Below are 72,089 nucleotides of genomic sequence, written 5' to 3' on the forward strand. Positions count from 1 at the left end.
TTGGTTTTGTAAATATTTATGAAGTTAGGGGCTGCATGGTAATTATTGGGACTTAATTTGAAAAGATTTTGGAGGCTAAAGGGTTGGATGGTAATATATGGACTACAGTTGAAAATAATTTATAGAGAAGGGGCTGAGTGGTAATTATTTGGGTTTATTATGAAGAGAATTATAGGAATAGGGATATAAAGGGTAAATTATGGGATTCATTTGAAAAGGTTCTATGGGGAGGGACCGGTCTTGTAACTGTGCAATAGATGTTGAAATGGTCGGGGTTTATAACCCGCCACCCTCACCATACTAACCCTAACCCTAAAGTGCACCATCCGCCACCATCTATGCCGTCGCCGGACGTCAGGTATTGTCAGGGAGAACCACCGAGGAGATGCTGTTAACGGGGAGGACCAATAAAGGGTGCTAAGTCGGGTCTCGTCGCTTCCATCGCCGCCATGCGGTTATATCATCGAGTGTTGATACCACCCACCACAAGGGTGATTGTGTGGGTGTGTTTATCTTTTTTTGTGTGGGTTAATTCGAGTTATTGCATGATGTAATTGTAATTAGTGACTATTTTAATCAAAGAAACTCTTAACCACCACCGTGAGGTGGTGGCTTTCGCCTCCTGCCGTCGTGTTGGGTGGCGGTGTGCTTATGCTTATGGTTAGCTTGTTTTTGGATGCTTGGACATAGTGGGGCTAGAATCATAACCACCACCATGAGGTGGTGGCCGTCACCGATAGCCTCCGTTGACCACCACTACCCGAGGTGGTAGTGGGTGGTGCCTACCTAATGAAACCCTAATTTTAGAATGGGCCTTGAGTTGGGCCTTCTTGTTAGAATTTGGCGACTGGGCTATTGTTGGGCCATCCAAGAATAACCATATAGACTAGAATATCTAGATGGACTTTAGGGTAAGGCCCATATGAGGGGTTGGGCCCAGTTTGGAAAATAGGGCCATAGATGGGCCATAATTTGGGCCTTGATGATTTTGAGATATTGGGCCATAGTGGGCCATTAGTGGAACTTTGTGGACCCTTTTGGTCTTGGGGCTTGGTGGGCTCAATGAGTTGGGTTAGTATTGGGCCTGGTTTGATGGGCCATCTATAGAGCATAGTGTTAAGATATAACTTGGTATAGCTTCTAATTATAATGTTGGGTTATTTTGGCTGAGTTTAGGAGTCAGTGAACTGCAGCAGTGACAGTGTAGGGTTTCTCGCCTACAAGTCGAGGTGAGTCTTCTCACTGTACTTATCAGTGCGGTAATTTATGTGTGACCGGAGGGTTTTATTCGTATTATTGACCGGAGGTTCTTATATACACTATTGACCAGAGGGTCTTAGTACATTATGGACCGGAGGGTCTCAGTACATTATTGACCGGAGGGTCGTATCCGTTTATAATGTGATAGGTGTTATCATGCGTACTGTCTTTGTGACTTATGTTATTATAGTAATCTGTGTATATATTGATCTTATGTGCTTATACTGAGATATGTGATATCATGCATTTTGTTTTGTGATTTATGTTGTGTATTGTCCTCTTGTTGAGAGAAAAACTTGAGTCACACTTGAACAAACGTTAGAACAAGTTATAATGTGGAATAAAGTTTAACTCAAAGGATCATTAAAGCTCAAAAATAATAATTAGTTAGAATTAGAAGGTTAGAAGGTTAGATGCGGAAATATAAGGAAATATAAATGCCAACAAGTATTATATCAAGTATACACATAAGTTGATACGTAACGAGAATTATAGTTAATTCAAGTTAATAAATGAGATCAAACTTAGTGATAAAGTCTAGTAACACTTGCTCCGAAGAGAGATTCCAATCAGTTAAGATGATATATAATAGTAAGTAAGAAGAGAGTAAAATGAGAGATAAGATATGAGATGCATAAAAGAGATATATTTCAATTAGAACAAGAGAACTCCTTTTATAGAGTCTCAGAAGACACAAGGGTGCTATCTATTTAACAATGCCATGTAAGACACATTGGATAAAGGAAAGTATATTAAAAACAGATAAAACACAAAATGCGGATTAAGTAATAACTATGGTTGTTGATCATGGTTGCGGTTGAATCTTGATTACTTAATGATTGCAGATCAGAGCTTGGTTGCAGTTGCTTAAGTTTAAAGAGGGTCACTTTTATGTTCTAACACCTCTGCATTGTTGGGATAGGACCAGAGGGTCCACCCGAGTTGTGGAACCAGAGGGTTCCACTGAAATACATTGACCAGAGGGTCTTATTCGAGATATAGTCATGAGAGGCTAATGAGATGTGTGTGGTATTTTTGGGAACTCACTAAGCTTCTTGCTTAATGTGTTATGTGTTATGTGTTATGTGTTTCAGGTACTTCTCAGTATCATGAAAAGGCGCCGGCTTGATTGTACACACGAGATGGAGTCCTGTTTCTGAGGATCGTGGATTTTATTCAAACCACTATGAACATGTGTTTTGATAATTTGATATTTTGGTTATTTTGTGACATGTGTTGATGAGATTTATGTGATTTTAAAATGAAAATTTTGCTTGAAAATTTACGGTGTTACATAAAGCATAAACAAATCGGTCTTTTCTGGCCGTGAAAATCGGGATGTCATATATAATAACACGACATTGTGTTCTTGTTCCCTGTCAAATCTGTGAGAGGATTACCGATTCTTCAATAAAACTTAATATGCTGAAGGCTTATTATTTTATAAAACATTAAATATGTTATGTAATATGTACTAGCGGTTGTTGCTAGGTTATCACATAATTACAATTCAGCCCCTCTAGTTTAATTAATTACACTTGATCACAAAATTATTTCTCAATTAATTATTGACCAATATTAATTAAACAAATATGATTTCTCCTTTAATATATTATTCTTATAACATATTAATAAATCATAATAACCTCTCTCTCTATTTATTTCTCCAATCAAGTTGCTTTGGTGAAGGCAACCCAAAAGGACCATGCACCATCGGGTCAAGTACATACCAAAATAGTTATGGACTTAGACACTAATCCAACAGTCTCCCACTTGGATAAGTCTAACAACTATTCTGCGTATGACTTCGGATCCCGGTCTGCAATCGTAGCTTTCCAAAGCCGCTGTCAACTCTGATCATATCAAATACGCGTGTCCTTAGATAAGGGATCATATATTCCTCCATTCTAGATATCATATGAGATATGATTTCAAATCATTCTCTTTGTACTATATCTTGATTTCCGATTTATGATGACAGACTAATTGAACAAATCAAATTAGCCCTAGCCCGGCCGAGCATTTACGTTTGCCATCACTAAACCATCGAGGGGCCCAAAGATATCGCCTTTATCCTACTTTGAATAAAAGGAATGGATAAACTTTGATACAATGCTCGCTTGCACTCACGCACCGAATCACACACAACAATATGTTTTATAACACCAAGTTACTAGTGCGTTTACATATTATCAATGTGCAACCGATTCGCAAGATACAACTCACACATCTCGGTTTCAAGAATATAAGATGTTATCGTCTCACCAATCACTCGTGATACAATTCATGGAGCGATCCAAGTGAGCGTGGGTTTAATCCAATGCTCAAATCATATTCATAAGCACTCATGAACGTTGCAACAAACATTTGCTTATGTCTAATGCTCTTTAGACAATCCACACACCAATTCACGACAGTCTTCATTCATATCTACTTCCAACATATGAACAACTGTGGCCCGTTCGAATAATTCGATTATTCTTAATAAACTCAATTATTCTGGAAGTCAAAACATGCAAAGTGAAACACAAGAATAATACTAATCCCATATGGCCTCAAACCTTTGAGTATAAATAAAACACCTTTTATTTATCACCATATCGATTACTCATTATTTGTCGTTTCGGGTAATCAACTTCTTACTTGAATTATTACACTTGTCCCATGCTCCTAGCATGCACATAATGTTTACCTATGGTTCTTACTTTGTGAAATAGATCACATTGAACACATTTCCAATCATTCTCTTTCACAACTCCAAATCCTTTTCATAAGTGAAAGAATATCAAATTCTTGCTACTTATAGAATATGGTAGATTCTAACATTCTATGCAACTTATCCTTTCGTAATGTCACCGCACCAAAGTCACAAAGACTATTGCCAATGATATTACAAAGTCTTCTATCGGAGATTGTTACAAGACAATTCCTTAGATATGATGTCTCTCACTCAAAGTACATTTCTTTGAACATCCTTTTGCATAAAAGTTTCTAATCTAGACATAGATTTTCAATATTCAATTCCTAATATGGACACGCTTCCATATTTTCCATATGACAACTCATTCTTAATAGAATCTTATCTATTCGTAATGATGTCAATATGGTCCATCCGGTATGGAAACATTTCCATAATTTCCATATGACAACTCATTCTTAATAGAATCTTTTCTATTCATAATAATGTCGATATGGTCCATCCAATACCATGCTTCCAACTACTCACAAGCGATCAATCCTCGTCGAACTTTGGATTGTCCTTTGATAGTTGTTTAATTATTTTAGTCAAAACCGATTCTAGTCCTTTTTCCCTCTAAATGCGCTAGACATTTGGAAAATTTTAGAATGGTTAAACATTAAAGCATTTACAATCGATCCTATACCCGATGCGTATGGGACACGACGCATAATGTTTTATTTGCTATGTTCTCAAAATTCAAATTGTGAAGAGGAATGCCGTAATCATAATCGAAATTTTAAGAACACGCTATGTACCTTTGACTAAGTTTATTAACATTTCTCAACCTAATCCTTTAGATTTGAAATGAACCATAATATTCTCTCCCTTAATTATAGCAAAACAACCTTTCAACTCATACAACTTTGCAAAGTATGACTCTTGTTTTCTATAATTAATATTGCTAACCTTGCAATACTTTCCTTAATAATCATACAATCATAACATTTATGCTCCCACTATCATGATGATTACTATAAAACATAACACTTATGCTCCCACTAGCTTCGACATCTTATCTTTCAGAAAAGCAATACCTATTGAATTTCTTAAGTCCATGTTTCTAATACTTAATGCTTTGATAATATTTTATCAAGGCCTCTTAAACTTATATACCTTTGCCTTAGATAGTTCATATGTGTGTCTAAACAATTAAGACTAATTGCCAAACTTCACAATTCAATTTATGGAAAGGGATACCGTAACCATGATCAAATTCGAGAATGCAATTTTTTACAATTACTATCTTCTTAAAATCTTTCTTAGTGAAAGCATTTCCTCACAATCATTTTCATGAAGGAGGAAATCTTATGACACTTAGATTAAAACGGTGTATGTGTTCCTATCCATTTGAATTTGTTAAAACCAAAGTTTACGACAAATTCAAACTCATATGGACCGAACTTTCTTAATCTCGATTTCTTGCCTTTTGGTAGCATAGCTACCCACCATGTCTTCCAAGTAGTTAAGCAGCTCACCCTTTCCTATCAATGTACCTTTCATCGATTAAGGTGCTTTGCCATTTATGCGTTCAAAATGAGAACTCATAGATCTCACATGCATAATTAACTCAATTGGAATAGCACAGAAACAAAATAATGTCAACACGATAGGTTGTAAACCTCAACTCGTGTGCTAGTGATGATTGTTAAGGTTTATTTGATTTGTTCTTGAAACCTTTCAAGACCATTAAGACTCCCACTGACTCTTTGACATATAAGATTCTCTTGTCAAAACATTTTTTGACAAACAAATATTCAAGAGTTAGTGTAGCTTTTATCAAAACTCTTCATAAATTGGTCCTAGTTGATCTTTGTCTTATCTAAGACATCACAACTTACCACATTTAATGAATGTTTTAAACCTTCTTAATACTTTTCACTCATTGTCACAATCTTAACTCTAAGACTTGTTTTGGAACGAAGTATGATTGACTTCTTGATTTGACCATTTCTTCAATCTTTGATTCCTCTTCTTGGACATACAATTGTACCAAGACTCACTTAGAGGATCAATTGAGATATGGTTCTTAATCATTAAGACCTATCATAAAGCATAAAAGGTACTCTCCCTTCTTCTTAGAATGGAGAAACTTTTATCTTTCTGCCAACTTGATTCTTGTTATTCGTTCTACTATTGATTTAAACCTTTTTTAATCAATCCAGAATTACACTTAATCTTATAAGTATAATCGTATTTACTAAACCTTTAGTAAATCATGACGAATATCTCGTTACTCTTGTGGTGGACTTTGATCAACACACAACTTTGTGTACTCGATCTCCTAGTCCTTCACTTGACACTTTGTCAATGAATTAGTCTAATTTCCAAACACGAAATTTCTCATTCATCGTGCATCCACGTTGCATGATTCCAAGTTTCTGTCCAATTGAAACTTGGGCGATGAGAAACTCTCCCTATTTGGTAAATTCTCGACTTTCCATAAATAACATAATAAGAACCAAATCCATTATTGCTAATAATAGAAACATTTTAACATCAATTTTTCATACACGCCATTGTAAGGAAAAATAAATAAAATTTAAAATCAAAACTTATTTTATTGCGGAAAAATTTGTCCTTACAATGCAACTCATTGAAAAACTTATGCTAATACATCTTTCTTAGCAATCTAATTCTAACTCTAAGTAGTAGCTCAAGAATCTAATCTTCGAGAAACGCGATCGAAATCCATTCCTTCACGGTTAGATTCTGCTCACTTCTTCCCTTAAGCTTCCTTTCTTTTCTTCGATCCTACAAAAACATCAATCGTAATCTTATCACATTATGTATTCAGAATCTAGAATGAAGCTTAAAAGAGTTAGTCAATGGATTTTACCTAAATTAGAGCCATACGTTTCGACTCTCCCATCTCTTAGATCTCTTAGGTAAATGGGGCAGCTTCGTCTCCAATGCCCCTTCTCTTGGCAATAAAAGCAAATCGACTCTTTTGGAACAGGACAATGGAACTACTTCAGACATCGCCTTTCTCTTATGATCAAACTTTTCGATCATAGCATGTCTTTCGTTGCCATTGTCTATATCCATAGAGGTCTCAAAGGCAGATTCACCAATCAACTTTGCTTTTCTATTGTGCCAAATCATTGCAGATTCAGCAGCAATAAGCATGTAGGTGAGATCTATAAGGGTCACGTCGTAGTTCATCATATAGTACTCTTTTACGAACTCACTATATGAGTTGGGAAGTGACTGAAGAACCCAATCAACAGCCATTCTCTCACAGACAACGGATCCCAACATTCTTAACCTATCAATGTGTGACTTCATCCCTAGGACGTGTGCACACACGGACTTTCCTTCTTTATGTTTACTTGCCAAAAGGTCTTGAGTGATCTTGAACTTTTCAAGCCTTTGAACTTGTGGGTTAGGGAGAATAATTGGAGGAGGTAGAGGAAGTGAAGCATGATTTCTTGTTCCTTGATCGAATCGTGGAATATCATCTGATGGGTTTTATGCATAAGAACAATCCTATGTGCTCATACAAACCCTAATGCTTGGATCTAGGTTTCTCTATTATACATGCTTTGAATCCAAGACTAACAAACTTAGATCTAACATATTATAAACTGAATTAGGGTTTATAGAATTACCTTTGATTGTTATATAGCAATAACAATCAAATCCTTGCTTGAATTGGCTTCAAAAGCTTAGTGCCTCAAATGTTGCACCTCTAATGGAGTCACAAACACCTTATGCAACTTGAATGAAGAAGAAAAGAGAGGGGAGGCACCAAAAACGGCTGGAAACCCTAGAGAATCAGTTGTCCACGTTTTTGGAGCCTAAGGGGTCCTTTATATACTTGTGTGGGCTGCTAGGGTTTCAGTCAAAACCCTAATGGACAGCTTAAACTCTAAGCAACCCATGGAATCTTCTGGATAAGGCCATGGACGAAAATATGATGGGCTTCCATCATAATTTCGTTCACCCCTTGATCCTTTAGCATTCCTTAGCCCAATAACTCAATTATCCAATAATTGCAGTCCAGTCCCCTAAGTTTAATTAATCTCTTTTAGCCACAAAATTAATTAACAATTAATTCTTGACTAATATTAATTAAACAATATGATTTCTCCTTTAATATATTATTCTCATAATATATTAATAAATCATATTTAATCCTTTCTCTCCTTAAATCATCTTACATATTGCTATGGTGAAGGCAACCCAAAAGGACCATGTTCATAATCGGGTCAAGTACATACCAAAATAGTTATGGACTTAGACATCAATCCAACAGTCTCCCACTTGGATAAGTCTAATAACTATTTCCGTATGACTTCAGAACCTGATCAGCAATCGTAGCTTTCAAAAGCCGCTGTCAACTCTGATCTTATCAAATAGCGTGTCCTCTAGATAAGGGATTATATACTCCTCCATTCTCAAGATATTGTATAGACAAAAGACATGAATTTCAATCATTCTCTCTATACTGTTTCCCGACTTCCGATTTATGACGACTGACAACAGACTATAATTGAACACATCAACTTAGTCCCGGCTTGGCCAAGCGCTTAGGTGTCATCACTAAATCATCGAGAGGCCCAATGATATCGCTTTTATCCCACTTTGGGTAAAAGGAATGGATAAACTTCGACTCAAATGCTCGCTTGCATTTATTGATCGAATCACACACAACAATAAGTTTTATAACACCAAGTTACTGGTGCATTTACTTATTATCAATGTGCAACCGACCAACAAATAAAAACTCACACGTCTCGGTTTCAAGAATATACAATATTATCGTCTCACTAATCACTCATGATAAAAAAAAACATGAAGTGATCCAAGTGAGCGTGGGTTTAATCCAATACTCTAATCTTATCAAAGCACTCATGAACTCTGCAGCAAACTTGTGCCATGTCTAAACACTTCAGACAATCTACATACAGATTCATGACAGTCTTCCTTCATACCTACTCCCAACGTATGACCGACTGTGGATGTTTGAACAACCTAGTTATTCTGGAAGTCAAAACATGCAAATTGAAACATAACAATAATACTTAATCCTATGTGGCCTCAAACTTGTGAAAGTAAATAAAACACTTCTATTTAACCACCATATTGATTACTCATTATTATCATTTACTGTTTCATAAAATCAACTTATTACTTAAATTACAACAATAGCTGTCCCATGCATAAAGCATGCACACTATGTTTCCTATGGTCCTTACTTTGTGAAATAGATTAATTGAAAAACCTTTTCAATGATGCTCATTTAACAATTCCCAATCCTTATCATTAGTGTAAGAACACAAGGTTCTTGCCACTACTAGAATATGCTAGATTCTAACATTTTACGCAACGATCCTTTCGTAAAGTCATAGCACAAAAGTCACCAAGACTTGGCTAATGAGATTACAAAGTACTTACTTAGAAATTGTTACAAGACAATTCTATAGACGTGAAGTCTCACATTCAAAGTACATTCCTTTGAACATCCTTCTTGCATAAAAGTTTCTAATCTAGGCATAGACTCTTAATATCCAACTCTCAATATGGAAACATTTCCACATTTGCCATATGACAACTCATCCTTAATAAAATCTTATCTATTCATAATATTGTCGATATGGTCCATCCAATACCATACTCCCAACTACTCACAAGCAACCAATCTTCAGCGAACTTTGGATCGTCCTTTGATAGTTGTTTAATTATTTTAGTCAAAACCAATTCTAGTCCTTTTTCCCTCTTAATGCGCTAGACATTTGGAAAAATTTTAGAATGGTAAATATTATAGCATTTGCAATCGATCCTATACCCGAAGCGTATGGGACACGATGCATAATGTCTTACATAAAGATATGATACTTTACCAATCTTTTGCCATAACATTTTATGTGTCATGTTCTCACAATTCGAACTATGAAGAGGGATGCCGTAATAATAATCGAATTTTAAGAACACACAATGTATCCTTTGACTGAAAATGTTAAAATTTCTCAATCTAAGCTTTAGATTTTGAAATGCAGTATAATATTCTCTCCCTTAATTATATCAAAACAACTTTTTAAACCATGCAACTTTGCAAATTGAATCTTTGTTTTTCTATAATTAATATTGCTAACTTGCAATACTTGCCATAATAATCATACAATCATAACACTTATGCTCCCACTATCATGATGATTATCATAAGCACAACACTTATGCTCCCACTAGCCTTGACATGTATTCAGAAAACAAATGAACTTCCAGAAAACAATGCCTATTGAATTTCTGAAATTCATATTTCTAATACCAGATGCTTCGATAAGCCTTTATCTTAGCTTCTTAAACTTATACACCTTTGCCTTAGATAGTTCATATGTGTGTTTAAACAATCTAGAGCTTATGTTACTAAGTTCCAAATGTTCAAACTAATTGCCAGATCTCACAATTCGAACTATGGAAAGGGATGTCGTAACCATAATCCAATGTGAGAATATAATTTTCACAATCGCTATCTTCTTAAAACCTCTCTTAGTGGAAGTATTTCCTCACAGTCATTTTCATGAAGGAGGGAATCTTATGACACTTAGATTTTATGGTGTATGAGTTCCTATCCATGTGAATTTGCCAAAACCAAAGTTTGTGACAAATCCAAGCTCATATGGACTGAACTTTTTTTTTTTTTAATTTAATCTTGATTTCTTGCCTTATGGTAACACGAGTGCCCACCATGTCTTCCAAGTAGTTTAGTAATTTGTCCTTACATATCAATGTACTTTCCATCGACTAAGGCGTTAGTATGCATTCAAATGAGAACTCATAGAACTCATATACACAATTAACTCAATTGGAATGGCACAGAAACAAAATAATGTCAGCGCGATAGGTTGTAAAACTCAAGTCGTGTGCTAGTGATGATCGATAAGGTTTATTCTTGATTTGTTCTTGAAACCTTTCAAGACCATTAAGACTCCCACTGACTCTTTGACATATAAGATTCTCTTGTCAAGAAACATTTCTTGACAAAGCAAATATTCAAGAGTTAGTGTAGTTCTTATCAAGACAAAACACTTCACATAATTGGTCCTAGTTGGTCTTTGTCTTATCCAAGACAGCACAACTTACCAATTTCAAATGTGAAAGAATAAGAAAACTTTTCCAAGTTCCACATTTGATGAGTGTTATAAACCTACTTAAGACTTTTCACTCAATGTTACAATCTTGGAGTATGACTCCAAGACTTGATATTGGAACGAAGTATGATTGACTCTTTGATTTAACCATTTCTACAATTCTTGATTCCTCTTCTTAGACATGCAAATGCACTAAGACTCACTTAGAGGGTCAATTGAGATATGGTTCTTAATCATTAAGACTTCATCATAAAACACAATAAAAGGTACTCTCCCTTCTTCTTAGAATGGAGAAACTTTTATCTTTCTGCCTTCTTGATTCTTCTTATTCATTCTGCTATTGAGTGAAACTATTTCAGTTAACTCAGAATTATACTCAATCTTATAAGTATAACCATATTTACTAAACTTTAGTAAATCATGACGAATATCTTTGTCACTCTTGTGGTAGACTTGATCAACGTACGACCTAGTGTACTCGATCTCCTAGTCCTTCAATTGACACTTTGCCAAAGGATTAGTCTAAGTTTCCCAAATGTGAAAGTTTTTCATTCATCATACAATACACATTGCATGATTCCAAGTTTCTGTCCAATTGAAACTTGGGCGATGAGAAACTCTCCCTATTTGGTAAACTTTTGACATTTCCACAAATAACATAATTAAGAATCAAATCCATTTTGCTAATAATAGAAGTACACAAACATCAATTTTCCATATATTTCATTGCAAGGATAAACAAATAAGATAAAAACCAAAATTTATTTTATTCATAAAACAGCAGAAAACATGTCCTTACAATGCAAAATTCAAATGAAAAACTATGTAATCATATACTTCTAACAAATCTATCATAACTTCCTAAGCTCAAAATCTGATCTTCGAATTCATGCGATCGAAATCCATTTCTTCGTGATCAGACTCATCTTGCTCTTCCATCAAACTTCCTCTCTTTTCTCTAAACCTGCAAAACATGCAAATGTAATCTTATCACATTATGAATAATGAATAGGAATTTAAATGGAGTTAGATAGTGGATTTTATACCTGAAGTAGAGTCATACTTATCGACTCTCCCATCTCTTAGATTCTTCAGGTCCTTCGGGCAGCTTCGTATCCATTTCCCCTTTCCTTGGCAGCAGGAACAGGTGGATTCTCCTAGATTGTCCACGGAAGCATGGTTGGTTGATTTATCAGACAAATATGCTCCCTTACTTCGCCAAATCATTTCTGATTCAGCATCAATAAGCATATAAGTCAAGTCAATGAGGGTTGTGTCAAGTTTCATCATATGATACTCTCTAATGAACTTATCATATGATTCAGGGAGTGACTGAAGAACCCAGTCCACAACCAACTTATTTGAGATAGACGCACCCAACATGATCAACCTATCAATGTGTGATTTCATCCCTAGGATATGAGCACACACGGGTTTGCCATCTTGATGTTCCATTTCCAATAGGGATTCGGTGATCTTGAACCTTTCAAGTCTTCGATCATTAGGGCTAGGGAGAACAACGGGAGGAAGAGGAGGAAGTGAAATTAAGCTAGTCCACATTGATCTCTCACTTTGAATCAAGCTTTCACTTTCATTAGGAACACTTTTTCCTTGGGATTCGGGAATACCACGGTTAGACATCTACAAAACGGGAGAAATTCAAGTTAAGTTGATTAGAGTCCTTAATAAAACACCCAAATGAGTTATTAAGGCTAGGATCCAACACAATATTCTACAACCTAGAAAAGGGATGCCATAATCTAGTTGCAAAATATTTGAAGGTAGGTAAATGACGATTTACCAATTTCCACCATGAAAAACGAAAAAGAAGTTTAAGTTTTAAATGAATTGAAACTCCTAGATCTTTTGAGATTCATTGAACTTTTCAATGGCATGTTTAATCTCGATTATGCCCTACTATTTGTGACTGGGATGCCGAGGATCACAAACAAGGTGTGAATAACCATACGAATCACGTGGTGCGCCCAATGCTACTATCACCTAATCAATGTGCCGGTTAGCCACACACGCTCCATTGATCTATGATAAGCATCGAGTCACCCTTCGCCACCAATGTCATCCCCAAATTAGTGTGCCGGTTAACCACACACGCTCCACTAACGTTTGACAAGGGTACGAAGTGTAATTCCATGGGTTAGCATACAATTTCACATTTTTCCTAAAGTAACTATGATTTGAGAATTTGAAAAAGCATTTAGTTACTTTGTACTTCATTATACTTATAATGGAAGGTTTCTGTCCTATCCTACCCGTTCGGCTAACGACCCTCCACTAGTCAAGAGTGTGGTGGGTAAGAGTGGATACCCATTTAATCACCATTTTATAGGCAATTTCCTTAAACACCCCTTATAGACCAGCTTCGTGAATGAGGCCTACTAACGGTAAGACTGACTGTTTACTCATACATATATATAATATTAGACTTTTAATGTTATATATAGTATAAGGTGTATTTTACACTTTTAAAATACTAGGTGGTTTAATTTAGTAAAATTATACTTTTAATTTAATTAAATGTAAACCAAAACTTTATGGGTTTATTAAATAACTTTTAATTATACACTTTAATTAATTAATAAAACATAAGGGTGTGATTTGAACTTTTCAAATTACTAGGGTTTTAGAATTTAACATTTCAAAATTAAACTTTTAGTCAAATTTTAAATTCCAAAACTTGAGGGCAAGTTTTGAAACATTTCAAAACATTAGGGATCAAACAACAAATAATTCAAATTAAACAATTAATTTCATAATTATCTATATTTGACCTAATCTTATTTTAGTCACTAGATAATTACCAAATAATTTAAGATAATCCATATTTATCATATAAACAACCAATATTTAAAAGATTTGACATTATCTATTGTTTTGGCAAGGATAATCACTAATTTAAGATAAAAATCGGATTTTAACTTCAAAAAACGAATTAGGTATCAAATCCAAGTCAAAACAGCAGCAAAAACCCGGAAATCCCTCTGTCTGACCCCTGGACTCGCCGAGTCAGGGACTGGACTCGCCGAGTCAGGTCGGGCAGAGGCCAAAAATCGATTTTTCAGCAAATAAAGCAGTTAAGCATCACATACAACTGAAACCAATCAAGGCTCTGATACCACTGATGCGTTTTATGCATAAGAACAATCCTATGTGCTCATACAAACCCTAATGCTTGGATCTAGGTTTCTCTATTATACATGCTTTGAATCCAAGACTAACAAACTTAGATCTAACATATTATAAACTGAATTAGGGTTTATAGAATTACCTTTGATTGTTATATAGCAATAACAATCAAATCCTTGCTTGAATTGGCTTCAAAAGCTTAGTGCCTCAAATGCGGCACCTCTAATGGAGTCACAAACACCTTATGCAACTTGAATGAAGAAGAAAAGAGAGGGGAGGCACCAAAAACGGCTGGAAACCCTAGAGAATCAGTTGTCCACGTTTTTGGAGCCTAAGGGGTCCTTTATATACTTGTGTGGGCTGCTAGGGTTTCAGTCAAAACCCTAATGGATAGCTTAAACTCTAAGCAGCCCATGGAATCTTCTGGATAAGGCCATGGACGAAAATATGATGGGCTTCCATCATAATTTCGTTCACCCCTTGATCCTTTAGCATTCCTTAGCCCAATAACTCAATTATCCAATAATTGCAGTCCAGTCCCCTAAGTTTAATTAATATCTTTTAGCCACAAAATTAATTAACAATTAATTCTTGACTAATATTAATTAAACAATATGATTTCTCCTTTAATATATTATTCTCATAATATATTAATAAATCATATTTAATCCTTTCTCTCCTTAAATCATCCTACATATTGCTATGGTGAAGGCAACCCAAAAGGACCATGTTCATAATCGGGTCAAGTACATACCAAAATAGTTATGGACTTAGACATCAATCCAACATCATCTTCATGTGGAATGCTTGTTCCACGGGATTTGAGAAGACCATAGTTGTCGAACTTTGACATCTACAAAACGGGAGAAAAACGAATTCAAGTTAGTTGATAGATTGAGTCCTTAGTAAATCACCCAAATGAGATACTAAGGCTAGGACCCAACACAATATTCTACAACTCGGGAGAGGGATGCCGTAACCCAAATTGCAGAACATTTGAAGGTAAGTGAATGACGATTCACTAATTTCCACCATGAAAAACGAAAAAGAAATTTAAGTTTTAAATCTATGAAAACTCTTAGATCCTTTGAGATTCATTGAACTTTCAATGGCATGTATAAATCTCGATATGCCCCTCTAGTTTGTGACTGGGATGCCGAGGATCACAAAGCGGGTGTGAATAACCATGCAAACTTACATGGTGCCCTCACATGTTACAGTCACCTATTCGATGTGCCGGTAAACCACACACGCTCCACCGAACTATGACAAACATTGAGTCACCCTTTGCTACCTTTGCTTAGAACTATTTAGTGTGCCGGTAAACCACACACGCTCCACTAACGTCTTCGCAAGGGCATAAAGTGTAATTTCATGGAATTGCATCAATTCACTTTTGCCTAAGTAACTAAGATTGGGAATTTTATGAAAGCATTTAGTTACTTTTATACTTCATTATACTTATAATGGAAGGTTTCGTCCTATCCTACCCGTTCGGCTAACGACCCTCCACTAGTCAAGAGTGCGGTGGGTAAGAGTGGATACCCATTCAATCGCCATTTTATAGGCAATTTCCTTAAACACCCCTTATAGACCAGCTTCGTGAATGAGGCCTACTAACGGTAAGACTGACTTTTACTCATACATATATATAATGTTATACCTTTAATGTTATATATATAGTATAGGGTGTGTTTTATACTTTTAAAATACTAGGTGGTCTAATTTAACAATTATACCTTTAATTCAATTAAATTGTAAACCTAAACTTTTATGGATTTATTAAACCTCTTTTAATTATACACCTTAATTAATTGATAAAACCATAAGGGAGTGATTTGAACTTTTTCAAAACTATACTAGAGTCTTAGAATTTAACATTCCTAATTAAACTTTTAATCAACTTTTAAATTCCAAAACTTGAGGGCAAGTTTTGAAACATTTCAACACATTAGGGTTTAGAATTTAAATATACATCAAAATTAAACTATTTAATCAAAATTTAAATTCCAAAACTTGAGGGCAAGTTTTGAAACCTTTTTCAAAACATTAGAGTTTCAACTATTTAAATTTCAAAACAAAAAAAACTTTTGGGTTCAAATTTAAACTATAAAACCTAAAGGGAAAAATATTAAACTTTTCATAACAACAAGGATCAAATAACAAATAATTCAAATTAACATTTAATCACATAATTATCCATATTTGATTTATCTAATGATTTCTTGCAAAACAATTTATCAATTTACTCAAAATAATTAATCAATTATCACATAAGGAAACAATTATCTTATTAATTGATAAATATCTTCAATTAGATCAAAATTATAGTCAAATATATCATATAATCGGATTAATATTGATCTAACATGATAAGGTAACTATCCATAAGCAAAATCAGCAAGAAATCCCGGATATACCTCTGTCTGACGCACCGACTCGCCGAGTCACCCTCTGGAACTCGCCGAGTAGGGCTGACTCGCCGAGTCCAAGAGTGACTCGCCGATTCAGGTCGATCAATGAGGCCAAAACACGTTTTTCAGTTACATCAAGCATCAATACAATAGAAACCAATCAAGGCTTTGATACCACTGATGGGGTTTGGTCATAAGACATCCTATGTGCTCATACAAACCCTAATGCTTGGATCTAGGTTTCTCTATTGAACATGCTTTGAATCCAAGACTATAAACCCTAATTCTAGCATATAGAAATCGATATTAACATATAATTAGGTTTATGATATTACCTTGATTGTTATGCAGCAATAACAATCCCAATTTCTCCTTGAATTGACTTTGGAAGGCTTAGAGTCACAAGTGTCACTCCTCTAATGGCTTACAAACACCATAAGCAAGTGGAGAAGGTATAAAGAGAGAGGAGAGAGGTAGGAATTCATCCTTAGGATTTCTTGGGAAGGCTTAGACGAATTCATGAGCCTTAGGGGGTTTATATAGGTGTAAAGATTAGGGTTTTAGTCCTTATCCTTATCTAGTGGCTTGCCCACCAAGCAACCATAAGATAAGTCTTAGAAACCCTTATCCTAGTCGAATTCTAAGGCATTATCTCCTTAAATTCGTTCACCATATATTTAAGATAATCGTTACCTTATTTTGTAACTATCACATAATTACAATTCAGCCCCTCTAGTTTAATTAATTACACTTGATCACAAAATTAATTCTCAATTAATTATTGACCAATATTAATTAAACAAATTTGATTTCTCCTTTAATATATTATTCTTATAACATATTAATAAATCATAATAACCTCTCTCTCTATTTATTTCTCCAATCAAGTTGCTTTGGTGAAGGCAACCCAAAAGGACCATGCACCATCGGGTCTAGTAGATACCAAAATAGTTATGGACTTAGACACTAATCCAACAATTTCCTACTCATGTGTCATGATGCCAGCTCAAAAGGACCATATTATTGTTTAGAAATATTATCAACTAGTTAATAACCTTGGACAATATTGCCAATAGTCTCCCACTTTGACAAGTCATTAACTTTTTAAGGTCTTAATACTTCTCAAATAACTAACAAAGAATTAGTCATCCAATGCATCTGACTAACTCTGGTCATAATCAAAGTTCAACCCTTAGATAAATGATCAATTATTCCTTTGTTCTAGATATATTTATGGACTTGGGACATGGATAACGAGTCAATCTCATAGTTCAAAATTTTGTTTCCCGATAGTGATTTTTGACGATCACATATGACTTCTAAATCGAACAAATTACTTTAGTCGGGATCTAGGTAGACACATTAGATATCGCTTCTCTTGTTAATGCAAAAGAAACAAATAAACATTGACTATATAGTTTTTGTCTACTAGTCATATCATACATGGAAATACTCTTTATGACTACAAGTTACGGATAGCGTTTGAGCAAACCAATGCACAACATATTTTGTAAAAAAACATCATATATATCTCGGTTTGAAGAATAAAAGATATTATCATCTTAGAATTACTCGTGACTTGATCCATGAAGTAATCTCTAAGTGCGGGTTGATCTAATACTTAAAATCCTCATTTCAAGTATGCATGCAGTGTTAACGCAATTTCTTGTGCAATGTCCAATCTCGTATGGTCCAATCAACTAACATTCATGACACTATTAAACTCCGATACTCACTCCTGAGAGTATGGATGATTGTGGAGTTTTGAACATAATTAAATATTCGACAAGTGGGTTCAAAACATGCAAAAGTGAAATACAGTAATAAATAACACAACTTTGATAACAAAAAATGCTCTTTATAACATCAAAATGGTTAAAATTCATATTGTTGTATGTTTATGAATTAAATCAAATACACAAAAGTGTGTTCGAGCTAATTTATTTGCAGATCTAATGTCTTAAGACTTTCTCTAACTAACAGACTTGGTAGATAACATTGGCTTAGTGAATGGATCGACAAGATTATTTTATGATATGATTATATTGACTATGATGACTTCAAACCTGAACAACTACATGTGATGGTACTTGCTGAGTATGCTTCATGTGACCTTATGTAACTTGGGATCCATACTCAAGGTAAATTCACCCTTGTATTCACAAGAAACTTCACAAGGAGTTGTAACACCCCATGTTTACTACTCATATAAATGATAACAACAAGCAGTTATTATGAAATACAAAATAGAAATACATTATTTTTATGCCCAAATAATCCTCTTCATTATGTAGAAAACATTAGTATGATATATATATATATATATATATATATATATAGAGAGAGAGAGAGAGAGAGAATGTGTAAATTCAACTTCATATGAAGAAGTTATGCTTCTTCGAAGTTTCATAATTAAATCGGCACGGCTATGCGCGTCGTAAAATACAAATCGAAGATATATTACTTATTATCCTTAGTGATTTAAACAAAAGTCATAGTAGTCGTCAAACTGAGAGCATGCATATAGAGAACGTCCAAATCTGACTTCAATAGAGTAAGTTATGATTTTTAGTTGTTTCAGTGTGGGAGTGTGCAACACAGAAATCGAATTTGAGATCGGTCGATTATTAGGAAAAAATCTAAACAAAAGTTGAAGATCTCGTCTATACCTGTCGGTCAATATAAAGACATTCGAGAATGGATATAGTATGAGAGAGTTATGATTTTTACACAGACTTTATGTCACACCCCCAGACCAGACAGCAGAAATGTCCGGAGGCGGGTGACTTCATTGTGCAGTATCATAACAATTGAACATAAATGAAACAGAGCAATCCAAACATCATACATTGAGATGACAAACTTACATTGTTGATATGTGTATTTTTATATATTTTTATACATTATATCTTAATATTTTAGCCTTTATTATTCTCTTTTAGATAAAAGGTACTTATAATGCTTTGAATTATGATTTGCAGCTATTAGTCGTCGATAGAGCGGAAAAGAAAAGACCGGAGCGGAAATCGGGTTTAGAAGCTAAAAGAATAAAAATGTTGAAAACTGCAATTACGCCCAGCGTAATATACGTTACGCCAAGCGTAATGGTGAAACACGGACTACACCCAACATAGTTAAGGTTACGCCCAACATACTGGGTGTTTATCCAGACTTCCCAATCGCGATACAATTCTTGCTACGGCCAGCGTAAATCGACTTACGCCCAACGTACGTAAGTCGGTCCCAAAGGTTATAAATAGCGATTATTGGCCAGCCAGGAGGGGGGATTCGACTTCTAACCTAATTTAGTTGACAATTAACTTCTATTAAGCCGTTTTGAGGGTCTAGAAGGCGGCCAGAAGGCCGTTAAGCTAACAGGAGCGGAGATCGGAAGGATTAGAGAGCGGATACGTGTCGGTAATCATGTGGTTTGTTAATGTGACCATGTTTAGCATCCCACTGTGATACTATTATGTATTTACTTTCTGATTTAGGTGTAAAAACCTTTTACTTTGAGTTTATGATTGAATGAAACCTTGATTTATAGATTAATCGCTAGATTAGATTGTTTGTTTATGTTTAATTTATCTTGCCAAGCTTGTTAAAAGATCCTTACGTGTTAATGATAATTATTTCCTGTTAATTGTCAAGTAAATTGAGTTGTATGAACATCTGCCTCATTGCTTGTCTTTTATGATTTTGATGACCATCAAGATTATATGACTAGGAATAGCGAATGTGAAACTAGGACTAACTCGGAAATAAGTAAGTTAATGTGTGAGCCTTGTGTGATAAACCATCAACATGAAGTTAAATTGAATTAGTAAATTGATTAACTATTATTACAAGTATTGCTTGATACGAACTGAACACTAGGAAACATGTTAGTTTAATCAACTGATCACTGTTTGAATTGACTTGTTTGCTAAAGGATTAGTAATAGTGAACACGAATCTAATCATTTTAGGAATCGGTGAACATGAATAAATGAAATTGTGTATGCAATTTTCTATGCTTTTAAGGTGTAATTTATCTAAACCAAAGTACCTGAAGAGATTTGTTTTCCTGTAAGTTTATTGAGATTTGTTAATTAATTGTTCGTTTGAGATTTAATAAACCATTTATTTATTCCTTTTGTGTGTTTTGTAACCTATAATCAAATATTTTAAATTAATTCACTACCGTTCCCCTTGTGTTCGACACCCTTACTTATCAAAGCTATACTATCCTCGATCGGGTTCATTGCCTGTAAGGTGTGGTTTAGATGCGATAAAATAGGAATTATAAATAAAAAACCAGTGCATTAAAAATTACACATCAAGTTTTTGGCGCCGTTGCCGGGGAACGACGTTTAATTAATTTAGTTTAGTTGATTATTCGTTATTTGTTTTCAGTTAGTTTTTATTTTTAGTTATATTTTCGTTGATATCATTTCACTTGTCGGGAAGGTTTTTGTCGTTATTTGCAAGAATTCGTGATCGTACACATTGATTGGTTTTACCTTTTGCGTGGGTTTTGCGAATGCAAGCGATTAGGGAATTCTTGACCTGCTTAGCTTACTACTTTGTTGATTTGTCCAACTCAATCCATGAGGCGTAGTATAGCAAGGCGTATTGTGGTGGTTAAGTAGAAGACCGAGCTCTTGTTGTTCTTGACTAGTTAGGTCATCTCTTGTTCTACTTTTAGTTAAAGGTGCGAAGAAAACAAAGGAAATATTCTAATGGGTCCCGAAAGTTGTTCTTGACTAGTATAGCAAGGTGTTTGTGATCTATTAGAGGCATCACATTTGAGGTGCTAAGTTCTCAAAGGTTCAAGATCAAGCAAGCTACTAGAGAGGTAATCATCTAACTTTGTATTAGCTATTAATTTCGAATATAGCATGTTAGATTAGGGTTCATGCTTTGGAAAATTGTATTGCATGTATAACTTGAGAAAAACCTATGCATTAGGGTTGCATGTACACCATAGGAATGATGTAGTGCTCATAACCCATCAAAAAGTAGATTCATTAAAGATCCTTGGTGTGGAAGCAAGCTTGTAGATCTGGGATCTTTACCTCTTTGGGAAACTCCAGAAGGTATAAAGCTTTGATCTTGACTTGTATTTCCTTAAGATCTAGCCATGTGAAGTTTTATGAGTTTTTAGTCCCTTTTCATGGACTTAATGAGTAAGAGCTACTCTAAGACCAAATGAGTCGTCCTTTCAGAAGATTTGAGGTGCATTAAGTCGTAAAAATGCTATCTTGACTCGTTTAGACTTGGATATGGATTTGGGAATTTGGACTTGTTCTTAATGGAGGTTGTGCATGGCACATCATACGTTGGGCGTAGGTGGTCAACTGCCCGTTTTTGGTCTAGGGAGGAGTACGCTGGGCGCAAAGGCTGAGTACGTTGGGCGTACTCAGCTGGGTTGACTTTTCATTGACAATTGACTTTCCATTGATTTTTGACCTAGTTTGACCTTAGGGCATTTTGGGTATTTGTTATGAAGCCTAAGGTTGGGTCTTACCCTATGTATTGGTGATTTGTAGAGTGGACTCGTGGAGCGATACTCTTTTATGCTATCTTTTCGGATTTGCGAGTTGAGTTTTCCTTACTGCACTTTTGGGTCGAAGGCACCAAGGTCGACCCCTTTGGATTGTTATCGTGGTTTATCGCATGCTTGTATGCTTAATGATCTGTTAGATCTGTATAACTATTTGTATATGCTATCTAGAGTTTGTTATGATACATGTTGATATGTGATGGTATGTTAGGTTGAGGCGGTCCTGTTGTGTGCTCAAGGCCAAGAGACCCAGGGCATCCCCGATAGACTGTAGGCCAGTGGGGCGTACCAGTCAGGCCGAAGGCCAGAGAATGTTCCAGATAGGCTGAATGCCCAGGAGGTGTACCAGTCATGCTGCAGGTTTTGTGAGCATACCAGATAGACTGTATGCCGGTGGGACGTTCCAGTAAGGATGAGCAGCAGAAGCGGGTACCTGCTTTCGGAACTGTCGGTTCTGGAATTGGAACCGCCTTAGGCGATTTTGGTTATGGTTCCTAAAGTTTCGGAACCGCCTTAAGCGATTCCGGTTCCAATTCTTATTTTTACAAAACCGATACCCGCTAGATACCCGCCGGTTCCGGTTCCAATACCGGGTACCCGAAAGCGGTACCGTCGGGTACCCGCCTTTTTTCATAACACACACACATATATATATATATATATATATATATATATATATATATATATATATATATATATATATATATATATATATATATATATATTAAATTTTTATATTTTGTTAATTTTGTTTTTAAAAAATAGGGTAAAAGAAGTTATATCTGATTTCCTTACCTTAGTTGTTTTAGGGTTTTTGATGAAAGAAAAAAAGAGCACGCCGACACCATAGCCTCTCTTCTTCTCGTCACTCTCCCCTCTCAAACCAGTTATTGTTTGTTCAATCGATGATTCGATCGCTCCCGTTACCGATTAACCAGAAATACAACAGTAGTCTTCAATTGTTATGTTCAATCGACGCTTCAATCAGTAGGCTCAATCGAAGGTTCAATCAGTGTTATGAAGACTTCGAAAAACTCTTCAAACCCTATCATTTTCCAATCTAAATCCCTCCAATTTTCCCTCTCCCTCCGTCCCTCCACCTCCCTGTAGGAATGGCTTCGTCGTCAAAGCTATAAGTAGCTCACAATCTCTCACTTTGTTTAACCGTGTGGTGAGGATTGGACATTAGACATTAGTTCATTCACATAATTGAAACTATGTTCTACAACACCATTATACCAATATCTAAATTTTCTTATCATGTGCTCGTTGGTTATGGAAGTAGATGTATTCGATATGGATCTAAAATTATGGAATGTATTTTAGTGTTTATAGGGCCTTCCACTAGTTGGATATGTTGCACCAGATTTTGAAGCCGAAGTTGTTTTTGTTGTAATAGAGAGAATCAAAGATGATTTTCAAGTATTCTTCATTAATTAATCTTCAATAATGAGAGCTGAAAGAATATATACACATACTAATCGACTAACTAACACAACTAAATGTACAGAGAAAAGATGAAACTACCCTTTAGGTTAAACTAACTATTAACGATCATATAACAAACTTGAGAAGCTAACACCCCCCCTCAATCTGATGGGTATGACAATCTGCTGCGCGCAATCTATCACCGCCCCATTAGGGCTCAACCAATCCATGCCAATAATCACCTTGTTCCCACGCAACGGTATGGGAACCAAGTCTACCAAGTAACGCTCCTCGAACAACCGCAGCACGCAATCTCGGAACACCATCGATGCTCGCACCGATCGGTCATCAGCAATCTCCACCTCCAAAGGGCAATCTAACTCGCCTGATGACTCATGAAACTTCCTGCTAAGCTCAAGGGAAACGAATGATCGGGACGCACCCGAATTAAATAACACCTGAACTGGGAGGTCGTTCACATGGAACGATCCCGTCACCATATCGGGTGCGGCGCGTGCCTCCTCGGTAGTCAGCTGGAATGCTCGGCTCCTCACCACTGGAGCCTCTGACTTGCCCTGCCGGCCATCCGTGATCCGCAGGGTCGCTGGAGCTGGCGCCTTCACCGGCGCTGAAACTGTCAACTGGGGGCAATTGGCCTTCTTGTGGCCCCTCTGGTTGCAATGAAAACACAGCAACTCTGATGTCTGAATAACTGCTGCCGGAGCAGTGCAATCCCTGCTGATGTGCCCGGACTTGCCGCACTTGTAGCAGCCTGATGATCCCATCCTGCACGCCCCCTCGTGCGGCCTGCCGCATTTCCTGCAGCGGCTCGGTCCTGACTGGCCTTTCGGCCTACCATCTGATCCCTTGGGCTTCTTCCCTGAAGCCCCTCCTGCCTGTCCCTCCTCCAATTTCCGTTTCCGGATGTGCTCCAAATCTATCTCCCTCTCCCTCGCCCTGGCAATCATAGAGTCCAGGGTAGGGCAAGCCGAAAAGCTAACATGCTCCCGGATGTCAGCTCGTAGCATATCATGATAACGAGTCCTCCTCATGTCCTCGTCACCAGCGTACTGGGGCACCAACAAAGCCCTCTCCCGGAACTTGGCGGTGATCTCCGCCACAGTCTCCGTCGTCTGTCTCATATCCAGAAACTCCCTGGCCAGCTGTTGAAGCTCGACAGCCGGCGCAAACTCTGCCCTGAACCTGGTCACAAAGTCCGACCAAGTCATAGCCTCGATAGCTGAGGCTCCCAACGAGTCACCCACTGACTCCCACCAATCCCGGGCTCGGTCCCGTAAACATCCTGCTGCATACCTCACCTTCGACCCCTCGGGGCAGAAGCTAGTCAACTGGGCAGACTCGATGTCTGCAATCCATTGCCTGGCAGCAATGGGGTCTTTCACCCCATGGAAATCCGGCGCACCGCTGCCCCTGAAGTCCTTGAAGGATAGCGTGCGAGATCCTGACTGGCTAGATGCCATATCACTCCTGAATGCCCGAAGGCGGTCCTCCATCAACTCCATGATCCCTTCCTTGATCTACCCAAAGATAATGGGAGTCGACTCAAGGATACCCCTGGTGATCTCTGACGCGATGAACTCGCGTAGCCCCTCATCAATTGGCTCGGAACCTGACCCCGAACCTGACCCCTCTCCTGAACCGCCATCTACCGGCCTCGATCGAAGCACCACCATTCTGCAATACATCACAACAATCATTAGTGATACTGATACTCCCTGAGGGATCACATCTACTTACAAGTTCCCTGGTCTTATCTTGGCCATCCTTGATTCGGGTACGGATCCTCTGCTTTCAGTAGTACGGGCCCATACTACCTTCCACATCTATCCGTACCTTCTTCAAGGAATGCCTCGACTCCACCAGATCCCTTTCACTATTGCTGATTACTGCTATACTCATCCTAGGCTTGCCCTAGGGAAATCTCTAGTTCCACTCTAACCAGTCCTCAGTTGCTACAGGCCTCCTTGTAATGCCAGTTAGCCATTATCCGAATACCATCACATGTGACGAGGCTCAAATAATCCTTCGAGTACCCGACTCGTCCCTAGAACGGTTGGACTCAGACAAGAGCTGCGCAGTAGGATCAAATCCGGCACTCTAAGATTATTCAACCCTGGTCACACGTGACGTGACGCATTCGCCTAATGGCTAACTCCCATTATTCAGAGTCCCACAAAGCACAAAGCAAGCAGCATTCAGATAAGGGTAACAATCTCAATTAACTCTATCTACTTTCAGGAACTGAGCTAGCATAAAGTACTAACTCATACTACCAGGCATAACCTAAGCAGGCTATCCTACTTACTGTTTATTCAGCAATTAGCATGCAAGTTCTCATACAACTGGAACACATAAAGCAGGCACATAAGGCATCACTCCTAGATCCTTAGTCCTATTCTAGCATGCTGTTCTACAAAAGCTGATAAACATAACATAAACTTGTATAGGTACTTTGGGGATACTTACTTGAGCTCGGCCGGTCGCGCACATCACACACTTTGTTCTTTCTCATAACTCTTTTCTAAATTTTAGAAAACATTTTTTTTTAGAAAATCCTTTAATCCCTCGATTTGAGTTCAGACACTCCCAAAGGTGTGTCCGAATCCCTCAAACCAGGGCTCTGATACCAACTTGTAACGACCCAATTTTCATGACCAAAAATTTCGTTTTAAAAACATTACTTTAGAATATATTAAAGCTAAAAACATTGTCTGATCAAATTATAACACAAGTGAACCATGTCTAAAAGCCAATTCATACATTCAATCAAATATCAGAGTACAAATCCCAGTGAAGCTCGTAAATGCGGAAATCGGAGAGTGTGTGTGTGACATGCTACTACCGCGCCGGCTCCTTTCCCCTAGCTGAGGAGGTACCTGAAACCAAAACTGAAAACTGTAAGCACAAAGCTTAGTGAGTTCCCCCATCGTACCACATACCATACAAACACGTAACATACATACTGCCAGACTATTCTGGGGTGCCTGACTACCCGGTACGGCCGTTCTGGGGTGCCGTCCTACCCGTGTCAAGCCATTATGGGGTGCTGACTACCCATGTCAAGCCATTATGGGGCGCTGACTACCCATGTCAAGCCATTCTGGGGCGCTGACTACCCATGTCAAGCCATTCTGGGGTGCTGACTACCCGTCGGTCCTGACAACCGACCACAGGGACTGGTCCCCTCATACTACCTCTATCGCATATAACATAATAAGCCAGCATGCAAACATATCATCATATACTGTCAGACGTATCTGGGGTGTCTGACTACCCGGCGGTCCTAACAACCGAACTCGGCTACTATCACATACAACGTATCATGCTAGCATATAACATATCAGGTAGTAGTAAACCTAGATGATATCACAAAGACAATCATCTACCATACGTCTCCTACTGGTGGGTCGGCGTTGTGGCCTTGGACCCACCGCTACGGGAAGGTAACTCACCTTGAAGTAGCTGCTGATCTGATCGGGAACTGACTGCCTACTGCTGCTGCTGCTGCTCCGGAAATCCTCCGGCTGCAATTCCCACAATATACCCAATCAAACACTACTCGCTGACCTTTGGGTAAAATGACCATCTTACCCCTGACCATGCCCTAAGTCAAAGTCAGAGTCAACTTTCAGTTGACCCGACTCGTCGAGTCCTTATCCTAACGACTGCCCTGAATCCCGATCCTACCCGTCGAGTTAAGCAACGACTCGACGGGTTCACCTTCTTAACCAATATTCAAGTCCTTCGTCCTACTCGCCGAGTCGTATGAACAACTCGTCGAGTTCATCTTCATCCGATGAACACACATGCTAAGACTCGCCGAGTTGTATGAACAACTCGTCGAGTCTGTTCTTGATCTAAGGAGATTGCCTTGAACTCGCCGAGTCAGGGCATTGACTCGTCGAGTACCTCCATAGATGAGTTAAGCTTCCGACTCACTGAGCCACACCCCGTGACTCACTGCTCACTCGACACTACGAAAAGGGGACAAACTCGGAGACTCGCGAACAGACTCGCCGAGTCACATGAACGACTCGCCGAGTCGTTGCCATGCACTCCTAAAATATACCGATTTGCTTGATTCCAATCCAAGCCATTCATAGATCTGGACTTCTAGGACACGAATCACACGTAAAGTTTCCAACTTTACGTGTGGATATTCATCAATATGGATTTTAGGGCTCAAAATGTCTCAAAAGGGTAGATCTAGGGCTAACAAGCAACATGGGGCCAAAAAGCTAACAGATCTGAGCCCCTGGAGCTCAATCATGCCTAGATCCAAAGGCCAAACGCCTTATTACGACATATAATGCACATACAAACTTGGGGATTTGACCAAGAAAGGCCCAAATGAAATACTAAGCATAGAATCATGGGGAAAACGGGTTATACCTCAAAGGAACTGCTGGAAGAACACAATAATGGCCTGGATGGCTTCCTTTCTTCTGGATCTACTTCCTTCCTCTTTCCAAGCCTTCAAAATCACACAACAAAACTTCAATCTTCAAAGAAAGAGCACAAACGAGGGTTGGGGAGCTCTGGGGAGAGAATGGGGGCTGGCCTGGGGCAGATAAGTCCTTTAAATAGGGTGCAAACCCCTGAAACTTAGGGTTTCATCCAACAACTGTGACTCGCCGAGTCCAGGATATGGACTCGCCGAGTCGCCAACTTAAACGTGTCCCGGGTCCCGCATCCACTCGGCGAGTCGGACCTATGACTTGCCGAGTCCAAGGCTAAAAGAAAGGAAATACTCAAATATCATTTACGTACCAGGAACCGGGTGCTACATAGATGCTGAACTGAAAAAGACAAATTTGGCCTTGTGTGCAGTAAAAAATTCAATTTTCCAATCAGCTGTCGGTATAATGTCGGATCTGATAGAGGATCAGACATTGTAGGAAGCAATGTAATCTTGGTAGGCAATGACATAGAAACTGGTTTGGAATTATTCATTGAATACATTTCAAGCAATTCCTTGATAAATTTATGTTGATGAATGACCATACCATTTTCTGTTTTATCAAATTCCAAACCCAAAAAATAATGGAGAAAGCCCAAATCTTTAATCTTGAATGTTGAATCAAGATATGCTTTCAGAGATGTGATTTCATTGAGATTATTGCCTGTGACCAAAATGTCATCAACATATACAGCTACAATTACAATTGAATTTGTAGTTTTCTTCAAGAATAAAGAATGATCATTCTGTGAATGTGTAAAACCTTGGGATTGAAGAGCATGAGATAGTTTTGCATACCACTGTCTAGAAGCTTGCTTTAACCCATATAAGGATTTTTTTAAGTTTGCAAACTAAGGAAGGAGATGAGACAAAATAGCCCGGTGGAGGTTTCATGTAGAAATCTTCATGTAGCTCCCCATGTAAGAAAGCGTTATTAACATCGAATTGATGTATATGCCATCCTCTTTTGAGAGCCAAAGCAACAAGACATCTTATGGTATGAAATTTGACAACCGGAGAGAAGGTCTCATGAAAATCAACACCTTATTTTTGTGTGAAACCTTTGGCAACTAAACGCGCTTTATATCGTTCAATACTCCCATCTGCTTTGTATTTGACCTTATAAACCCATTTACACGAAATTGGTTTCTTGCCTTTTGGTAACTTAACTATTTCCCAGGTATGATTATCTTGCAATGCTTGTAGTTCATTAGCCATAGTTGTTTCCCATTCAGGTATTCCTTTGGCTTGAGTGTAAAAAGCAGGTTCAACAACTTGAGTAATAGCATTGAAAACATGATGAGAAGGACTAGAAAAAATGGTTGGGGAAAAAGAATCACTGATACAAAAGTTTGTAATGGTATGCTGACAAAGCTGATGAGAATGAACAGATTTAACATGATTACATATATAATCATGTAAATAGGATGGTGGTTGATGTTGTCTTGTGGTTCTTCTTAAAGGACTTGATAGGGGTATTGGTGGGTCAAAATTGGGTTGATCATTGGGGGAGGTATTTGAGGGTTGTGAAATGAATGTCTATGTATCTTGGAAACTAATGGGAATAAAAGAAGAAGAGTAATCTGAAAATTGATCTTTTGTTTGATGTAGATGGAAAATATCTTCAAAAAAATAACATCTTTGGAAATTTGAATAGTTTTGGTTGTCAAGTCCAAAACTTTGTAAGCCTTCTTGCCATAGGGATATCCGATGAATATGCATGATGTGGATCTAGACATGAACTTGTCTCTTCTAATAGATGGTGTGGCAACAAAACATAAACAACCACATGTTTTGAGATATGTCAGATCTGGAGTATGTTTGTGTAAAACCTCAGAAGGAGATTTATGATTGAGAACCTTGGTTGGCATTCCATTCATGAGATGAACACTTGCTTTAACACATTCTCCCCAATATGTGACACCAATACCAGATTGGAAAAATAAGGCACGAGAAATTTCAAGTATGTGTTTGTGCTTTCGTTCAACTAACCCATTATGTTGTGGTGTATAGGCTGTAGATGTTTGATGCATGATTCCATTTTATTGAAAATAAGTTTGAGCTTCAGAACTTGTACCAAGCTCATATGTATTATCTGTTTTGATTACTTTTATTCTCTTTGAAATTTGAGTTTGAACAAGAGCAATAAAAGCCTTAATGAGGGTGAACACATAACTCTTTTGTTTTAAAAGATGTACCCATGTAAAACGGCTATGATCATCAACTATTGTAAGAAAATAGCGATAACCATCATAAGTACAATGCTTGTAAGGGCCCCATATATCAATATACACTAAATCAAAAGGACTATATGCAGTAGAAATACTTTTGGGAAAAGATAATCAATGTTGTTTGGCTTTAGCGCAAACAAAACAAGAATCAAGATCATGAGGGGCATTATTGGAAATCACTGACAGTTTATGAAGTTTGTGTACAGGAATATGGCCAAAATGTTTATGCCAAAGTAAAACATTTGAATCTGAATGTTTTACAGAATTATTCAACATAGGAAATAGTGTACAAACTGAAAAACTAAAAGAAAGAGAAGATTTAACGGTGCGATGATCAAAGACATAAAGATCATTAACTCTGTCCCCCAAAATGCCAAGAGAAATGCTATTCTTTGACAAAGGGTCATGCACAAAACATTTTGTATCAGTGAAGATAACAAAAGTTTGAAGTTGAGTGGTAAACTTAGTGATAGAAACTAAGTTATACTTTAAAGATGGCATATAGAAAACTCCATGAAGAATTATGTTGTTGTGTATTTGAACATCACCAATGTATGAAACGGAAGTATTGTGTCCATTAGGAAGACCAATCAAAATTGGTTGTGGAATTTTGTTCATGAAGAGAAAAAGTGAGCTATTAGAACAAATATGGTCAGTGACACCTGTGTCTATAATCCAAGAATAATGAGAATGCAGAAGAGCTTTGGATTTATAGACATTAGATGCAAACTTTGAGAAGGAAAAATAGTTACCTTCATCAGCCATGGCTCCTTCTGTAATAGAAGAATTCACTTGATTTGGAACTTGAGAATGAGAGATATTGTTAGCATTAAGAAGTTACAGCAATTGTTCATATTGTTTAGAGGAAATGGTAGGTGCAATCATAGTTGTAACATTCTGAACGGTAGATTTGCTATCATCTCGTTTAGACTTTGTGAATTTGAAGTGAGTAGGAAAACCATTCAATTGATAACATTGTGACTTGGTGTGACCATTCTTCTTGCAGTGAGTACAGACTAAGAACTTCTTTGAAGTATTTGATGTATTATCACTAGAGACATGCATAACAATAGCATCAACATTGAGTGTAGGAGAAACAGTGATACCTCTTTGCCTTTCTTCCTGAAGAATCATGGAATAGGTGGTAGAAATTGTAGGTAATGGCTTCATCATGAGTATTTGCCCACGTAGAACTTTGTAAGAATCGTTGAGTCCCATCATAATCTAAATCGGTTTTTGATCTTCTAGAAGTTTATTAATGGCAATAGAAGAAGCACAAGAACATGTAGGAATATTTTGAATCGCTCTTAATTCATCCCAAATCTTACTCAATTTGGTGAAGTAAGATGGAAAATCATCAGATCCTTGAGCAAGAGAATAGAGTTGTTGTTGAATTTGATATAACATAGAACCATCATATTGTTCATATCTGTGTTTCAATTCAGTCCAAATTTCATTTGTTGTTGGAAGAAAAAGAAGGCTATCAGCGATGTTTTTATCGACTGAATTCAAAATCCAACTTATGACCATAGAATTTGCTCGGAACCAATTGGAATAAGTGGAATTGGATGCAGGAGGTTGTACGATTGATCCATCTACAAATCCGATTTTGTTCTTTGCTGCCAAAGAGAGAATCATAGACTGTTTCCATGAATTAAACCCAACACCAGTGAATGGAGTTGAAACAAGAACATAATTGGGGCTATCAGACGAAGTGATGTAATATGGATTTGAAGAATTCAGAAAAGATGAATCATATTAATTTGAAGAATTAGGATCTGATTGAGACATGATTGAAATGACTCAGAAAGTAATTTGAATGAAGCTGATTAAAAAAATCAATTGGGGAAAAATGAAGGATCGAGATGACCTAATCTGATACCATGTTGTAATAGAGAGAATCAAAGATGCTTTTTAAGTATTCTTCATTAATTAATCTTCAATAATGAGAGATGAAAGAATATATACACATACTAATCGACTAACTAACACAACTAAATGTACAGAAAAAAGATGAAACTACCCTTTAGGCTAAACTAACTATTAACGATCATATAACAGACTTGAGAAGCTAACAGTTTTTGATCAAGAATTCATCAAGGTAACTAAATCGAATCATATCATTGATTATATATAAAATCCCAGATTTCATAACTTTGTAAGAAATTTATGAAATATAGGTTAAGCTCTCTGACTACATTGGTAAGAAATATGTCATTTTCTTTTTCTACCCTCTTCATTTCACTTTCGTTTGTCCAACAGGTGAGTTTCACTTTCACTTTCACATTACTTTTAAACATAATTTGATCCAATTTTTTTCTTAATTATGTGTTTATCATGTAGAAATCACTGCATTCAGTGATAGACAGGTAGAATTTAACAAGAAAAACACAATATTGGGTGTTTTAGTAGACAGTGTGGTAAATTCTAATTCTTCCTTTACCCTGATTTTTTCTTAATACAAAATTTTACATTATGATTGATGAATTTATGATTCTATTTTCTTTTTCTTAATACAAATATGACCTGGCTGATTTTTGTTGTTGTTGCAGTTGTTGTGCTGTTTTTGGGATGCGCTCAAGCACATACGACATGCTATTGCATTCCTAGTATGCATATAGATATTATTGCCTAATAAAAATCATTTAATAATCATGTATATAAGTCGTGATGTTGGTTTTTTTTAGGTTACCCAACAAAAGCGAAAGAGGACACCGCATGAAATAAGTTATGACCTCTGTCTTGTAAGTTTGTGCAAACTTTGAGATTATATTTTATCATATTTAAACTTTCACCTCACATGCATGTGCAAACTTTCTCTTGAAGTCAGTCTCAGTATCTTATATTCTTTTTTTTACTTCTTTTACTAATACCCATAACTCCTCCATTCTTCCAAAACATTGCCCCTAAATTTCAGGTTTTTGCTACTCAAATGGTCTAACTTAAAGACTGTGATGGAATATGCATGCAGTATACTGTTCTCGACAGATGAGCTGACAAGATCAATGGATCCAATTCAAGGCTATGTTTTTTTTGTTGTGTTGCTTTTTACTGTTGTTGTTTTATGATTATTGTTTGTAATTTTTCATTTTTATCATCTCTACTTGTTAAATTTCACTTGATTGGAAATGTTTTTTATGATGTTTTTTAATTGTGGGAAGTGTTTTTAAATTTTAATAGGTGGTTATGTAAGTTTTTTATAATTGTTTTATTATCATATCTTCTACTTCTGATGCTTGTAAAGGTTAATATCCCTGCCATATGCTCTACAATTTATAAATAAAAACTTTTATATTTAAGAAGTCGGGTACCCAGAACCGAAACCGGTTCCGGCGGTTCCGGGAGCGGTTCCAATTTTCTAGGAACCGATGTAGGCGGTTCCGGTTCCGGTTCCAATAACTTAAGAACCGCCGGTTTGGGGAGCGGTTCCGATTCCAGCAAAAATAGGCGGGTACCCGCTTATGCTCACCCCTACGTTCCAGTCAGACTGAAGGTTCTATATGCATGTTGTTTACTATTATTATTATGATTTTGTGTTGTGTTGATACTTTTGGGGAAACTCACTAAGCGTTGACTTACAGTTTTAGGTTATGTTTCGGGTACTTTAGAGGATCACGGAATGGAGAAGGAATGACCGTACACATCCTCATGTTTTATACTTATGATTTTGGGAAACTCTGATATATAACATGTTTTGAAAACTTTGTTGTAAAAAATTTGTAATTTTGGGTTGGTTTTTTAAAAGTTTAATTTTTTCATGATTTTATTGATGTTACACCTAAATATAATAAAGTTGTGAAGTACCCTACTCCTAGAAATAAATCAGAACCCTAAATACAACACCAAACACATACCAATTAGGTAAAATATATAAAGGTGTAGTCATAGTGAAGATTAACACAAATAAAAACAACCTCTTATGGTAAATGTGATTTACTCTCAATGCAATAAAAAGGTAAACTCTTTTGCTAAATATTATTTACTCTCGATGCAGAGAAGAAACGTGGACACCAAACTTACACATGAACAACATCATCTTAAGATATACTAATGTTGCCCCTATTAAATATTTATCAAATATTGTAATAACCTATGAACCAAATGCTCCTAACGTATTTTAAATGTCATATAACTTTAATATTTTATCCAGGTATCAAATTTTTCTACAACATACGAAAATTCATCTAGTTAAGGATATAATAGTCATTTCAATTTTGAAAAAGACCAAATCCCTAACGGAAGATACTAAAAAAGACAAGTTATCCAAATATGTCAAGATTTAGATTAAAATCCGAAAAAAATGCTAACTACATAGACTATTTTTGTAGTTTTGTATTATAATAATATACATTTTACAATCATATATTATTAAACTAGTTTATAACCCGTGGGAACCGCGGTTACAAACTTAATTAAACTTTAATATTAAAAACTCAAAATTATTAATCACTTATTTTAAATAAATTATTCATTAAGAGATTTTTTAGTTATATAAAATTATAATCATTGCTTTAAATAAATATGTATAATTATATCACTTTATAATTTGTGTTAATTTTATTTAATTTCCATTCTAATGTTATTAATTTAATGTAATTAGAGTGAAAATTTTAAAATTTGAAATTTGAAATGGAGATTCAATAGGTTAGCAAGTGACATGCATTAATTAGGAGACATAATAGAGTGACACATAGCAAAAGAAAAATAAAATATTCATTAATTATGAGGCCTAATATGATGACACATGTCAAAAGGAGAATAAAACTACTCTTTTATTAGAATAGGGATAGGGATGATATTATAAGGGTGTTTAACTAAACTTAAAAAGTAGTTTTTTTAACTTATTACTGATTCCACAGTAGTATAAGATAAAATAAGTGTTTGCATAGATTTAAAAAAAAAATAACTTATATCGGTATGGAACCGAAAATAAGTAATTTTTTATAAGTTAGTAACCCCTAACTTATCAAAAATTTCTTATAACTTCTAGCGGTCTAACATCTTTAGAAAACATTTTTTTGATCATTTTGTCAAACACTAAAAATGGTTTATTAATTTATAGCGTTTTAACATCGGATAAGTTAATCTAAACATTTTTTTAATTCCGTTTCAACATCACTGTAAACTAATAAACTATAAGTTAAAAAATACTTATCATTTTAAATAAACTTACCCAACCAATCTATATTTATATCTATATCTATATATAAAATAAAACTAACTTTAAAATAAACATTTAGAAAGAATTCAACGTCTTTTGACCTTTCAAAAAAGATATCCATTTTAACACAAAAATATTTTAATTGTCATCTTCATCTTTACCACGTCTCCCACTAAACAAAAGGCTTTTCGTAATCCCGTGAAATATCTCGGCCCATGTTTTAGCTCTGCAAATATAATGGCAGAGATTCCCGTTTTGTGTTCGCCACTCACCCCACTTTATTACACACACACACACACACACTTCTCTCCTCAAGATCTTCAATACTGGATCATCTTCCAATTTTCTATCCTAATTCTTCGTTTCCAATAGACAATATAAGAAATCCAGACAGATAGATTCGGGAAGACCGAATTTAAAGGGTTGTTCAGAGCTTCAACAGTGCATTAATGGCGGAAAAATGCCCATCTTCTCTATTATATTGAATTCAGATTCGTGATTCGATAGTAAGTTCTAATGTCCCCTTGTTCTTATCCAACTCTTTCATCAGATCTATCTAGTAATAACCGATGCTGTTTACCGACTTCATTATTAAACCATTATATTTTAATTTTGCTTTTATATAATACATTATTTTTCTATAAAAAAGAAAGCTATTTATGGAAGAAAACTTGACAAGAAATGTCATGAACCTACACAATTGGTCAAAAGAAAGATATTTCTTACCAAACACCTTTTTTTTTTTTGGGTTTGTTTTAATTCCACTCAAACTGGTTAATGAGCTTTCAATTATCATTGTTGTGAAATGTTGAAAGTGACAAAGTTGTCAATTTTGGACCCCAAAATACGTAACAACAATGGCTTTCTTTTCCTTATTTTCATTATAGAATTTGTGCTGTTTCAATAAACTATTGTGTTTTTTCTGGATGAGGAAAAAAATATGACTATTTCTTTTTATTATGCATCAAAAACCAACAAGTAAAAGGAGACATTCGGTCCCTACAAGTCCAGAATCTTAAAGATCCTAGAAAATATTATATGATAACATAATTTATTGGGTTTCATATAATAAATTTATAAAAAAAACTATCATCATTCACAAATTTCAAGTAATGATCATATTATATGTTGGTTTATTTATGGGATGATATCTGTTGAAACTTCAACAATGGAAGGTGGAGATTTAACGTCACAAGATCTGGTTTAGGTTTTGGATATATTTCTTGTCTAATTTTAGACACTTTGGTTTACTATTATATATGATATGATTGGTCAGTAACAATGGTGGAAATTTAATTCTCATAAAATCCACGTGTACACATAGCATCGGTGTTTCGATGCGTGAGAGAGACAAATACTAAAACATGTCCTTGAAAGTTGCATCGATTTGTGGGCTCAAATTGTAGAGGATGATAATTGAATTTTGCTGTTGGAGTCATGTGATTGTGGTTTTCGCTTCCCTTTCTTGCCGTCTCCCAACATTCTCTTGTTTTCTTGCTACTTCGGGTGAAGTGAAGTTTTTTTCTTAAAAAAGAAAATAATCTTGAATTTCTTTAAACAAACCACTTGACTTGATTCTTCAATTCTTGATTCTTGGTGACGATTGAGTGAGGTATGTGCTTCGTTTTCATATAGTTTCAGTAAATCTTTTATTTATATTATAACGGAAAACAACACAATCTTTTTGGTTCTTTTCTGCATCTTTTACTCTTTCTGCTTCAATCCAATCCCTTTTCGTTTTTTTTTTAGCTTTTTAGTTAATGGGTGTTTCAAATCTTTTGTTCATCAAGCTCTTTTCGTCTTTCTTGATACCAAAATAGGGTATGTCGGTAAAAAACGAATGGGTCGCCGTTTCTTGGTTGCTATCGCTTTCTTTCAATAATCTTGTAACCCTCTTTCTTATTATTTGAGTGATTTGATAATTTGAGTTTTGTTGCAGGTGGGATCTGCATTTAGCTCGTTTCATCGTCAGCAGTCGTACGGAAATCTTGATCTACAAGAAGCATGGATCTTGGCAGGGAAAAATGTTGGGGAAATTCCAAGGTTTGCCCTCTTAATCTTAATTATGGAGTGATTGTTTCTTCTAACTACTGATTTTAGTTGCTATTAACTAATTACCTACCCTTTTTGTAAAAAATGCTACGTTTTACAAAGTTGAACAAATCTTGATGAAATGATGGACGATTTTGCATTTTCAAATCTCTTTAATTTGTCCAAAATTGCCATTTCATGCTGCTTATTTTATTTAGGGTTAATGATGTATGAACTTGATGTTTAGGGCTCTATTGAACCTAATTTGAAAAAATTAAAATGCCACGTAGGAGCCAGGTTGTATGCCATGTTGGCATGAAAATTTGTTGAACCAGCCATAACATGTTGGCTTTCCAAACTGAAACAAAATTTTGTGTTTAGTGCTCTGTTGAATACAATTAGAATTTTGTTGCCGATGTAGCTCATTAGCCCTTTTTATATTTTAGCTTTGTTACAAAACCTTATGCTTTTTTTTTTTTGAAAAAAAAATTGCATTTACAAGGATTCTTGGAGGACAACGTTGGTGTTAGCTTATCAAAGTCTTGGTGTTGTGTATGGTGACCTCAGTATTTCCCCACTTTATGTCTACAAATCCACATTTGCATCAGACATTCATCATTCAGAAACAAATGAAGAGATTTTTGGGGTTCTTTCATTCGTTTTCTGGACTTTAACTCTTGTCCCTTTGTTCAAATACGTGTTCATTGTTCTTCGAGCTGACGATAATGGTGAAGGTAAACAAAAAGATATTAATTTGAATTGTCATATTCTTTTTTACAAATAAACTTTATAAATAACTGTGTTTTTTTTTTTTTTATCTATATATAGGTGGAACTTTTGCACTTTATTCTTCAATATGCCGACATGCTAAAGTAAGCCTTTTACCAAATCAACAAACTGCCGATGAATCACTCTCTACTTATAAACTCAAGCAACCTCCAGAAAGTGAAAAGTCAAACAGGTCAAAAGTGAAAATGTTGCTTGAAAAACACAAATCTTTGCATACAGCTTTACTAATCTTGGTTCTTCTTGGCACGTGTATGGTTATTGGAGATGGACTACTTACTCCAGCTATATCCGGTATAAAAATTGCAATCTTTTTTTATACTTTTTGCAACTCCTTTTTAACTTTTTTTTTTTCACTATTACCATCATTTATTCATCAAATTCACAGTTTTCTCTGCGGTTTCTGGGCTTGAGTTATCCATGTCCAAACAGCATCATGAATGTGAGTTTTCTACTTTTCTTTAATTTGAATTGTTTTGAGTACATATTTTAAGAAAATATTTTATATGCAGATGCTGTGATTCCGATTACTTGCTTCATATTAGTGTGTTTATTTGCGCTGCAACATTATGGGACCCATCGAGTTGGTTTCTTTTTTGCTCCAATTGTGTTGTTATGGCTGATATGCATAAGTGGACTCGGTTTATATAATATATTCGTCTGGAACCCAAAAGTCTACAAAGCTCTTTCACCTTATTACATGTATAAGTTTTTAAAGAAGACAAAGACACGTGGCTGGATGTCATTGGGAGGCATTTTACTCTGCATTACAGGTAAAATAAAACTTCATATTCGAATCTAGTAACAACTAACAACTACTTCTTTAACATGTTCATAAAAATCTTGATAATTAGTTAATTATGTTTCTTGCAGGATCTGAAGCAATGTTTGCGGATCTTGGCCATTTCTCATATGCTGCAATTCAGGTATAAACGAAAGTCAGATTTGAAGATTTTCATATTTAGTTTTTTTCGGGATTTATATATTTTATATTGTATTGTGTGGAAAAATTATTCTGCAGATTGCTTTCTCTTTTCTCGTTTATCCCGCACTAATCCTAGGTTACATGGGACAAGCGGCTTATCTGTCAAAACATCATCAGATGGCTTACGATATTAGTTATTTCGTGTCAGTGCCAGGTATATATATATTCTTCTAGAAGGACTTTAAAATAAAAAATTTCACAATAATAAATGGTTTATTAAAAAGTAACAAAATATAATGTTGACACGTATGCAGAAAGTGTGAGGTGGCCGGTTCTTGTTATAGCCATACTTGCTTCTGTTGTGGGTAGTCAAGCAATCATCAGTGGAACATTTTCGATCATTAACCAGAGCCAATCACTCGGTTGTTTTCCAAGGGTTAAGGTTGTTCATACATCGGACAAGAAACATGGTCAGATTTACATCCCGGAGATCAACTGGATACTCATGGTTCTATGTATCGCTGTCACCATTGGATTCCGGGATACAAAACACTTGGGAAACGCATCAGGTTTGTATGATTGTATGTGAATTTTCTTTGTGGATTTTCATCAAACACCCGGTGTGCATGATCCTTTACTTCTTTACTCAAATCTTTATGCTTAATTTATCTGCAGGATTGGCAGTGATGGCGGTGATGATGGTTACAACTTGCCTTACGTCATTAGTCATCATTCTTTGTTGGCATAAACCTCCAATCGTAGCTCTTTGCTTCCTATTCTTCTTCGGTTCCATAGAACTCCTCTACTTCTCAGCTTCCCTGGTTAAATTCCGTGAAGGTGCATGGCTCCCGATTCTCCTAGCACTCTTTCTAGTCACCATCATGTTCGTTTGGCACTATGCCACCACCAAAAAATACCAATACGACCTTCAAAATAAGGTCTCTTTAGAATGGCTACTAGCCTTAGGTTCAAGTTTAGGTATTTCAAGAGTCCCCGGAATCGGGCTCGTCTTCACTGATCTCACCTCCGGTATCCCGGCTAACTTCTCCCGCTTTGTCACCAACCTCCCTGCGTTTCACCGGATCTTGGTGTTTGTGTGTGTGAAATCTGTTCCTGTACCCTTTGTCCCACCACCGGAAAGGTACCTCATGGGTCGTGTGGGTCCTGCTTCTTTTCGATCCTATAGATGTATTGTTCGTTACGGGTATCGTGATGTCCATCAAGATGTGAATTCCTTCGAGTCTGAACTTGTGAACCGTTTAACCGATTTCATCCGGTATGACTGGTCCCGCCCTGAAGCCGCCAGTGATGGTCACGAAGATGGCGGATTCCGGTCAAGTAGGTCGTCAGGGGAGCAGATGCTTGCTGTAATCGGGAGCTTGGAGGGTTTTGAAGAACATGAAAGCATAACACAAGTTAGCGTCTCGTTAGGGTTTCCAACAGTGGAGAGTATGGGAGACATAATAGAGATGAACATGAACCCTAGGCGAGTGAGGTTTGCTGATGATGATGGTGACGATGAGGGTGGTGATTTGAGAGATGTACAGATGAGAGAAGAGCTTCAAGATCTGTTGGATGCACAGCAAAGTGGGACTGCGTTCATACTTGGACACTCACATGTGAAAACAAAACAAGGGTCGTCGATTTTGAAGAGGTTAGCGATTAATTTTGGGTATAATTTTCTGAGGCGGAATTGTAGGGGACCAGATGTGGTGTTGAAGGTGCCTCCGGCGTCTTTGTTGGAAGTTGGGATGGTTTATGTTGTATAGAGAGAAGTTATGTATAAGTTGTGTTCATATCAATAGAAATCATCTTAATTTGGTAAAGTGGTAAACCATTTTTTGATGTCCTTTTAAAAGTTTTGAACAAATTTATTAAATAGCGAAAGTGGCTATTGAATTTGACAAGTTTGTATAATGTTGACAATCTTATCGGTTTGCATGAATTCTTAGGTCATACGATTCGTTTTAGATGAATGATATTTAAATGAATCCTATGACTCAACTTTTTACATTAATTTCTACAAATTTAAAGCTGCAGATTTCTATTGTTGGCCAAAAGAAAGTACGCATGATAATTTTGGGAGATTTTATTTTATAATACTTCACAATTGGTACGTAAAAACAACAAATGAATATACTATATAGTAATAGTGGGGACTATTCGTGAATTCTTTATAAATATTGAAGCTGTGCTTAAATTGATATATCACGTATGCATTTGGCGTCTTCATTGACCACTACGCTAACTACCAAGGGACAAGTAAAATTGATCCTCTCAATTTCAATAGTCAGCCAAAGAGCCACGTAACAACCCACAAACCATACATTTGTAACTGACACGTGGCAAACATCCAGTGATCCAGCTCAGCATAGAAAAAATAACCACCAGTTGAGATTGCATATTACACAACCAAATCGTCTCATCCACCCAAAACAATTTACAAACAATGGTTTAGGACAAGCTATAATAAATTTTTTATCCAAGTAAATATATAATTATACAGATATATAAACATGTTTGATGTTTGATAGGAAATCGATTTTTATATTTTTACATTAACCCAAACCCAAAGCATAGAAAGTAAAGTATATAAGGTGTAGTTTGTTGAGAGTCGGTTTATATTTTCCTAAAGAGCATGGGGATGGGGTTAAGGGCTCTTCCCTTATCACCTGCTTTTCCTGCTTCTAACTTCACTGCTTCAAAACAAGCCACCCTCACTCCCACCAATTCTTACTACAAATTCAGAGTTTATTCAGGGAAAACAGAGAAGGGTAGCAAAGAAGAAGAAGATGAAAAGCCCAAAATAAGGAAGCAGAATTTGTTTGAAAGTGTTACAGAAGCTCTGGATTTTTCTCAGGTTAGATCAGCTGAAGATGCACAGCTTATTGAGGATGCTCGGTTAGCAACCAAATCAGGAGAGAAAATGAACAGGGAACAGGTAATTTCCTCTCCTAATCCTTCCTAGCTACTAGATTCTACTGGTTTTTGGTCCGATTTTGGTGGTTTTCAGGAAAGAGCAAAACCACTACACCTAATGGTTTTCTAGTTTTCTCAAATTAGGGCCAAAAATTATCTTTCGGTTCAATTTTGTGATTTCATGAATCATACTTGATATCCCAATTATAGAATGTAAATGGTCGGATCTGTTATAAAAATTTGTTTTATTTTTTTTGCAGTATGGCGCTCTTCGGAGAAAGATTGGAGGGACGTATAAAGATTTCTTCAAATCTTATGTTGAAGGTAACAATATGGACCTCTCAAATGATATAACATACCAATTAGATTATACTTATGAAGTTGGAATTACCTATTTTACCCCTGTAATGATTTTGTTTTTGGTTTGGTTTTTGTTTAGTTGATGGTGAATATGTAGAAGAAGGGTGGGTTGATAAAACATGTAAAGTGTGCAAGAAAGACACGAGGAATGAGCCAAGGCAAGTGGACAAGCTTGGAAGATATGTTCATGTCGCATGCTTGGACAAGCCTAAATCTGGAAATTTTTTTACTAGGCTTTTTTCTGGTTAAAGGAAAACTACATAATAGTCAGTTATAATATACATTTTTGGTTGGAAATGTTAAAAGTATATGTCTTGAAATATCTTTTAAATGATTGTTACCTTCAAACAGATTTCATACCTTATCGTTTACAGTTTATAACATGTGTGTTTAGTGTTGCAATTTAATTTGTGGATGGCCAAAAGGGGATGTTTTGGTTGGGGTTTTCTCATTTCTGTATATTTATTACAATTTTTTGTTGTTATGAGTTACGACTACATCCGTTACAAATGTTAGAGAATATGACAAACATAACTGAAAAATAAAATTGGTGATAAAGGACGAAATTTAAAAATTAATCAGCAAAAGTCTTATATGTGTAATATTCGCGGAATGATTAAAAAGAAGGGGGAGAGAAAGAAAAATGCATTTTCCAAAAGAACAATAGAATGGTGAAGGAGCAGGAGACACTTGGTCTCTTTCAAGAACATTTCATCAAGATAGGATGAATATATTTTCGAGAACATTTCATCTAAACAACTTAATATCCAACAACTATTATTTTATATTATCAATCATTTTATGCAAAAAATTTGTTTTCTATACGTGAAACATTATTTTAAATTGTATTCAACGACGATCTTGAATCAAAATTATGCTCATCATTTTATTATTATGTTTTCATGTATATTAATATTTATTTTCATAAATAATAAGTGATGTTATGTTTTCTTAACAATATTTAAAATTGAATAGAGTTGCGAAGAGCGAAGTAAGTCTACATATAATGTACTTTAAGTTAATTTCTAATCACAAAACAAATTTAAAAAAAAAAAAAAACGATGTTTAGGAATATACAATATATGTTTTTTTTTTTTGATAAATTATTAATTATAAAGTTGCATTTGAATAGTTCAGATAATTTATTCTAACAAGGCCGAATCATAAAACATGGGTCATGGGCCACCAGGCCCGCAACGGCTAAAATTGGCGGGAATCCACTCTACCCAACACTTTGGCGGGAATTTAGCCTACTTAACTGTTAACGCGGGAAGGCAGCGAAGAAACCAGCCGACTCTTCCACAAGTGATTGAGTGTGTTTACAGAGAGAAAAAGAGTCTAGAAATGGTGGGACGTCAGTACGATTGCTTGGTGAACCCTCTTGGGGCTGTCCGATTCACTTTTGAGAAGGCGGTGACATCTGGTACAGATCCGGCTTCTTTGGACCGCAATGATTGGGGCGTCGCCGATCTCTTCCGGGAGTTTCTTTTTGACAACGATGGCATCAGTCAGGTACTTTACATGTTTATAGATTTCTAGTGCTTATGAATGATTTAAACTCTTGCTCTTGATTCATTCCATGTATGTTTCAGTTTCTATGCAACTTCCCCAATTTAATCTAGAGAAACTTCTAGGGTTTATGGTTTTTTAGGTAATCTGCAGTGATTAGGTTAATTTACTCATAGTTTTGATTAAGTTTTTTTTATCACCATGTCCAGGTCCCGATACTAACTCCATCAACTGTTCATCGGGTTCAACCAAACACTTTAGTTCGCTTCCGTGGAATGATTCAAGACATGCTGGGTAACGAATTCTATGTTGGTGCTTATAAGGTATGTTAATCCCCAAATTCTATTTCCCACTGAACCTTCGAACAAGAATGCAAGACCAAGATTATATTTTGTTTGTTATCATTGATTTTGCATTATCTTTTGAAGAACGAAGAGACATGGAACACCAACAAGTTTACAGATGTCTCTCAATTTGCCATGGATCCTTCTGCTGATATGCGTGTCTGGGAACGTCGTCTTCTTTACTGTGTTCCTGTGAGTCTTTAACATCTGTTAACCATTGTTAACCCGATTTAATCTCCTTACCTTTTGATCAACCTTATCTCTAGGTCCCTGGCCTGAATTCATGGGCAGATTCTACTTCTGATGGTGCTGTAATTACATCCACAAATTCCCCATCAGCAATCAGAGAAAAGAGACAAAGGGATACCTGTCCTGTTTCCACAGAGGTGGAAATGCAAGTATGTTCAACTTTACAAGTTCTTGAGTGCTTTGATATCTGTCTTGTTTGATTTATATTGAAAACGTTCAAATCTTTACATGTTTCTTCAAATGACAGGATGCAAGCAATGAGCTGCCAAATTCTCCACGTGCAAAGAAGATGGTAAGCCACTAATCTTGCATTCATACGTTTTTTTTGTCAAATTTATAATTCATATTGTAGTATATTTATTCCAAAAATGATTTTGTTGCATTACAGCGGGAAGGTGAATCTCTCATGACTGAGGAAACAGACTGTGGTAGACCTACAGTGTCTGATGTCGATTTCAGAAATAAGTTTTCATGTTTAGTCAAGGTAATATTTTATGTTTTTTTATATAAATCCAAGTCACATTTCAATTATTCTCATATTTTCAAAGTTATAACATCCTTACAAAGTGTACATTCTGCAGATATACGACTCTCCAGAGTCTGATTTAAAGCTAAATGATGTGTTTGAGTTCATTGGTGTCCTTACGTTTGACACTGAAGTTAAAAATGATAATAATGAACTGGAAGATGAATTAGTCAACTTACCTCCTAGCAAGGTGCCGCGTCTTCATTGTCTTGTACACAGAAAGCTTTCAGTTACTGACATGGTCTTTAAGTCCCCAACAATGGAGGTATGCGACATTAATCCAGATTTATAATAAACAAACTCATTATTATCATAATTTTTAATTTCTCATTTTTTTTTTAAATCTACAGCCAAAACCCCATTTGGTGAAAGGAATACGGGAATCCTTGTTGCACTACCTTAAAGTAGTTCTTGGTGATGATGAGTTAGCAGCTCATTTTATGTTATTGCATTTATTGTCAAAGGTAAAAAATACATCTATTTTACTTAAATGTAAAAGTAACATAAAATTAACAAGTGTTTTATTTACTTTAACGTAGGTTCATTCAAGGGTAGACTCATTTGCTGTAGGGAAGCTATCACTTAACCTTACAAGTTTAGACAAGTCAAGTATATCTGTTTTTGGTAACCGAATCAGCAATGCAATAAAGACCCTTTTACCCTTCACTCATCATATGCCTCTCACAGTTGAATATCTCAACACTGCTTCACTTGCACCAGTAAAAGATTACGAAACAAACAGGTAACTTAACATTAAGCCTTATATGGTACCAATCAATTAGTTAATTTTATGGATTTTTTTTATAGGGTTTTAATTTTGATTTTGCAGACTTGTGAGTGGGGCTTTACAGTGTGCAGAGGGGTCACATTTTATGATAGACGAGACATCATTACAAGCAGGGGTATTGAATAGTAATGGTGTTGAAAACACAAGATTGCTCAAGGATTTGATGGAATTTCAAAAGGTGGAATATGATTTTAAATATTACAAAATGAATATGGATGCAGATGTTCAAATATTGGTACTTTCAGAAGCAAAATCAAACATTCTACCAGCTGATTTAATTGTCCCTTTTCATCCTTCTTCTGTGGGTCCCTTGGGTGACGTGGGTGAAGAAACATTGAATGAATGGAGATGGTATTTGGCTACTCTTAGATCATCACCACATTCTATTGAAACAGAAATGCAAAAGGTACATTTTAATGATTTTATAAATAATAGGGTTATTCATTATTTTTGAGATGTTATGGTTTTAAGTATGCGATGGATGTGAATATGATGATAGGTGGTGGAAGATGATATGGTTGCAGCTAGGCAAGTTGATAGGAGCCTGGGAAGTGAAGATTTTAGCAGGTTCGTAGTTGACTGCTGGTTGACCAAGAGATCATATCTTGTTTATTATTATTATTATGAATTAAAGTATGTTTGTGAAATGCCAGGTGGCTTACAATGGGGCGTTTGATGTCATTGAGCTTTGGGGAGACATGTTTATCACATCAACACTGGCAAATGGTGAAAGAAATGGAAAGGTTAAGAAAAGAGAGGCTCCAATGAGTGTGTTTGTGATTCAATTTGGGGAATAGATTAGAAGTTGTATGGATGTTGCAAAAACGGTTTTTTATTGATTGCTGCTGCTTCTATTGTCACACTCATGTTCTCATTGCTTAAGTATTTATTAAGCTTAGGTACACTTCCTATTTTAGAGGTTAATGTAATTATTTTTGACATTCAAGCATCAATAGGTGATGTTTCATTGGTGTGGGTGGAGAGTATTTGAATGGAAGATATTAAACATGAATCCTTAGGGTATGCCATGTTGCTTGTGTTATGCAACTGCCTTTTCATTTAAATGAAGAAAAGTTGATCGCATTAGCTCAGCAGAAAAACCTAGCCACATTTGACACGATTTCACAAAAAAACCTAAAATTTCACATTGACTTTTCAAAATAGGTTCCTTGTCCTATTTTGTTTGTACATTTTTTTTTTGAAAATCTCGACTTATTTTTTATATATTATTTAATAATCTTTTGCAGTAAAAATGGTTCTTGAACACTTTGGCACTGTACGAAAAAAAAAATGTTGGAAGGCCGAAGGCCCACATGTCGATTTCACAATTTGGATTGTCAAATTTCGTTCAATTTAAAAAACAGAATTAGGTGAAAATTATATATTACTACCGCTCTAAATAGTTAGGGGTGGAATTGGTACACTATCAATTCGTTTTTCCTTAAACCGTATACCATATCAATTATAATTAGTATAAAAATTTTGCTACCGGTGCCGTACTAAATAATATATTTGGCTACCAACAAATTTGATTATATACCAACTTCTTTTAACTGTCAAATTTTAAAATAAAAAAATACATAGGGTAATTTCCATATTTAGTTAAGAAAATAGTTATGTAGTTCTTTTAATTTATAAAAGAATTCTATTGAAAGTAAAGTTAAAGTAATGTTTTAATATATTTTTTTAACGTGGTAATGACTATTGACTATTGCAACCAAATAATTTATATACGTTTTTAAATATGTAAACACTAAACACAATTAACAATTGAAATTTAAGATTTTGTTTATATATATATATATATATATATATATATATATATATATATATATATATATATATATATATATATATATAATTGGTTGGTAAGGTATTACCATGGTATTCAAACTTTTGTACCATTACGATACCAAGATTGTTTAATTAGTACGGTACTACCAACCAAACATGTTGGCTACCAGTTTTTTTGGTTCGGTTAGTAGTATGTGGGTTTGTTTTTTATGGTACAATTTTGACAGCCTTATAAATAATAATAATAATAATGAAAAAAACAGAATTAGGTGAAAATTATATATCCTGAGTCCTGTGAAAGAACTGGTTTACTACATCTTACATGACCGGGTTTGAACGAAGCTAGACGTCTATGAAGGCGAACCCTTCAAAAGGTTAATGGGACACTTGAATGTATCATTACTAAATCAGACACAATTATCACCTACTCCTGGCCCTACATGAATTTAGTGTGCACCCTGCTGCGTAATCTCCAAGTCTACTCGCCATCAATCAACTATAATCTCAAATTGCAAAATAAGTCTCAAGGTTCTATTAATTGATTATCTAACCCCTTGTCTTTTATTCTTCAAAACCTTGATAATAACCCCCCCCCCCCCCCCCCCCCCCCCCCACCCGACAACCTAAAATTGAAAAAATTGGATAACCAATCTATAGATATGTGTATATATACAATTACAAAATGTGATTAGACTTTCAGTGAAGTAACTAGAGTATGACCCCGCGTAAAACGCGGGGAACATATAAAAAATATACATGTAAATGTATAAAAAAGTTGGCACTATAAAAAAATAAAGTAACATAAACAGACTTAGCATTATTGCTAACATTTAAATGTTTGAAAAAAAACAAAGAAACATTTGAATATCTATAATAGTTGAAAGACCTCTTTGTAAACATAACCTTTTGTTTTATTAGTTGGACAACCTTCCTCGTAATATATGAGTACCTTCAATCCATTTTCAATTGTGATGTGAGAAACAAAAAATATATAACTGAAAATGAGTGAAGACAAGCTTATGCAAGTATAATCCAACATTTGATAATTATTGTCATTGACTTTTGTTAGTGACCATAACAAAATAAACTACTATAGGGAATTGCCTTCGCTGAAAACAGAATGAGATTCTTTCATTAGACGGAGTTAAATTCATGCAATGTATATAAGTAGTCTCCATAAAGAATCTATCATATATGATTCAGACTTTAATGACGTTTCTTCCAAGCCTAACAATCTATAATCTAGTACAATTGCATAGTCCTTTGGTTTGGTCGATATTACAAAGTAATATGACTGGAACACCTATTTTTAGTGTAAGTTTATGGTTGAAAATTCTAGATGCCTTAAAATCATTCAACACAACCGAAGAGTAAATTGATTCCTCAAAAAAACCTGGTAACTCTGTATCACGTAAAGAATTTGAACTCATATGTTTTCCCTTCATCTTTCATCGATCCTAAAATGTAGTCATTGGTAGCATCAAATTCTTCATTTGTAGAGACCAAAATAGCTTTATCTTGAAATATGATTGATCATCAAGATGATTTTCAAAGCATAGATAAATGATGGATACAATTGAATGAATATGGTCACCTATAGAGCGAACAACAACGTATTCTGGAAATTCAATTTCAGCTTCACCATCATTAGGGCCGCCAATATTACCATCACCAATTTTAACAATCCACTCATCAAATGCTTTTGTCTCATCCAAATCTTAGTTATACAACCAAAATAAATCTCATGTTTATGGTTAAACGTAAAACTGTACATCAAGCCGTAATTTGGACGAATATGATGCATGCACAGTATCCGAACAATTGCCTCTTTGTATTGCTAGAAGAATTTGTCTAAAGCCATCTCCATATAAAATGGTCTTGCCTCCAAACGATTCTTAAAGATAAATACCTACAGAGCAATGATATCCTCTTTGTTGACCATATTTGATGTATAAACTTCATTGTCGTTGAATTGTTCGTCAGAGTTCAGTAATACTTTTGTATTGGCACGTGATATCCCTCTGGACAATGCCACATAAAGTTGGCCATGCGTGAAACCGATTCTGGGAGATAAATACCTACATTTGGAATTGTTTCTCCGTAAGCTTTATTGATTGCAATCACGAAATATAATTTGATTAGAAATTGTTTTCTTATCAGCTTGAATGGTAACATGTCATCTTCATGCGGACATAGAAGAAACCTTGGACCAAATCTCTAGATAGTTTATTTTGACTATTAGTGATGCAACGATACCAAATAGTTTCTTTTGATGATAAGTTTCAGACGACTATTTAGGGGCTTAAGGTTTACAGGGAGGGTGTGTTGCAATAAATACTAGCAAATTGGTTAAAAAATGAGACTTATTTATGAATGCAAATTTTCATATGTTATTAGCACGAACATGCTATACTTTAAAGAACACGTAATATATTTTTCTTGTATCATCTCTTATTCATATATAAGTATACATTAATCCTAAAAAATAGTTATTTTGTCAAAATATTTGTTTAAAAACTAAAATAATATGTGAAATTTATTTTAAAACAGGTAGATGCTAACACTCTTTTTCGTAATATGATTTTCATATATGAAAAACATAAACCATGATTACTTTTATAATTTGAAAAATTAAAACATGATTTCTTTTATATATCTGACAAAATTTTGTATAACAAAACTTTAGAACATAATTAATCGTTTAAAGATAATAATGAAATATTGAAATAAAGAATCAATTATTTGGTTGCTATCTTATTTTTATTTTTATAAGGTGATAATCTCGTTATGTCTTATTTAAAAACTTATATTATAATATAACTTATATATATATGATAAATACAAAATAAATTAATAAATTGTTATCATTCTACATTTTTTTTGCAAATTTCAATACTAAAAACAACTTTTCCCTAGAAAATTGTCATATTAATGACCTACTAATTAACAATTAAATTTATATAGTACATAAATGGTTCACATGTGAACAAAAGTACACAAATGGTCCATATTTGAAATGTTTTTCTTACATAAATGGTCTATTACGCGAAAGAAAATGAAAATGTACTTTCCATTAATAAAATATTTTGAAAAAAATCCTATTAATTAACTCTAATGTAGAATTTTTTTTTCTAGAGTAGCCAAAATGAATACAGAAAAGTCATTTTTTGAAACTACGATGCTATTAATGAACTTTTTTGCAAAGTTTAATGGTATTAATGATTTTTTTTTCCAGAGAACAATCGTTTAAATGAGGTTTAATATACAAAAAAATATAACTTTCCATATCAACTAATAATAATCCAAAAAAATCATTTTTTAAGAGTATGATGCTATATATGAACTTTTTTTTTTCAAAGTTTAATATTAAATGCAATTTTTTTTTCCAAAATAGGTCATAATATAAGGTTAAAAGAACATATTGTAAAATATTTATCGATCTACATGAGCATTCCATCAATACCCAATAAGGTATATAAATCATGCCTCCTTCTGTAATGAATTTCAACGCCCCACAATGTGGAATCCCCTCAGTCGCAGCATTACATAATTCAAACCACATCCGATAATCAACATGAAGAGAAGCCGCAATAAAAAAATAATAATTGTCACCATCTTATACAAATATTAGAGATTATTGGGGCATTAGATAGTGTAATAACTTGCAATTAAATATAATTTTCAAATAAAACTTAGCATGAGAAACTAACCAATGTGATCAAGGGTCAAAAGAAGGCATTATAACTAAAACATAAACAAAGAACTATTAGAGATGAAACATGAAACTTTAAGGAGAAACATACAAATTTAAACCGTGAAGGATAACAAAAATCGACAAGTATATTTTTTAAGTAATTTAAACCAATATATTTTTAAAGTAATTTAAACTGGGCCGCAAGTTTATCCCAATATTGTTCCCTTAAGCATTTCATCGAACAGGTAGTAGACAGGTAGACCGAACAAAATTTCCAACTATCCAAATCAAGATCTCAAATCGTAACACATAAAAAAAACGAAAAAAAAACAAATTTGTGATTTTAACAACCAAAAGCAAAGGATATGACATACATTGTGTATGTGTCTATCGTTTATAATTTGATTGCTCAACTTATTGAACAATTCGTCAAAAGTACGCAAAAATGGGGAATCTCATAGAAAGATCCGATTCAAAATTCTAAATAACACAACTGTGACAATTAATTTTCAAACCATAAAATTTGACACTCTCATAACATAAAAATCAAAATATATTTTACTTACGTTCACAAGAACCCAGATGAATTCGACAATTTCTGTTGTTTGTCAACTCGAATTTCGACCTACATAAAATCTAAAAAAAAAAATCAAGCAACTTGAGTAAAATCATTTTCATGTTGTCACAACTTTAGCATAAATATCGATAAATAGTACAAATATTAGTTATCAAGAAATAAACGTATATGAGATGACTAAAAAGTTGTCAAATGGAATTTGAGTTACTTGTTTTCTTACCTTTATCTGATGTATTTATAATTGCAGTCGTTCGACTACAAATCTAAATCGTTAAGTAAAAATCAAAACAACATGTTTTCCCCCATTTTCTTCTCCACTACAAAACTTAGGTTAGATATACTATGTAAAGAATTGAGGGAGGCGGGGTATTTTTGTATTTTATTTTTTGTGAGATTTAATTATTATTAATAGAATTCCTTATTTAATTCATTTTATTTGTGGTGATATTTAATTATCATTAATAGAATTCCTAATTTAATTCATTTTATTTTTGGTAAGATTTAAATGTCATTAATGGAATTCTAATTTAAAACGTAATATACATTTTATAAAATCTATTGACAAAAATAAATGGATTGACAAAGATGATATCATCAAATAATCCAAAGGTGGAAAATATATGATTGAAATGCAATCAATGATCATGATTTCTTCAGTTTAGAATTAAAGGTTCTCTTTTAATAATATTTAGAGATTACAACATGTATAATTCATTTGGTTGTAAATAGGAAGTCATGTAGACGAATAGGGATGTCAACGGGGGCAAACGGGGCGGGGAGTGCATCTCCCACCCCCGGCCCTGAAATTTCCCTGTTCCCCTGCCCCCGCCCCCGCCCCTGTTCCCCCGCCCCCGATTGATTTTGGGCTAAAAGAAGTTGTTATTTAGGCTAAAATAAGCTATTTTTTAGGTAAAAATAATCATATATAGCAGAATTTTATATGTTAAAAATAAAAAGTTATGGCATTTTAAAAAATTATACTAACAACTTAAAAACATGTTTTTTGATGAATTTTGGAAGCTCAAAATCATGTTATTGTTTATTATATTTATATAATAAATATATGTGTAATTTATTAACGGGTCCCCATGGGAATTTCGGGACGGGATTGCCTACCCCGCCCCCGCTCCCGAAATTAAAACGGGGGTTAACCTTTCCCCCGCCCCCGTCCCCGCCTCCGATTTTTAAAAAAAAGTCCCCCAAACGGGACGGGGCCCCCACGGGAACGGGGTCCCACGGGACTTTTTGACATCCCTATAGACGAATAATATTAAAACTTGTTTTTATATATATTTTAATTATAGAAAGCTATTTTTTAAACTAGCATTTAAGTAGAATGAATATTCTTTTTAAATATTGTTATGGGCAGGATCTTTATTTTCCAAACATTTATAATGACTATATTCCACTTTCTTTTTCTCACATGTGCAAAATTAGTCAACTAAGGACTTATTCTCAAGGAAGAATCGTCTCAACCAGACAAAAGACCAGGAATACCAAGTCAAACAACGCTTATATGCTGATTCTCGGAGAATCCTAGAATTATCGGACTTTTTTTTATTAGCATTAGACTATAAATAACACTTGTATTACACACACAACACACAATTAACTCATCTACGGTATTTGTACTTACATTTACACATTCATCTCTGTAATCAACATTTTTAACACACACGATTAGTCCATCTACGATATTTGTGCACGTCGCGTTATCATACATTGTCCTTGCCCTTAGGATCTGAAGTACCTGAAACAATCAACAAACTGTAAACTAATGCTTAGTGAGTTCCCCAAAGCATACCCCACATAATCCACATAACCATATAATCCATATCAATCACAAGCCATGCATATAAACAAATAAGGATGCCCTGAACACCCTCCATGGTCTTACTCCAGGATACCATAGGCACCCCCATACGGTCTTACACCTATGTGCCATGGGCACCCCATGGTATTACTTGGAATGTCATGGGCACCCCTACATGGTCTTATAGCCAAGTGTCATGGGCACCCCCATGGTCTTTACCTGGAATGCCATGAGCACCCCAACATGGTCTTATAACCAAGTGTCATGGGCATCCCCATGGTCTTTCATACAATACACAGAAATAACTAACATACCACATAACATATAACCAACTAATTTACCACATATTACTATATTAACTAGCATTCCACATAACACATAATGGACCGGCCTTGGTGCCTTCGACCCATTGGTATGGTGAGGAGACTCACCTTTGTCTGCTGAATCCGAAAGCCACTCTCCTAATTGTGCGTGACCACCTGTGCTGAACAATAATACCATTAACCCAAGGTGAGGGTTGAACATAATCCAATTAAAGGACCCAATCCCCAAGTCCTTTCCTAATGGCCCAAAAGTCCCCCATTGCTAATGGCCTAAAGTCCATGTCCAAATATCATTAATGGGCCTCATGGCCCAATTAAGTCCAACCATAACAATCATGGCCTAAAATAGATAAATTGGCCCACTAACTCAAAACATGACCATGCCCAATGATTGATTAGGGCCTAAAGGGCTTAAAAGCCCAAAACAAGTCCAAGCCCATCTGAGTGCTTACGCCCTGCGTACCACTCTTGTACGCTTAGCGTACCGAGTCCCCGAGTTGTACGCGCTACACTACTCCCAACATATTGTCACAACTGGAAATTTTGTGTCATGTAATATATACATTCAAGCTAATGTGAATCAAAAACTTCAATCAAATACATCATACAAGTACTACAAATAGTCATCAAACAATTGGAGACCCTAGAAGTCCTTGTTTAAGTCCATTTTGGACTAGGACTTCCTTATTGGATCCAAATGGACCAATAAGCTTCCAATTAGACTATCATGGGCTTAGAACCCTAATTGGGCTCTAATTGGACCCACACTAATTTATTTCAACATTTTGGGCCATGTTGGGCCTAGAATGAAATGAATTGAAAGCTTTGATCCATAATTAACCTAATTTGACCCTAACAAGTCATAAAAATCACCTTTATATTTATTTGGACCAAAAATCACTCAACTTAACCATGAGAATTGGGCTTAAGCATTTAAAGCCCAAATTTTTCTTTTCTCTTCCAAAATCTCGGCCCAAGGCCCAAACCCAAGAAAAGGAAGAGAGTTGACTTTGGTTTGCCACCTCATTTTTATCCATTGGACACCCATGCATTGTATCTCATTCTTCCATGCAAACATCACTTCAAAATCACTTCTCTTCTCTCCTCTCTCTCACTCTCGGCCATATGCAAACACACACACCACAAAAATCTCTTCCAAACTCTCTAAGTCTTGAAGAACAATCCTCCCTCTCCACTTAAAGATCTCGAAAATTAGGAGGCTTTCAAGAGGATATTTCCACCAACTCTTCATCCAAGGTAAGGTTATGCTTGGATCTATGAATTAAATCCTTTGTTTTATCAAAATCCCTTCCTAATTTATGCAAAAATCGTGATCTTGCATCCTAGAACCATCTCAAACTCGAGATCTTCAAGAAAAGGGTGCTAAGGCCAAAAATCACCAAGTTTTCTTCCATCTTTTCTTCAAAAACCGAAATCACACACCAAGGTGAGCTTCATACCCCCTATTTTCTGTTTTTATGAGTTTTGTGGGGGGGGGGGAATACAAGTGAAAGTGTAGATCTATATGTGTTTTGTATGCCTTGTATGATTTCCATGCTTACATGTATGCTTTTGTGTGTTATAATGTTGGATCTAGCCATAAAACCCCTCAAAACCGAGATATATCTTATGTTAAATGGTTTTAGCATCAAATATATTTCTACATACAAAGTGTTTCAAGAAAAATGGCTAAGTAGTTTAGTGACAATTTTCTTTGGGCTAAAAACACAAATTCTGGGCCTAAAATGTGAAAAATACAAAATTAAGGGTCCAAATTGACATATCACGAATTCTGATGGATGAGGTGTGCCAAAACAGTTTCAATAAAACAATTTCTGGAAATTTACTCATTTAGAGGATTAAAAACATAAATTTCAAGCTTAATGGGCTAAAAATGACATTTTCGGCCCAATGAGGCCCATTATGCGAGATTTTCTGTTTTGGAGCGCCAAAACTGTATTTTTCTGTAAAACAGTGGACTATAAGTGTTCCAAATCCTTTTCAAAGGTTTAAAATGCTTTTTAAATTTAAAAAGGACCAAAGTTGCAAAAGTTTTACAATTTGGGCCAAAATTGTCAAAGTTGCGAAAAAGAAGGGTTATAATCGAGAAAAATACATTTTCAGGGACTTAAACTGTTTTCATTGAAAAATATGCTGAAAAATATTAATTTCAATAATTTTTGGTGTTAAAATGTCAAGAAAATTGATTTAAGGACCAAACCGGAAAGTATTTAACTAAAGGGTTGAAAAAGTAAATTTTACAAACAATGAGGGGCTGAAAACAGAAAACTTTCAAGGCTAATTCAATACATGCAATTTGATCAAACAATGGTACCGCGACTATCGACGAAATACAATACACTACAATACCAAAATCGTTGTAAAACGAATTGGTTCGGTCTCGAACCAATGAAAATCCGAAACTACTAACATGGCGACACTACGATACATACAAAAAACGTTTGGGAACTCAATTTACATGCGAGTGTGCACAGACATCTACGCACCATCTTTGGGCCCCAAAAGTGTAAAATCTTGTTTGTTGGGCCTAGCTAGCCCAATGACCTGATCTTAAGGCCCGAAGACATTTTTTTTCTACAAAGTGTTGGGTTTCACCGACTTGGCACAACGTAGAGGGACTTTCAATGGCTCGTATACTACTGGTCCCCAAGGGTCCTTTGGTATTGCTAGTAAAGTCTACATTTTTTTTGCGAGGCGGGTCGGGGACCCCTCGTACACATTTTATCCCCAACCGGTTAATAGAGTCATAGAGGTCTTCGTGTCCTCTTTCTCTTCGGATGTGGGACGACACGTAGTCAGGGCGGTTGGATAACATGATTAGTACGGACGACGCCTTCGGGATCGTTAGTATAGTTATAAACTGGTCGTTTGTGTAATGCGTGTTTGTAGCAATTAATCATGCTCAAAAATAATCCAACGTCGCCTGGGAATGAGACTACTCTTTTTGCAATGGTTTCAACGTAACTTCATGGAATTCAAAGGATTAGGAAAACATCGGGTTTTCCTAGGTTTTTCAATACATATCGGATTCGAAATGCATACAATTTTAATGAACAATTTTTACAAGTATAGAAACAAGCAAGCATACCTATGGATCTTCACATCTTTTTGACTATACTATTTTCAGAAAATATCGGATTTTCTGGTGGTTTTTCAAACAATACAAAACATTGGATTTCAAATACCGCTTATGAACTCACCAACATTTCATATGTTGACGTTTTTCAAAATACTTGTATTATCAGGGAACCAGTGATACAAAGGAAATAATATTCAGTGGTGGCCTGCAGTTTATTTATGTACGAGTCGAACAATTTATTTTTGGGAATGTAATGTTTAAACAATGTATTTCATGTAAACGCTACTGGTTGTACTATATTAATGCATGGTGACGAATGTTGTTATGTTTCATATATATTCAATGTTATGGTATTCAATTGAGTCACAACAGCCCCCGGACGTTTCCGCCGTCTGGTTCGGGGGTGTGACAGGTTGGTATCAGAGCTTTGTTTATAGTGAACTAGCATGTCGAGCCACACATTGATATGCAACTATAAACCAAAAGAGGGACTAACATAAATCTGAACAAAACAAGTAAATAAAACACACTTGCTTGCATTAGAAATAAGGACCTAACGCCGAATCAAACACAATAATGCTGGCATCTCGGTTAATTCGGGACTGTTCTTAGTGATACCAAGGAGTGAATGTAGCCTGATCAACTACATTCCCTCCAAAGTAAAACTAACACACGTCTTGATGAGATCGGGACAGCTAGGGAACCTAAAACTATACCTTTATCACCAGAAAGAGAACGTTCGCTTAGTCTGTACAATAGTCATAGCACCTAGGAATAATGTTAGCATATTTACGTACTCGCGCAGACAGCATGGCTGGTTTTCATCACCCTGGAGACCCCTATTTCCCTAATCAGGGAAACAACGGATGGCTAGAGGAGGAGCCTGAGGAAGAGCCTGAAGAGGAACCTGAGGAAGACCCCGAAGAGGAATCTGACGGGGAACCAGAGGCAGAAGTCGAGGGCGAGCCTGCCGAACCCGAAGAAGATGAAGAGTCCGAGGTCATCAACCCCCTTTACCCGATCAGGGTGCCTGCTTATCGTGTGGGTCCCACTGGACCTACCCCTCCTTGGGGCATTGATCTTTGGAGATGGAGCAGACATCAGGGACAGCGACCCCCGTTTGGCATGTCATGTGAGTTCTTTGACTTGAGGGACGGAGGACCGGCCGACCGAGCCCTACCGGTCATGGTGAGACGATTACGGGTGTCACAACTGGAAATTTTGTGTCATGTAATCTATACATTCAAGCTAATGTGAATCAAAAACTTCAATCAAATACATCATACTAGTACTACAAATAGTCATCAAGCAATTGGAAACCTTAGAAGTCCTTGTTTAAGTCCATTTTGGACTAGGACTCCCATATTGGATCCACATGGACCAATAAGCTTCCAATTAGATTATCATGGGCTTAGAACCCTAATTGGGCTCTAATTGGACCCACATTCATTTATTTCAATATTATGGGCCATATTGGGCCTAGAATGAAATGAATTAAAAGCTTTTTCTCCATAAATGACCTAAACTAGTCCAACAAAAATGTAAAAATCCTACCACATTCTTTTAGGTATAAAACACACCCTAACTAACTCTAATTTTGGGCTTAAAGGGAAAAAGCCCAAATTTTTCTTTTCCCTTTCAAATTCTCGGCCCAAGGCCCAAACCCAAGGAGAAATGGAAGTGTTGACTTTGGATGCCACCTCACTATTACCCAAAGGATATCCATGCATTGTATCTCATTCTTCCATGCAAATATCACTTCAAAATCACATCTCTTCTTCCTATCTCTCTCACTCTCGGCCATACACCCACACACACCCACAAAAATCTCTCAAATTCTCTCTAGATCACTCAAGAACTCTCCTTCCTCTCCACTCAAAAATCTCGAGTTTTAGGAAGCATTCAAGAGGAAATTTCCACAAAATTCTTCATCTAAGGTAAGAAATGCTTGGATCTATGAATTAAATTCTTTGTTTTATCAAAATCCTTTCCTAATCTATGCAAAAATCGTGATCTTGCATCCTAGAACCATCTCAAACTCGAGATCTTCATCAAAGGGAGCTAAGGCCAAAAATCACTTCATTTTCCTTCCATTTTCTTTGCAAAACCGAGCCCCCACACCCAAGGTGAGCTTCATACCCCCTATTTTCTGTTTTTATGAGTTTTGTGGGGGGGGGGGGGGGGAATACAAGTGAAAGTGTAGATCTATATGTGTTTTGTATGCCTTGTATGATTTCCATGCTTATATGAATGCATTTGTGTGTTATAATGTTGGATCTAGCCATAAAACCCCTCAAAACCGAGATATATCTTGTGTTAAATTATTTTAGCTTCAAATATATTTCTAAATACAAAGTGTTTCAAGAAAAATGGTTAAGTGGTTTAGTAACAATTTTCTTTGGGTTAAAAACACAAATTTTGGGCCTAAAATGTGAAAAATACAAAATTAAGGGTCCAAATTGGCATATCACGAATTCTGATGGATGAGGTGTGCCAAAACAGTTTCAATAAAACAATTTCTGGAAATTTACTCATTTAGGGGATTAAAAACATAAATTCCAAGCTTAATGGGCTAAAAATGACATTTTTGGCCCAATGAGGCCCATTATGCGAGATTTTCTGTTTTGGAGGGCCAAAACTGTATTTTTCTGTAAAACAATGGACTATAAGTGTTCCAAATCCTATTCAAAGGTTTAAAATGCTTTTTAAATTTAAAAAGGACCAAAATTGCAAAAATATTACAATTTGGGCCAAAATTGTCAAAGTTGCGAAAAAGAAGGGTTATAACCGAGAAAACTGAAATTTCAGGGGCTTAAACTGTTTTCATTGAAAAATATGCAGAAAAATATTAATTTCAATAATTTTTGGTGTTAAAATGTCAAGAAAATCGATTCAAGGACCAAACCGGAAATTATTTAACAAAAGTGTCGAAAAGGTAAATTTTACAATCAATGAGGGGCTGAAACAGAAAACTTTCAAGGCTATTTCAATACATGCAAACAATGGTACCACGACTATCGACGAAATACAATACATTACAATACCAAAAGTCGTTGTTAAACGAATTGGCTCGGTCTCGAACCAATAGAAATCTACAACTACTAACACTACGACACTACGATACTACGATTCATACAAGTAACGTTTGGTAATACATTATACATGCGAGTGTGCACAGACGTCTACGCACCATCTTTGGGCCCCAAAAGTGTAAAATCTTGTTCGTTGAGCCTAGCTAGCCCAATGATCTGATCTTAAGGCCCGAAGACATTTTTTTTACGGGGTGTTGGGTTTTACCGATCCGACACAACGTAAATGGACTTTCAATGGCTTGTATACTACTGGTCCCCAAGGGTCCTTTGGTATGGCTAGTAAAGTCTACATTTTATGCGAGGCGGGTCGGGGACCCCTCGTACATTTTTATCCCCAACCGGTTAATGGAGTTATCGGGGTCTTCGTGACCTCTTTCTCTTTGGATGTGGGACTACACATAGTCAGGGCGATTGGGTAACGTGATTAGTACGGACGACGCCTACGGGATCGTTAGTATAGCTATAGACTAGTCGTTTGTGTAACGCGTGTTTGTAGAAAATAATCATGCTCAAAAATAATCCAACGTCGCCTGGGACTGACACTACACGCTATGCAATGTTTTCAATGTGACTTCATGGAATTCAAGGAATTAGGAAAACATCGGGTTTTCCTAGGGTTTTCAATACATACAGATTTGAAATGCATACAATTTTAAATGAACAATTTTTTTTACAAGCATAGACACAAACAAGCATACCTATGGATCTTCACAACATTTTCAAAAGTTTTTCTTTCAGAAAATGACAGATTTTCTGGTAGTTTTCAAACAATACAAACATTGGATTTCAAACACTACTTATGAACTCACCAACATTTCATATGTTGACGTTTTTCAAAATACTTGTATTCTCAGGGAACCAGTGAACCAAAGGAAAACATATTCGATGATGGCTTGCAGTTTGATTATGAACGAATCGAACAATTTATATTTTTTTTGGGAATGTAATGTTTAAACAATGTATGACATGTAAACGCTACCGGTTGTACTATATTAATGCATGGTGACGAATTTTGTTATGTTTCATATATATTCAATGTTATGGTATTCAATTGAGTCACGACAGCCCCCGGACGTTTCCGCCGTCTGGTTCGGGGGTGTGACAGGTTGGTATCAGAGCTTTGTTTATAGTGAACTAGCATGTCGAGCCACACATTGATATGCAACTATAAACCAAAAGAGGGACTAACATAACTCTGAACAAAACAAGTAAATAAAACACACTTGCTTGCATTAGGAATAAGGATCTAACACCGAATCAAACACAATAATGCTGGTATCTCGGTTAATTCGGGACTGTTCTTAGTGATACCAAGGAGTGAATGTAGCCTGATCAACTACATTCTCTCCAAAGTAAAACTAACACACGTCTTGATGAGATCGAGATAGCTAGGGAACCTAAAACTATACCCCTTATCACCAAAAAGAGAACGTCTGTTTAGTCTGCAATAGTGGAAGAGGCATAGGATAATATTAGTGAACTTTTACGTGTTTTGCTATGTGTTGCGAATCTATGATTGTATGCTAAATGATAGAAGTACTTAAGTTCGTGCCATACACCTAGTCAGTAGGACCACAACCTCACGGAAACCACGTACACCCAACATCTTTCCGTTTCGTGACAAGAAGATGCCTCTCCGACCTACTCGCGGAAACCCAGGACCAACTCCACCCGAGGTTGACTCCACTGCTTTTCAGGTAGCTGTGTCTGCTGCGGTCACAGCAGCTATGACACAACTTCACCGAGGGAACAACGGAGGAGGTAACGGGCAAGGATCCGGAAGTTCGAACAACGGGAAGAATCAAGGACCCACTAAAACGTGCACCTACAAGGACTTCACAAGCGCTAAACCACGAACTTTCAACGGCACTGGAGAAGTGATCACTCTGAAGCGATGGATCGAGAAGGTAGAGTCGGTATTCGAGATATGCGAGTGCCCCGAGCAGATGAAGGTGAAGTTCGCAGCCTGTACTTTTGTGGACCAAGCACTCATTTGGTGGAACGGACACGTGGAAGCTATGACGCTCCCTGTCGCCAACTCTATCCCCTGGGCAGAAATGAAAGAAATGTTAATGGCTGAGTACTGCCCCCGAGGCGAAATACAAAAGATGGAGCAGGAACTATGGAACCTCACTGTGCAGAATGCGAACATCGATGCCTACATATCGAGATTTAGCGAACTATCTCTGTTGTGCCCGGGTATGATCACATCAGAAGGAAAGAAGATCGAACGATTCATCTGGGGACTGACACCTCCCATTCAGGGGAATGTGATAGCTGCGAACCCTGAAACGTTTGACAGTGCGAAGAGATTGGAAAAGAGGCTATATGATCATAACAACAAGAAGGGCGAGAAGCCAGTGGAGACTGAGAAGAAAAAGTAGGGTGATGGTAAGAAAGGGTGGAACAACAAGAGAAAGGGGCGTCAGGGCCCCGAGGCCTCTAAAAAGCAGTAGACAGTGGCAGTTAACACTGTCATCGCACCGGTTCCAGCCACACCACATGCTCCAGCCTCAGCTGCTTCAAATGCTTCAAGACCCTATTCCGGTAATTTTCCCAAGTGCAACAAGTGCGGTTTCCATCACCATGGAGAATGTAGGGAGTTCCATTGCACCAGTTGCAACCGAAGGGGACACACTGCAAGGTTCTGCAGGACTTATCCTCCCCAGAATCAGAGTCAGGGAAACAATCAGAACAACAACAACAACAACCACCGCAATACCAACAACACCAATGCCGGCGGCAACAATGCAGGGCCTAGCCACACCTGTTTCGGGTGCGGAAGGACGGGGCATTTCCGCCGAGATTTCCCTAACAACAACTCAGGAAACAGAGGAGCAGGAAGAATGCTGACTATGGGTCAGAGTGATGCAGTTCAGGACCCCGCAGTTGTGACCGGTACGTTTCCCCTAAACCACACTTATGCATGCATCTTATTTGATACCGGAGCGGAGCGAAGTTTCGTAAGCGAGAAGTTTAAACATTTATTGAAACAACAACCCCAGAAGCTAAATGAAACCTATACGGTGGAAATGGCCAATGGGAAAACCGAATCCACTAGGGAAATCTACGTCGGATGTACCCTAACCCTCAACCAACACATTTTTCGAATAAACCTAATGCCAGTATCAATTAGGAGTTTCGATGTGATTATCGGCATGGATTGGTTAAGCCCCCACCATGCTGAGATTATGTGCCACGAGAAGGCCGTTCGCCTTCGTCTCCCGAATCACGAAACCCTAGTAATTTACGGAGACAAACCTAGCACGAATCTTCGTCTTATCTCGTGCATCAAAGCACAAAAACATCTGCGAAAGAACAATTTGGCGTTCTTGGCTCACATAGTGGACAAGACCAAAGAAGAAACTAACATCCAAGATATTCCGGTAGCGTGTGAATTTCCAGACGTGTTTCCTGAAGATCTTCCAGGAGTACCCCCAGAGAGACAGGTTGAGTTCCGAATCGACCTCGTTCCAGGAGCAACTCCTCTCGCTAAATCACCATATCGGTTGGCTCCTGCTGAAATGCAGGAATTGTCCAGCCAACTCAGTGAGTTTCTGGACAAAGGATTTATCCGACCTAGCTACTCGCCATGGGGAGCTCCGGTGTTCTTTGTCAAAAAGAAGGACGGATCTTTCAGAATGTGCATCGATTACAGAGAGTTAAATAAACTCACTGTTAAAAACCGCTACCCACTCCCATGAATCGATGATCTATTCGACCAGCTCCAAGGAGCTAGTTATTTTTCTAAAATAGATTTACGGTCCGGATACCACCAACTCAAAGTCCGAGAAGAAGATATTCCTAAAACCGCTTTCTGAACCCGCTACGGACACTATGAATTCGTCGTAATGCCCTTCGGTCTAACAAATGCACCTGCCGCATTCATGGATCTAATGAATCGAATCTGTCGACCGTTCCTTGACAACTTCGTCATTGTGTTTATCGATGACATCCTCGTCTATTCTCGAAGCAAAGAGGAGCATGGCCAACATCTCCGACAAGTCCTAGAGACGCTGCGATCGGAAAAGCTTTACGCCAAACTCTCTAAGTGTGAGTTCTGGCTAAGGAGCGTGAATTTTCTAGGCCACGTAGTTAGCCAAGATGGAATTCATGTGGATCCCTCTAAGGTCAAAGCTGTGGAAGGATGGGCAACTCCGACAACGCCCATAGAAATTCGTCAATTTTTAGGCCTAGCAGGCTACTATAGGAGATTCATCCAAAACTTCTCTAAGATCGCCAAGCCGCTTACCTTGCTTACGCAAAAGGGCGTGCCATTCAAGTGGACAGACCGACAAAAGATTGCGTTTCGAACCTTGAAGCAAGCTCTCTGTAGCGCTCTTGTAATATCTCTACCTGAAGGAACGGAAGATTTTGTAGTCTACTGTGACGCGTCGAATCAGGGTTTAGGTTGCGTTCTCATGCAACGTGGAAGAGTGATAGCATATGCGTCCCGCCAACTAAAGACGCACGAAGTAAATTACACGACCCATTACCTAGAACTGGGAGCCGTGGTCTTCGCTCTGAAAATTTGGAGGCACTACCTGTACGGTACAAAGTGCACCATCTTCACGGACCACAAGAGCCTCCAGCACATCTTGAATCAGAAAGAGCTGAACATGAGACAACGAAGATGGGTGGAATTGCTAAACGACTATGAATGCGAGATCAAGTACCATCCAGGCAAGGCCAACGTGGTAGCTGATGCATTAAGTCGGAAGGAGTACTCTAATCGCCGTACGAAAACACACTCGATAACCATTCAATCTCATCTGGCCACTCAAATTGCATCAGTCCAGTCAGAGGCTATGAAAGTGGAAAATAGAACTAGCGAGGCATTGCGCGGGATGGAGAAGAACCTAGAAGCAAAAGAGAATGGGGTATACTACTTCATGAACCGTATTTGGGTCCCAAAAATCGGAAGATTTAGGGAGACCGTTATGAAGGAAGCCCACAAGACACGATACTCCATTCATCCCGGTTCGGACAAGATGTATTTGGACATTAAACAACACTATTGGTGGCCTAACATGAAGGCGGAAATCGCAACCTATGTTAGTAAGTGCCTTACGTGCGCCAACGTAAAGGTGGAATACCAGAAACCTTCCGGATTGTTACAGCAACCGGCAATCCCTGAGTGGAAATGGGAGGGGATTTCTATGGATTTCGTGACCAAGCTGCCCATTTCCTGCCAATCAAAGAATCCTACAAGATGGAGAGACTGACGTGGTTGTACCTATGAGAAATCGTAAGACTCCATGGAGTGCCAAAATCTATCATCTCGGATAGGGACAGTAGGTTCACATCGCGCTTTTGGCAATCACTCCACAAGGCAATGGGAACTCATCTCGATATGAGTACCGCATATCACCCACAAACAGACGGTCAAAGTGAACGAACCATTCAAACACTTGAAGACATGCTTCGTGCTTGTGTGATAGACTTTGGAAAGTCTTGAGATACCCACCTACCGTTGATCGAATTCTCATATAACAATAGTTACCATTCGAGCATCAAGGTGGCTCCTTTCGAAGCACTGTACGGGCGTAAATGTAGATCACCGTTATGTTGGGCTGAAGTAGGTGACACCCAACTAGCAAGAACGCATACGTCAAACAGGGCACTAATAGGACCAGAGATCATTCGCGAAACCACAGAAAAGATCGTTCAGATCAGAGCTCGACTACAAGCATCGCGTGACCGACAAAAGAGCTACGCCGATAAACGGCGAAAACCCTTAGAATTCCAGGTCGGTGATCGAGTACTGTTGTAAGTCTCACCCTGGAAAGGGGTTATACGTTTCGGAAAACGGGGAAAGTTGAACCCACGATACATTGGACCTTTCGAAATCGTCGCCCGTATAGGTCCAGTAGCATACAGACTACAACTACCCGCGGAGCTAAACGGTGTACACCCCGTGTTTCATGTCTCTAATCTGAAAAAGTGCCTATCAGATGAAACCCTTGTCATTCCTCTTGACGAAATCGAAATCAATGAGAATCTCCTATTCGTCGAAGAACCAATCGAAATCATGGACAAGGAGGTGAAGCATACTAAGCAAAGTCGCATCCCGATCGTGAAAGTACGGTGGAACGCAAAGCGGGGGCCAGAATTCACGTGGGAACGTGAAGATCAAATGAAGCAAAAGTACCCTCACCTATTCTAGCATTCTCAAATCTAGCTTTCAAACAGAATTTCGGGACGAAATTCCCTCTAACGGGGGGATGATGTCACAACTGGAAATTTTGTGTCATGTAATATATACATTCAAGCTAATGTGAATCAAAAACTTCAATCAAATACATCATACAAGTACTACAAATAGTCATCAAACAATTGGAGACCCTAGAAGTCCTTGTTTAAGTCCATTTTGGACTAGGACTTCCTTATTGGATCCAAATGGACCAATAAGCTTCCAATTAGACTATCATGGGCTTAGAACCCTAATTGGGCTCCAATTGGACCCACAATAATTTATTTCAACATTTTGGGCCATGTTGGGCCTAGAATGAAATGAATTGAAAGCTTTGATCCATAATTAACCTAATTTGACCCTAACAAGTCATAAAAATCACCTTTATATTTATTTGGACCAAAAATCACTCAACTTAACCATGAGAATTGGGCTTAAGCATTTAAAGCCCAAATTTTTCTTTTCTCTTCCAAAATCTCGGCCCAAGGCCCAAACCCAAGAAAAGGAAGAGAGTTGACTTTGGTTTGCCACCTCATTTTTATCCATTGGACACCCATGCATTGTATCTCATTCTTCCATGCAAACATCACTTCAAAATCACTTCTCTTCTCTCCTCTCTCTCACTCTCGGCCATATGCAAACACACACACCACAAAAATCTCTTCCAAACTCTCTAAGTCTTGAAGAACAATCCTCCCTCTCCACTTAAAGATCTCGAAAATTAGGAGGCTTTCAAGAGGATATTTCCACCAACTCTTCATCCAAGGTAAGGTTATGCTTGGATCTATGAATTAAATCCTTTGTTTTATCAAAATCCCTTCCTAATTTATGCAAAAATCGTGATCTTGCATCCTAGAACCATCTCAAACTCGAGATCTTCAAGAAAAGGGTGCTAAGGCCAAAAATCACCAAGTTTTCTTCCATCTTTTCTTCAAAAACCGAAATCACACACCAAGGTGAGCTTCATACCCCCTATTTTCTGTTTTTATGAGTTTTGTGGGGGGGGGGGGGGGGAATACAAGTGAAAGTGTAGATCTATATGTGTTTTGTATGCCTTGTATGATTTCCATGCTTACATGTATGCTTTTGTGTGTTATAATGTTGGATCTAGCCATAAAACCCCTCAAAACCGAGATATATCTTATGTTAAATGGTTTTAGCATCAAATATATTTCTACATACAAAGTGTTTCAATAAAAATGGCTAAGTGGTTTAGTGACAATTTTCTTTGGGCTAAAAACACAAATTTTGGGCCTAAAATGTGAAAAATACAAAATTAAGGGTCCAAATTGACATATCACGAATTCTGATGGATGAGGTGTGCCAAAACAGTTTCAATAAAACAATTTCTGGAAATTTACTCATTTATAGGATTAAAAACATAAATTTCAAGCTTAATGGGCTAAAAATGACATTTTCGGCCCAATGAGGCCCATTATGCGAGATTTTCTGTTTTGGAGCGCCAAAACTGTATTTTTCTGTAAAACAGTGGACTATAAGTGTTCCAAATCCTTTTCAAAGGTTTAAAATGCTTTTTAAATTTAAAAAGGACCAAAGTTGCAAAAGTTTTACAATTTGGGCCAAAATTGTCGAAGTTGCGAAAAAGAAGGGTTATAACCGAGAAAACTACATTTTCAGGGACTTAAACTGTTTTCATTGAAAAATATGCTGAAAAATATTAATTTCAATAATTTTTGGTGTTAAAATGTCAAGAAAATTGATTTAAGGACCAAACCGGAAAGTATTTAACTAAAGGGTTGAAAAAGTAAATTTTACAAACAATGAGGGGCTGAAAACAGAAAACTTTCAAGGCTAATTCAATACATGCAATTTGATCAAACAATGGTACCGCGACTATCGACGAAATACAATACACTACAATACCAAAATCGTTGTAAAACGAATTGGTTCGGTCTCGAACCAATGAAAATCCGAAACTACTAACATGGCGACACTACGATACATACAAAAAACGTTTGGGAACTCAATTTACATGCGAGTGTGCACAGACGTCTACGCACCATCTTTGGGCCCCAAAAGTGTAAAATCTTGTTTGTTGGGCCTAGCTAGCCCAATGACATGATCTTAAGGCCCGAAGACATTTTTTTTCTACAAAGTGTTGGGTTTCACCGACTTGGCACAACGTAGAGGGACTTTCAATGGCTCGTATACTACTGGTCCCCAAGGGTCCTTTGGTATTGCTAGTAAAGTCTACATTTTTTTGCGAGGCGGGTCGGGGACCCCTCGTACACATTTTATCCCCAACCGGTTAATAGAGTCATAGAGGTCTTCGTGTCCTCTTTCTCTTCGGATGTAGGACGACACGTAGTTAGGGCGGTTGGATAACGTGATTAGTACGGACGACGCCTTCGGGATCGTTAGTATAGCTATAAACTGGTCGTTTGTGTAATGCGTGTTTGTAGCAATTAATCATGCTCAAAAATAATCCAACGTCGCCTGGGAATGAGACTACTCTTTTTGCAATGGTTTCAACGTAACTTCATGGAATTCAAAGGATTAGGAAAACATCGGGTTTTCCTAGGTTTTTCAATACATATCGGATTCGAAATGCATACAATTTTAGTGAACAATTTTTACAAGTATAGAAACAAACAAGCATACCTATGGATCTTCACATCTTTTTGACTATACTATTTTCAGAAAATATCGGATTTTCTGGTGGTTTTTCAAACAATACAAAACATTGGATTTCAAATACCACTTATGAACTCACCAACATTTCATATGTTGACGTTTTTCAAAATACTTGTATTCTCAGGGAACCAGTGATACAAAGGAAATAATATTCAGTGGTGGCCTGCAGTTTATTTATGTACGAGTCGAACAATTTATTTTTGGGAATGTAATGTTTAAACAATGTATTTTATGTAAACGTTACTGGTTGTACTATATTAATGCATGGTGACGAATGTTGTTATGTTTCATATATATTCAATGTTATGGTATTCAATTGAGTCACAACAGCCCCCGAACGTTTCCGCCGTCTGGTTCGGGGGTGTGACACATATAAACAAATTAAGCACCTTTTCCATTAAGTGCTTAATACTTGATGTTCCCACGTCCAATCTTTAGATCTTAGTCCATTAAGATGTCCTAAGGCATAAAGTTGGCAACTTTATGCCTTTGCATGTCCCATATGCTCCCAACAACACATTAAGACCTTTCCAAGAGCCTTAATCCATGCATGTGGTCAAAACACCCATCACGACTCCATTTTTATGCTATGAATGGACCAAAGGACTTCAGATCTATCCTCCTTAAGCTTTGGAGTTGCTCAAACTCTCAAGAGGTAGTTCAAGAACACAAAAAGGGACTAAAGAGAAAACTCTAGATCTAGGATTGAAAATGATGACCAGGGTGAAATCTTTTTCCCATTTCAAGCTCCCTAAACTGCTCAAAATGTGAGACCCAAAATCTCTTCCTCGTTTAAGCTTGATTTCTCCTCTTCCTTGTAGCTAACACACCAAAAGGATGGTGTTTAAACACCCACAAGCTCAAGAACACACTCTCTAATGATTTTAGGATTTTCAGGGACGTTTAAGGGTGAAGGAGGCTGGTTAGGGTGAAGCTCTAATGAGATAAGGATGCTTATATAGGTCTTAAGTCTGGAAATTAGAGTTTAAACATTCGTCACGTATGCCTAACGTATGTTTTGACCCTCCGTGATCATCCATGCATGGTACGCTAAGAGTACTCATGAAGTATGCCCATCGTACTTAAGGGACTATTATGCAATATTTATAATTTCAAGGGATTCAAAGGTAATACCTGATTTGGTGTGTTACAACTCTCCTCCACTTAAGCTATACTTCATCCTAGAAGTATGTAGACGCCAACAGACCGAGGTAATGCTCCCACATCTCATCCTCCGGCTCCTATGTCCATTCAGAGCCTCTTCGGTGTTGCCATTGCACCTTCACCTCCTTATTACGAAGAACCTTAGTCTTCCTATCCAAAACCACATTGGATCTCTCAATGTAGTTTAGGCTCTCATCAACGTGAATGTCGTCCAACGAAATAACCGCGACCTCGTCAGTGACACACTTCCGAAGCTGAGACACATGGAAGGTGTTGTGAATTTGGCTAAGCTCGTCCGACATATCCAAACGGTAAGCCACCTTGCCCACCTGGGCCAAAATCCTGAACGGACCAATACATCGTGACCCTAACTTACCCTTCTTCCGGAACCTGATGACTCCCTTCCATGGCGACACTTTCAGTAACATAACGTCCCCCTCATGGAACTCAAGATCTGATCGACACCGGTCAACATAACTTTTCTGACGGCTCTGTGCGACTCGCAGCCGTTCGCACACCTGCTGAATCAACCCGGTACTCTTGAGCACTATCTCGATGCTCCCCATGACTCGGTGTCCAACCTCTCCCCAGCAAACCGGGGTCCTACATCTTCGACCATACAAAATCCAACTTCCTCCAAAATCCAACTTCCTCCAAAACTCTGCTAGTGGGAGGTATGTATCCCAACTTCCTCCAAAATCCAACACGCATGCCCAAAGCATATCCTCGAGTGTCTGGATCGTCTTCTCGCTCTGGCCATCAGTCTAAGGGTGGTATGCCGTGCTGAAATGCAACTGAGTGCCTAGTTCCTCGTGGAACTTCTTCCAGAATCAAGATGTGAATCGAACATCCCGGTCGGAGACTACTGACACTGGCACCCCATGCCTAACCACCACCTCTCGTACGTAAATATCCGCTAATTTCTCTGTGGACATGCTCTCGAAGATCAGAATAAAGTGAGCACTCTTCGTCAATCTATCTACACTAACCCATATGACATCCACACCCCTCGCTCTCCTCGGTAACTTCGTGATGAAGTCCATGGTGATCTATTTCCATTTCCACATGGGAATGGGTAGCGGCTGAACCTTGCCATGGGACCGTTGATGCTCGGTCTTGACCTTCCGGCAAGTCAAGCACCGCTCTATAAACCAGACGATCTCCTGCTTCATGCAGGTCCACCAGTAACTCAATCTTAAGTCTCTATACATTTTTGTAGCCCCTGGATGTATAAAGAACTTGGACTTGTGTGCCTCCTCCAATATGTTCTGCCTCACTCCTCCAGATGCCAGAACCCACACTCGGCCACATTGGGTCAAGAGACCCCGACCATCCCGGACGAACAAAGGAACATGTCCCCGTATCTGATCTAACTTCCAATTTTCTTTCTTTAAACCCTCCACTTGAGCCTCCTTGATCATATCCAACAAAGGAGAGATCACTGTCATCCTCAAACAAATGTTCCCAATTGGAGAACCCATTGTCTTGCGGCTCAAAGCATCGACCACCAAGTTGGCCTTCCCTGGATGGTATTCGATCTCACAGTCATAATCTTTCAGCACATCCAACCACCTCCTCTGTCGCATGTTTAGGTTCTGCTGATCCATCAAATACTTTAAACTTTTTTGGTCAGTGAAAATGGTGCACCGAACTCCATACAAATAGTGCCTCCAAATATTGAGGGAAAACACCACTGCCCCCAATTCCAAGTCGTGAGTGGGGTAGTTCGCCTCGTGAGGCTTCAACTTCCTCGAG

At 36.9% G+C, this 72,089-nt stretch overlaps 4 protein-coding genes across 5 annotated transcripts; all 4 read left to right on the top strand.

Annotated features, from left to right (window-relative positions):
• Positions 1 to 23,453: 23,453 nt before the first annotated feature.
• Positions 23,454 to 32,791, top strand: LOC122195340 (2-Cys peroxiredoxin BAS1, chloroplastic-like). The gene is made up of 5 exons (XM_042897163.1): positions 23,454 to 23,480; positions 23,529 to 23,573; positions 32,404 to 32,433; positions 32,513 to 32,594; positions 32,676 to 32,791. The coding sequence occupies exons 1-5, from the start codon at positions 23,454 to 23,456 to the stop codon at positions 32,789 to 32,791; spliced, it is 300 nt and encodes a 99-aa protein (XP_042753097.1).
• Positions 32,792 to 36,894: 4,103 nt separating this feature from the next.
• Positions 36,895 to 41,061, top strand: LOC111919664 (potassium transporter 2). 2 transcript variants are annotated; one of them, XM_023915229.3, is made up of 10 exons: positions 36,895 to 37,105; positions 37,433 to 37,536; positions 38,027 to 38,258; positions 38,353 to 38,604; positions 38,699 to 38,752; positions 38,823 to 39,083; positions 39,184 to 39,236; positions 39,332 to 39,449; positions 39,550 to 39,804; positions 39,911 to 41,061. In XM_023915229.3, the coding sequence occupies exons 2-10, from the start codon at positions 37,498 to 37,500 to the stop codon at positions 41,002 to 41,004; spliced, it is 2,358 nt and encodes a 785-aa protein (XP_023770997.1). In that variant the 5' UTR covers positions 36,895 to 37,105; positions 37,433 to 37,497; the 3' UTR covers positions 41,005 to 41,061. The 2 variants fall into 2 exon arrangements, with proteins under 2 accessions (XP_023770997.1, XP_023770998.1); XM_023915230.3 differs by lacking the exon at positions 36,895 to 37,105 and adding an exon at positions 37,195 to 37,314.
• Positions 41,062 to 41,767: 706 nt separating this feature from the next.
• Positions 41,768 to 42,864, top strand: LOC111919665 (uncharacterized). The gene is made up of 3 exons (XM_023915232.3): positions 41,768 to 42,176; positions 42,415 to 42,478; positions 42,594 to 42,864. Exons 1-3 carry the CDS (start codon positions 41,874 to 41,876, stop codon positions 42,761 to 42,763), a joined length of 537 nt encoding a protein of 178 aa, XP_023771000.1. The 5' UTR covers positions 41,768 to 41,873; the 3' UTR covers positions 42,764 to 42,864.
• A 919-nt stretch (positions 42,865 to 43,783) lies between these two features.
• On the top strand, positions 43,784 to 46,941 carry LOC111919666 (mini-chromosome maintenance complex-binding protein). The gene is made up of 12 exons (XM_023915233.3): positions 43,784 to 44,026; positions 44,233 to 44,346; positions 44,452 to 44,559; positions 44,634 to 44,765; positions 44,864 to 44,908; positions 45,005 to 45,100; positions 45,198 to 45,407; positions 45,493 to 45,606; positions 45,682 to 45,884; positions 45,972 to 46,335; positions 46,429 to 46,496; positions 46,583 to 46,941. Exons 1-12 carry the CDS (start codon positions 43,859 to 43,861, stop codon positions 46,695 to 46,697), a joined length of 1,737 nt encoding a protein of 578 aa, XP_023771001.1. The 5' UTR covers positions 43,784 to 43,858; the 3' UTR covers positions 46,698 to 46,941.
• The last annotated feature ends 25,148 nt before the right edge of the window (positions 46,942 to 72,089 follow it).

Source organism: Lactuca sativa, chromosome 8 (genome assembly GCF_002870075.4).
Source record: "Lactuca sativa cultivar Salinas chromosome 8, Lsat_Salinas_v11, whole genome shotgun sequence".
In the NCBI taxonomy this organism is placed as follows: Eukaryota; Viridiplantae; Streptophyta; class Magnoliopsida; order Asterales; family Asteraceae; genus Lactuca; species Lactuca sativa.

What these genes read in the sequence shown, in the direction of transcription:
- LOC111919666 (XM_023915233.3), top strand. Translation starts at nt 43,859, where the DNA reads ATGGTGGGACGTCAGTACGATTGCTTGGTGAACCCTCTTGGGGCTGTC. An exon ending in CCACAGAGGTGGAAATGCAA is followed by an intron (nt 44,766 to 44,863) that starts GTATGTTCAACT and finishes TTCAAATGACAG; the next exon opens with GATGCAAGCAATGAGCTGCC. An exon ending in GGAAGTGAAGATTTTAGCAG is followed by an intron (nt 46,497 to 46,582) that starts GTTCGTAGTTGA and finishes GTGAAATGCCAG; the next exon opens with GTGGCTTACAATGGGGCGTT.
- LOC111919665 (XM_023915232.3), top strand. Translation starts at nt 41,874, where the DNA reads ATGGGGATGGGGTTAAGGGCTCTTCCCTTATCACCTGCTTTTCCTGCT. An exon ending in AGAAAATGAACAGGGAACAG is followed by an intron (nt 42,177 to 42,414) that starts GTAATTTCCTCT and finishes TTTTTTTTGCAG; the next exon opens with TATGGCGCTCTTCGGAGAAA. An exon ending in CTTCAAATCTTATGTTGAAG is followed by an intron (nt 42,479 to 42,593) that starts GTAACAATATGG and finishes GTTTTTGTTTAG; the next exon opens with TTGATGGTGAATATGTAGAA.
- LOC111919664 (XM_023915229.3), top strand. Translation starts at nt 37,498, where the DNA reads ATGGATCTTGGCAGGGAAAAATGTTGGGGAAATTCCAAG. An exon ending in ACTTACTCCAGCTATATCCG is followed by an intron (nt 38,605 to 38,698) that starts GTATAAAAATTG and finishes TCAAATTCACAG; the next exon opens with TTTTCTCTGCGGTTTCTGGG. An exon ending in ACACTTGGGAAACGCATCAG is followed by an intron (nt 39,805 to 39,910) that starts GTTTGTATGATT and finishes ATTTATCTGCAG; the next exon opens with GATTGGCAGTGATGGCGGTG.
- LOC122195340 (XM_042897163.1), top strand. Translation starts at nt 23,454, where the DNA reads ATGTGCTCGTTGGTTATGGAAGTAGAT. An exon ending in CGTTGGTTATGGAAGTAGAT is followed by an intron (nt 23,481 to 23,528) that starts GTATTCGATATG and finishes TAGTGTTTATAG; the next exon opens with GGCCTTCCACTAGTTGGATA. An exon ending in TTGATCAAGAATTCATCAAG is followed by an intron (nt 32,434 to 32,512) that starts GTAACTAAATCG and finishes TATGAAATATAG; the next exon opens with GTTAAGCTCTCTGACTACAT.